General features: G+C 40.3%; 2 protein-coding genes across 5 annotated transcripts in view; one reads left to right on the top strand and one right to left on the bottom strand.

Annotated features, from left to right (window-relative positions):
• rnf26 (ring finger protein 26) overlaps positions 1–29,043 on the top strand; it is a 145,369-nt gene extending 116,326 nt beyond the window's left edge. For 3 of the 4 annotated variants that reach the window (XM_061878671.1, XM_061878670.1, XM_061878672.1), the window contains exon 5: positions 26,504–29,043. In XM_061878671.1, the coding sequence (XP_061734655.1) occupies positions 26,557–27,630 (1,074 nt within the window). In that variant the 5' untranslated portion in view covers positions 26,504–26,556 and the 3' untranslated portion in view covers positions 27,631–29,043. Of the gene's footprint in view, positions 1–25,890 lie in introns of those variants that run through there. The other variant, XM_061878669.1, reaches the window with a different exon arrangement.
• Positions 29,044–45,092: 16,049 nt separating this feature from the next.
• Positions 45,093–60,609, bottom strand: c1qtnf5 (C1q and TNF related 5). The gene is made up of 4 exons (XM_061878673.1): positions 60,452–60,609; positions 60,272–60,371; positions 52,420–52,647; positions 45,093–51,967 (listed from the first exon to the last, which is right to left on the bottom strand). Exons 3-4 carry the CDS (start codon positions 52,637–52,639, stop codon positions 51,447–51,449), a joined length of 741 nt encoding a protein of 246 aa, XP_061734657.1. The 5' UTR covers positions 52,640–52,647; positions 60,272–60,371; positions 60,452–60,609; the 3' UTR covers positions 45,093–51,446.
• Between the last annotated feature and the right edge of the window lie 5,012 nt (positions 60,610–65,621).

Genomic DNA, 65,621 nt, shown 5'->3' on the forward strand with positions numbered 1-65,621 from the left:
CTCAGGAACACTTCAGAAAACCACTGTCACTAAATACAGTTCGTCATTACATCTGTAAGTACAAGTTAAAGCTCTACTATGCAAAGCCAAAGCCATTTATCAACAACATCCAGAAACGCCGCCGGCTTCTCTGTGCCTGAGATCATCTAAGATGGACTGATGCAAAGTGGAAAAGTGTTCTCCAGTCTGACGAGTCCACATTTCAAATAGTTTTTGGAAATATTCGACATTGTGTCTTCTGGACCAAAGGGGAAGCAAACCATCCAGACTGTTATTGACGCAAAGTTCAAAAGCCAGCATCTGTGATGGTATGGGGGTGCATTAGTGCCCAAGGCATGGGTAACTTACAAATCTGTGAAGGCACCATTAATGCTGAAAGGTACATACAGGTTTTGGAACAACATATGCTGCCATCAAAGCGCCGTCTTTTTCATGGACGCCCTTGTTTATTTCAGCAAGACAACACCAAGCCATATTCAGCACGTGTTACAACAGTGTGGCTTCGTTAAAAGAGTGCGGGTACTTTCCTGGCCCGGCTGCAGTCCAGACCTGGCTTCCATCGAAAATGTGTGGCGCATTATGAAGCGTAAATTATGACAGCGGAGACCCCGGACTGTTGAACGACTGAAGCTCTACATAAAACAAGAATGGGAAAGAATTCCACCTTCAAAGCGTCAACAATTAGTTTCCTCAGTTCCCAAACGTTTGAGTGTTGTTAAAAGAAAAGGTGATGTAACACAGTGGTGAACATGTCCTTTCCCAACTACTTTGGCACGTGTTGCAGCCATGAAATTCTAAGTTGATTATTATTTGCAAAAAAAAATGAAGTTTATAAGTTTGAACATCAATTATCTTGTCTTTGTAGTGCATTCAATTGAATATGGGTTGAAAAGGATTTGCAAATCACTTTATTCCGTTTATATTTACATCTAACACAATTTCCCAATTCATATGGAAACAGGGTTTGTACTTTCCGTAGTTTTGAAGCGATGCATGATGGGAATCCGGATGTTCTGTCAGTGTATTAACGTGCCGGCTGGAATGAACACACGCTGAGAAATGGCTCCGTGCCTGCCTACTTTATGGGTTATAGATAAACCTATGGCTATATGAGACATATATCATACGCTCCTTTTCAGGTGAGAGACGACGCTAAAGGCAGTGCCTTTAACCTTCGTCTTGTGTTAGGGTCGGCACCGACCCGTTTTAGTTTTTAAATGCATAAAAGAACCACATACATTTATTTTTATGCATCAAGGCTTTTTGACTTTGTCAGGAACCTCTATTTCAACAAAATAAAACTTGTTTTTTTTGTTTCACTAAATTATAAAATGCACTGGTTGAAATTATGACCTTGGTGTTGTTAGGGTCGGTTTCGACCCAGTTATAAAAATAAGACTATAAAGGACTAAGTAGAGCCAAAACTGAACACACTGACGGCCAGCTCCTCTCCCAATCATGTGAGCTTTAGTGGATTCTCATTTTACCTTGTTATCCAGTACAAAAACAAACACAATTTATGTGGTTCTTTTATGCATTTAAAAACTAAAATGTCCAGACATTTGAGGTCAATTCAGTATAGAGTTGTTACTATGTTAAAATTATTAAAATGAAAAAATAAACAAAACAAATTTATTTAAGAGATGTGTTCTAATACCCCTCAGTAATGGTCAGGTAACACAACAACCTTTTTTTTTATTTATACGATTCTCTTGAGGTTTGTTTTACTATTTTTTTCAATTGAAATCGAGGGGTATACTGACAAAAAAAAAGGCCCAATGGCCCACACCAAAAATATTAAAACCAATATTTTCATGGATAAGGAAACCTAACGAGGTAACCAAGGGATGAGAGAACAAATTGGATGATAGATAATTGTTTTTAGTGAATTTTACAGCTGATTTAAGACATGGGTCAAAACCGACCCGTTAACATAAGAGATGGTAACAGAAAGCTAACACAAGAGGAAGGTTAAGGCACGCCCCCAATATTGTTGTCCGGGTGGAAATCGGGAGAAATTCGGTAGAATGGTTGCCTCGGGAGATTTTCGGGAAGGGCACTGAAAATCGGGAGGTTTGGCAAGGATGCTTATTGGTCACATTGACATTATGCATGTGGGCCCATAGATATAAATGCTGTTAAATGTAGTTTGGATGTAGCTTGCTACTTTTGCTGTGTAGCTTGTAGTGTAACTTGCAACAATTCTCTGAGGATAGCTTCGCCTGTAGCTTAGCTACATTTAATCAAAAGTAAATTGTTGCTTAGTTTACTACATTTTCCAAGTAGTTTGCCCATCACTGATAATAGAACTGCAGATGCTTGCAGTACATTTTTTTTTGTCTGTAAAGATGTAAATATTTAGCAAAAACGTCTTATTGACAAAGGTTTTTGCGGGTCTGATGTGGCCTGCTGGCCTTTAGTTTGACACCTGTGACATAGAGTCTATACGTAACTGTATAAATAAAATAGATAGTAAAATTAGAAGTCATTTTGAAAAAAAAAGAATTTACAGAGTAAACATATTTTATATAATAATTTGGGGCCAAATTATTCGACATTGTCCAGGTTATATATGTTTATCAAGTATGTGCAGTGTTGGGTTGATTACTGAAAACCAGTAACTAGTTACAGTTACGAGTTACTTTATTTCAAAAGTAACTCAGTTACTTACACCAAAAAGTAATGGGTTACTGTAAAAAGTAAATATTTAGTTACTTATTTTCTTCTTTTTTTAAAGCTCCCATTAATGCCCTTTTGGCCTTCATTTCAGGACCTCTATTTAATGATACAACTCTAACATTTGACAACCAAACAATTAAACAATTAGATTAGATTAGATAGTACTTTATTTATTCCGTCAGGAGAGTTCCTTCAGGAAAATTACAATTTTCAGCACAATCCCATTCAACATCAGACAAACATTACAGGGAGACAGAACAGGATCGCTGACGGGTCTGCCGCCTTCCAGCGCCCCTTACAAAAAAGATGACATACAGGTAAACATGGGGGGGGGAGAATAGAAGATTAAAATAAAAAAAATTAAAAATCGGTCTTAGCCTGGGCCCTGTAGTGGGGGTGCAGACTGAGGCCAAGGGAAAAAAAACAAAACAACTCATAGCCATAGTACACATCCCTCTTCCATGTGTGTAAGAGGGAAACATCAAAGAACACATAGGACATTAAAGACATTAAAGCAGCAGATACAACCAGACACTTCTACATACAGCTATGAATAAAAAGTAAAATAAACATATACACTGTGGTGGCCTCTGCGGTGTTCCACGCCATTGTCCGCTGGGGTGGAGGGAGCATGGCCAGAGACAGAAGCAGACCCAACAAAGCAACCAAGACAGCCGACTCCACTCTCGGCCAGTGTCCAGTCCGCATGGATGAGCGAGGATACGTCCAAGGTGACTGAGGTGTCCGACACCTGCTCACCCAGTCGAGACACCGCGAAGCCTCTCCGTCCCAGTAGCTCAGTGCTAGCTCCGCAGCCCTGTCCCCTCATCCGCATCTCCTCCAGTCCCTCCAAACAGACTCCGGTGTAGCAGAGACCCAGCAGCTGGTCTCCATGGCCAAAAGGCTCCCGGGAGGCAGATCCAAAAGTCCACAAAAAAAGCACCACAGAGGTCACGAAAGTGACACCCCTTGTCACACAGTCCCAAAGGGTCCCGGACCAAAAGGCAAAAAAATATAATAACAAATGAAAACGAGGGAAACACAAAAGGGGGACACAAGAGCACAGAGCTCCTGCCTACAGCAGCCACTACAGCAGCGCCATCTTGGAAAAATAATAAAAAATAAAAAAAAAATTAAAAAAAAGTTAAGGATTTTGGTTTTATCTTTGACCCAACTCTCTCCTTTGAGTCACACATTAAAAGCGTTACTAAAACGGCCATCTTTCATCTCCGTAATATCGCTAAAATTCGCTCCATTCTGTCCACTAAAGACGCTGAGATCATTATCCATGCGTTTGTTACGTCTCGTCTCGATTACTGTAACGTATTATTTTCGGGTCTCCCCATGTCTAGCATTAAAAGATTACAGTTGGTACAAAATGCGGTTGCTAGACTTTTGACAAGAACAAGAAAGTTTGATCACATTACGCCTGTACTGGCTCACCTGCACTGGCTTCCTGTGCACTTAAGATGTGACTTTAAGGTTTTACTACTTACGTATAAAATACTACACGGTCTAGCTCCATCCTATCTTGCCGATTGTATTGTACCATATGTCCCGGCAAGAAATCTGCGTTCAAAGGACTCCGGCTTATTAGTGATTCCCAAAGCCCCAAAAAAGTCTGCGGGCTATAGAGCATTTTCCGTTTGGGCTCCAGTACTCTGGAATGCCCTCCCGGTAACAGTTCGAGATGCCACCTCAGTAGAAGCATTTAAGTCTCACCTTAAAACTCATTTGTATACTCTAGCCTTTAAATAGACTCCCTTTTTAGACCAGTTGATCCGCCGTTTCTTTTATTTTTCTCCTATGTCCCACTCTCCCTTGTGGAGGGGGTCCGGTCCGATCCGGTGGCCATGTACTGCTTGCCTGTGTATCGGCTGGGGACATCTCTGCGCTGCTGATCCGCCTCCGCTTGGGATGGTTTCCTGCTGGCTCCGCTGTGAACGGGACTCTCGCTGCTGTGTAGCATCCGCTTTGGACTGGACTCTTGCGACTGTGTTGGATCCATTATGGATTGAACTTTCACAGTATCATGTTAGACCCGCTCGACATCCATTGCTTTCCTCCTCTCCAAGGTTCTCATAGTCATTATTGTCACCGACGTCCCACTGGGTGTGAGTTTTCCTTGCCCTTATGTGGGCCTACCGAGGATGTCGTAGTGGTTTGTGCAGCCCTTTGAGACACTAGTGATTTAGGGCTATATAAGTAAACATTGATTGATTGATTGATTGATACTGTTATTGCACTGGAGAATAATACAATCTGTTGATCAACTGGACATGCATTTGAATCACTGAACTCTGCTAAGCAATATGTTCTACGTACAACACACAAAGATATGTTTCAAAGGGCCAATTTATTTCGGGCCAGAACAAATTGACACAACTATTTTAAATAGCTGTGTTTGTTACCACCCTCAGTAAGTAACAAACAGCTTTGTTATACACAAAGCCTAACCAGGCATTTTTCTCTCTCAAGGAATTCTGAAATAAAATCATGTCTTCACGAGATCAACACTGTACTGAAGCCCAGAACACTCTACGCATTTCCCCAGTTTTAGTTTAGAGATAAGGAAAGATTGGCCTGGCCCACTAGGATCCCTCTGTATGCTTGTTTTCCAAAGAATGTAGATGCATGTGCGAAGAGGGATGTAAACCAGCGCTCCGATGCGTTCATTTCCTCTGGAGTGAAGTGCAGCACTTATGGTTTGAGGCGATAGCGGGTTCCTAAAACAACTGCATTGTTCGGCCTCGGTCGGTAAATTATGAGTGCTTCTCAAAGGGCTGCCATGTAACTCGGGGCGTGGCTCATGTCATGTGGCACGTCAACAAAAAAAAATAATTTTCAAGAACTCTTAAAAATGATTTCAAGACGAGGCACTTTTATTTAACATGGCACATCCTGTAAAGGGAATTTGCGGGGCGGTGGGTTTCTATCAGGGGGGCTGAATGGGGGAAAACAGAAGCAGGAAAAGGCCTGCCCCCCCCCCTCCTTCACACTGTTCCCAGGCTCTGCTATTCAACAAGAGCATGTTTAAGGGGAATTCCTGCATCATCCCAGTCAACCTTTTGCAACATCATTTTTTTATGCTCATAAAGTTAGTTTAGATTAAAGCAAAAAAAATCTGAGCGCGGGAACTGCGTATTCTTTTATTATATTTACAACGAGTTGAGTTTATACCAAAAAGTTATATTTTGGTTTCATCTGACCACATGACATTCTCCCAATCCTCTGCTGTATCATCCATGTATCCATTTTGGTATAAACTCAACTCGTCGTGTTTGGAGGAAGAAGTGGGGCGGTATAGCTCGGTTGGTAGAGTGGCCGTGCCAGCAACTTGAGGGTTGCAGGTTCGATTCCCGCTTCCGCCATCCTAGTCACTGCCGTTGTGTCCTTGGGCAAGACACTTTACCCACCTGCTCCCAGTGCCACCCACACTGGTTTAAATGTAACTTAGATATTGGGTTTCACTATGTAAAGCGCTTTGAGTCACTAGAGAAAAGCGCTATATAAATATAATTCACTTCACTAATTCACAAGAATACTGAGTTGCATCCTAAGAACACCATACCTACTGTGAAGCATGGGGGTGGAAACATCATGCTTTGGGGCTGTTTTTCTGCTAAGGGGACAGGACGATTGATCCGTGTTAAGGAAAGAATGAATGGGGCCATGTATCATGAGATATTGAGCCAAAACCTCCTTCCATCAGTGAGAGCTTTGAATGGTTGCTTCACGGTGGCAGAGGGGTTAGTGCGTCTGCCTCACAATACGAATTTCCTGCAGTCTTGGGTTCAAATCCAGGCTCGGGATCTTTCTGTGTGGAGTTTGCATGTTCTCCCCGTGAATGCGTGGGTTCCCTCCGGGTACTCCGGCTTCCTCCCACTTCCAAAGACATGCACCTGGGGATAGGTTGATTGGCAACACTAAATTGGCCCTAGTGTGTGAATGTGAGTGTGAATGTTGTCTGTCTATCTGTGTTGGCCCTGCGATGAGGTGGCGACTTGTCCAGGGTGTACCACGCCTTCCGCCCGATTGTAGCTGAGATAGGCGCCAGCGCCCCCCGCGACCCCGAAAGGGAATAAGCTGTAGAAAATAGATGGATGGGATGGAATTTACAAATAAATTATTTAGAATTCCTACAAAGTGAATTCCTGGATTTTTTTTTTTCCACATTCTGTCTCTCACAGTTGAAGTGTACCTATGATGAAAATTACAGACCTCTGTCAACATTTTAAGTGGGAGAACTTGCACAATCGGTGGCTGACTAAATACTTTTTTGCCCCACTGTATGTGAGGCGGTGACTTTCAATTTTTGGGGTGGTGTGGGAACCCTCCAGGAGTCTTATAACAATAAATAAGTAATGTTAAAAAACAAAATGGGGCCACAAACAAAATCTTGTTTAATGCCACACATAGCCTGCGCTGAACTTTCCAGTTTCCACCGTATTTGTGTGCCAGGTTCTTGGAGAGTATTAAAGTATGAAATTGAGACATCGGCGGCTTTAACTGCTTGACCCCTAAGTTCTTCCGCACGTCCTCCCTGTCCGACTCTCCCCCGTGATTGACGACTTCACACGGCCGGTGTTTATCCCACCGTGGTTCTGGGTTGTGTTGAGGGCCCAGAAGGAAGGAAGGAGAGGAAAAGAAGTCATTCTTTCCGAGCCATTGAGGGAGTCTTTCGGGGGGTAGTCCGCCACATCATGAGAGACGTCTATTGTCCTTGCTGCGGTTGCTGCCCGGGTATTATTGGTTGGGGAGGGGGGGTGGTCGGATTGAGTCAGCGATGTATGGTGAGGGGTTCCACAGGGAGAGTGGGAGAGAAAATTAAAATATCTGCTGTCACGGCAACGAGGAATGCGACAAAGGGGTACTTTGATAAGGACCCAGCATAAGGAAGTGGACATTGCTTCACTGTGGTGATAATACACATAATTGGCCCACTGACATCTTTCTGTGGGTTTAATGTAGCATACATGGTTGAAGATGTATCAGATATGTGAATTTCTGTGATTTAGGAATAGAGGTGTGTGTCCAGTGACTTTTTTCAATGTACAAACCCCGTTTCCATATGAATTGGGAAATTGTGTTAGATGTAAATATAAATGGAATACAATGATTTGCAAATCCTTTTTAAGCCATATTCAATTGAATGCTCTACAAAGACAAGATATTTTATGTTCAAACTCATGAACTTTATTTTATTTGTGCAAATAATTAAGTTAGAACTTCATGGCTGCAGCATGTGCCAAAGTAGTTGGGAAAGGGCATGTTCACCGCAGTGTTACATCACGCAGTGTTACATCACCCTTTCTTTTAACATGATATGTTTCTTTAACATTTTATTCATAGCTGTATGCAGAAGTGTCTGGTTGTATCTGCTGTTTTAATGTCTTTAATGTCCTCTGTGTTCTTTGATGTTGGATGTTTCCCTCTTACACACATGTAAGAGGGATGTTTACTATGGCTATGAGTTGTTTTTTTCCCTTGGCCTCAGTCTGCACCCCCTCTCCAGGGCTCAGGCTAAGACCGATTTTTTGTTTTATTTTATTTTAATCTTCAATTTTTTTCTCCCATTCCCCCCCTTGTTTACCTGTATGTCATCTTTTTTGTAAGGGGCGCTGGAAGCCGGCAGACCCGTCAGCGATCCTGTTCTGTCTCCCTGTAATGTTTGTCTGATCTTGAATGGGATTGTGCTGAAAATTTTAATTTTCCTGAAGGAACTCTCCTGACGCAATAAATAAAGTACTATCTAATCTAATCTAATCTAACAACACTCAATAAACGTTTGGGAACTGAGGAAACTAATTGTTGACGCTTTGAAGGTGGAATTCTTTCCCATTCTTGTTTTATGTAGAGCTTCAGTCGTTCAACAGTCCGGGGTCTCCGCTGTCGTATTTTACGCTTCATAATGCGCCACACATTTTCGATGGGAGACAGGTCTGGACTGCAGGCTGGCCAGGAAAGTACCCGCACTCTTTTTTTTACAAAGCCATGCTGTTGTAACACGTGCTAAATGTGGCTTGGCATTGTCTTGCTGAAATAAACAGGGGCGTCCATGAAAAAGACGGTGCTTAGATGGCAGCATATATTGTTCCAAAACCTGTATGTACCTTTCAGCATTAATGGTGCCTTCAAAGATGTGTAAGTTACCCATGCCTTGGACACTAATGCACCCCCATACCATCACAGATGCTGGCTTTTGAACTTTGCGTCGATAACAGTCTGGATGGTTCGCTTCCCCTTTGGTCCGGATGACACGATGTCGAATATTTCCCCCAAAAAATTGAAATGTGGACTCGTCAGACCACAGAACACTTTTTCACTTTTCATCAGTCCATCTTAGATGATCTCAGGCACAGAGAAGCCGGCGGCGTTTCTGGATGTTGTTGATAAATGGCTTTGGCTTTGCATAGTAGAGCTTTAACTTGCACTTACAGATGTAGCGACTAATTGTATTTAGTGACAGTGGTTTTCTGAAGTGTTCCTGAGCCCATGTGGTGATATCCTTTAGAGATTGATGTCGTTTTTTTGATACAGTGCCGTCTGAGGGATTGAAGGTCACTGTCATTCATGCCGCTTACGTGGAGTGATTTCTCCAGATTCTCTGAACCTTTTGATGATATTATGGACCGTAGATGTTGAAATCCCCAAATTTCTTGCAAATGCACTTTGAGAAAGGTTGTTCTTAAACTGTTTGACTATTTGCTCACGCAGTTGTGGACAAAGGAGTGTACCTCGCCCCATCCTTTCTTGTGAAAGACTGATCATTTTTTGGGAAGATGTTTTTATACCCAATAGATAGATAGATAGTACTTTCTTGATTCCTTCAGGAGAGTTCCTTCAGGAAAATTGAAATGTCACCCACCTGTTCCAAATTAGCCTGCACACCTGTGTGATGTTCCAAATAAGTGTTTGATGAGCAGTCCTCAACTTTATCAGTATTTATCGCCACCTTTCCTAACTTCTTTGTCACGTGTTGCCGGCATCAAATTCTAAAGTTAATGATTATTTTCCCCAAAAAAATGTATATCAATTTGAACATCAAACATGTTGTCTTTGTAGCATATTCAACTAAATATTGGTTGAAAATTATTTGCAAATCATTGTATTCCGTTTATATTTACATCGAACACAATTTCCCAACTCATATGGAAACGGGGCTTGTAGGATAATCACTTCATAGAATTGTTCGTAAATGACATCTAACCTGGCTCACTGCACTGAACAGAAATGTACTAGCAAACATGAAGTAGGAAGTTGCAACTCCTGTTCGTTACATCCTGCAGATGCACAGATGACGTGTTCAAGTTCCCCGAGAAGGCTGGTCAAAGACGAAGAATTCCATTCTGGATCAGCTTCAGTGTGTTAGTCATGCTATTCATATCTCTCTGAGGTGCAACGACACAACCATCAGTCAACCTCTTTTCCTTCCCTACCCTCTTTCCCACTCTGAGCTACTGGGATTCAGGCAGAAGGTCAATGTGAAATATAAGATTTCACGCTGGGGTCATTTTTGCTGTTTCGAGTTTGTGCTTTCCCAGCGAAGAGTTGTAGTCACATACCCCCCATCTTGGTTCAAAAAAAGTGCCCTATAAAGGGGAATCTTGCTCATCTTCCACAGTCCTGATGTGAGACAAGAGCACACATTTATTTCCCTTTTCTGAAGGTTCTAAAAACTGCAAAACTGCGAGTACGCGGCGGCTGACAATGCCAAATAATCTATTTTGCCAATAATTTTACCGTGAAAAGAATTACTGTAAATAGTGTGTGAATGTGAGTGTCAATGTTGTCTGTCTATCTGTGTTGACCCTGCGATGAGATGGTGACTTGTCCAGGGTGTACCCGGCCTTCCGCCCGATTGTAGCTGAGATAGCCCCCCCCGCGGTAGAAAATAGATGGATGTGTTATTCTTGTAGTAAAATTCTGACGACAAAGAGGACAGTTTTTTTTCATCGTAAAATCTGCGGTCAATTTTTTTTTTACAGTAAATGGGGGGAAAAAGATGCCACTTTTATTTTTACAGTAAAATTCTGGCGACTGACCGGCCAGTTCTTTTTTTACCGTAACATCTACCATCGTCGTTTTTTTATAGCATTACGGTAAATAGAAAAGAAGCAGTACAACTGTTTTTTTTTAACAGTAAAACTCTGACATCTGAGCTGCCAGTTTTTAACATCAAATTTATCATAAACTTAATAATAATAATAATATTACACAGCATTACTGTAAACCAGGGGTGTCAAACTTATTTTAGATCAGGGGCCACATGGAGAAAAATCTACTCCCAAGTGGGCCAGACTGATAAGATCACGGCACGATAACTTAAAAATAAAGACAACTTCAAATTGTTCATTCAGAAATTGTACAAATCATAATGTTGTTGGGTTTTTTTTTTTTAACAATGACCTGTTGGTAGAGCGGCCGTGCCAGCAACTTGAGGGTTGCAGGTTCAATTCCCGCTTCCGCCCTCCTAGTCACTGCCGTTGTGTCCTTGGGCAAGACACTTTACCCACCGGCTCCCAGTGCCACCCACACTGGTTTAAATGTAACTTAGATATTGGGTTTCACTATGTAAAGCGCTTTGAGTCACTAGAGAAAAGCGCTATATAAATATAATTCACTTCACTTCACCACTTTATTTGTCGATATTTATATTTCCTGAATAAATTGTGATAATGTTCACCAGTCAACTCATTGGGGTTAATTTTCAATCCATCAAGATAAAAAATATATATATCAAAATTCAAATTATAAGATGTTATTAATGTAATTTAATCAGTTTCCTCGACTGATGTGATAACATCATGAATGAATGAATGAATGAATGAACTTTGTCATTGTGCATGTACAGGTACAGGTCCAATGAAATTTAGGTTGCTTCCCTGAGGGGCTTTGCATTTAAAAAAAAAGAAGAAACCACACAATATACAGAAACAACACAATATACACAATATGCAATATACAATATGGCCTAAGACCACTCTTAGAGGCAATGTGAAAAACGAGACAATAAAAAGTATAAGGTGACTGGTAAAACTTACTAGAGAGGAGTAATGCTGATTCCCAGTGTGCTGAGGGGGTGGGAGTCAGTATTTCCTACCTCCAATGCTGTGTAGGCTTTTTATTGTGGATTAAATGTGTAAATAAATATGGTAAATATTGTCCAGTTGGCATGTAACCACTGATTGCACAGTCCCGGATCGTGATTGATCATGTGGTTTATTTTGTACATATGTTGCATCATCTACAACAGGGGTGCCCATTACGTCGATCGCGAGCTACCAGTCGACCGCGGGGGGTGTGTCAGTCGATCTCCAGCCAGGCTTTTAAAAAAATAGACCAAAAAATTAGTGATCATCAATCTTCACCAAGACGTCACTTAAATGACATTCACGGTACCGGAGGGTCTTGTGAGATGACGCTGGCTGCTGCAAGATCATTATTATTAAAATATGACCGAGAGGAAGGCGAGAAACACTTTTTATTTCAACAGACTCTCGCGCCGTACCTTCTGTCAAAACTCTAAAGGCCGACTGCACATTTCCTATCTTCTCAATAAAAGCCCTGCTTCATGCTGCCCGCGCTAACTAAATACAGAGTCTCGGAAAACTGGCGTGCACAAGCGATCCCTCAGAAAGCTGGCGTGCACATCACTTGTGCACGCCAGCTTTCCGAGACTCTTATTTTGTTAGCGCAGGCAGCATGAAGCAGGGCTTTTATTGTGAAGATAGGAAATGTGCAGTCGGCCTTTAGAGTTTTGACGGAAGGGACGGCGCAAAAGTCTGTTGAAATAAAAAGTGTTTCTCGCCTTCCTCTCGGTCATTTTTTCATAATAATGAACTGGCAGCAGCCAGCGTCATCTCACAAGACCCTCGGGTGCCGTGAATGTCAATCAAGCAAGCTACGGAATTTGCCGCCAATGTTTTTCTTGTAAAGTGTATGGAAGCTGGATGAATTAGATGCCAAAAACCAACCACTTTCATGTGGTATTGTACAGAAAGGACAACTTTTTTTCTCCTCCATTTGAAAATGTGGCCGTTATCATCATTACTGTCTGATTCCAATCAATGCAAGTCATCAGAATCAGGTAATACACCAACTTCTTTTCTTGTCTTCGTGAAAGAAAGACATCTATATGTGTTACACATGCTTGTATTATCATTAAACACATTTCACTTGTTTACAAAAATGTCTCTTTCATAAATAAACAAATATAAATGATATATATAAATGAGGTAGATCCCCTCGAGTTGGTCAATTGAAAAGTAGCTCGCCTGCAGAAAAAGTGTGGGCACCCCTGTTCTACAAAGAAACAATGATTGCTATTGCGACATCCAGTGGACACATTTAGAATGGCTGTTTCTATCATTACACAATTTCAGGTTAATTTCTATACTTAGGAAACTCATCCCGGATAAAACCTGTTCGTGGGGCTGATCCGGCCCTTGGGCCGTACGTTTCACACCTGATGTAAACTAAAAAAAAAAGAGTACCACTGTTATTTTTCCGGTAAAATTCTGGCGACTGAGCTGCCTGTTTTTTTCTGTAAAATCTACTGACTTTTTTTTTTTTTTTAACAGTGTATTAATTAGGGTTTTGAAAAATAAACCAATGCGACCGAATTTATCCAGTTTGACAAGTGAGCAATTTGTCTGCTTCAATGGCAGCCACCTCAATCGACAAGAATCCCCTGTGAATTCTGAGATAAGTACGTGTAAAAATATAGACCAGGTATCGCGCGAAACTAGAACTCAGTTGAGGTTTTTTGTCTTTAGAACAGGGGTGCCCACACTTTTTCTGCAGGCGAGCTACTTTTCAATTGACCAACTCGAGGGGATCTACCTCATTTATATATATCATTTATATTTATTTATTTATGAAAGAGACATTTTTGTAAACAAGTTAAATGTGTTTAATGATAATACAAGCATGTGTAACACATATAGATGTCTTTCTTTCACAAAGACAAGAATATAAGTTGGTGTATTACCTGATTCTGATGACTTGCATTGATTGGAATCAGACAGTAATGATGATAACACCCACATTTTCAAATGGAGGAGAAAAAAAGTTGTCCTTTCTGTACAATACCACATGAAAGTGGTTGGTTTTTGGCATCTAATTCATCCAGCTTCCATACACTTTACAAGAAAAACATTGGCGGCAAATTCCGTAGCTTGCTTGATTGACATTCACGGCACCCGAGGGTCTTGTGAGATGACGCTGGCTGCTGCCAGTTCATTATTATGAAAAAATGACAGAGAGGAAGGCGAGAAACACTTTTTATTTCAACAGACATTCGCGCCGTCCCTTCCGTCAAAACTCTAAAGGCCGACTGCACATTTCCTATCTTCACAATAAAAGCCCTGCTTCATGCTGCCTGCGCTAACAAAATAAGAGTCTCGGAAAGCTGGCGTGCACAAGTGATGTGCACGCCAGCTTTCTGAGGGATCGCTTGTGCACGCCAGTTTTCCGAGACTCTGTATTGCCTTTGGACACCCCTGTGTTTATACAATATCTTTTTGCATGTTCAGATTGTTCTCAAGTTTAAAAGACATGCAATTGTATGCATCGCATGCAATTTGTCTTTCAAAATTTTGAGAATGAATACATCTTTTTTTTTTTTTTCCCCCCTTGGCCTCAGTCTGTACCCCCACTCCAGGGCCCAGGCTAAAAACGATTTTTTAAATTGTATTTTAATCTGCTATTCTTTTCTCCCATCCCCCCCGTCAGCGATCCTGTTCTGTCTCCCTGTAATGTTTGTCTGATCTTGAATGGGATTGTGCTGAAAATTGCAATTTTTCTGAAGGAACTCTCCTGACGGAATTAATAAAGTACTATCTAATCTAATCTAATCTATCTAATCTAGTAAAAAAAAAGATGAAATGCTTTATTAGTACACTTTACTTCCAGTCTTTTGCGGGCGACATAAAACAATGTGGCAGCCCCGGGTCTTGAGTTTGACAAGTGTGGATTGTGGGGATGGGTACCTTTCACAAGTGACCATTTTTGGCTACTTTTGTTTGTGTGTTTGTGATTCTAACTTTTCTGTGCAGTTATTATATCTTGATATTTTCTTACATTTGTGAGTCTCATTTGCAAGTATTATATTGTGGATTTCATATGCAGTTGCAATTCCAAGACGTTAGATGGAAGAAGTGTATAAGCTCTGGTGTGTTACCCAGTCTCTAGTTTTAATTTTCCTGAGGGAACTCTCCTGAAGGAATCAATAAAGTACTATCTATCTACTATCCATTTAGTCAGGGAGTAGTCTTTGCCATTAAACTGAATCTGGTCTTTTGTTGTGCCTCCGACGGGAGGTGTCGAAATCGATTTGTAAAATAGATCATGCTAATCAGTAGCATGTCTTAAGCATAGCCAATATACATTATCAAAGTAGCGAATTTTGAAATGTGGAGCCTCATTGTACATTTTAGTGTTTTCTATCTGGCATTGAAAACTGTAATATTACCTCGAGGCAGTCCGACTGCTTGAGTGTTTGTTGGCCCGCCAAGTTTGAACCTGCACAGGATGTAATGTGTAACAAAGGTAGAGGTAGAAATATGGTACTGTTTTTATTTTAATTTTACACGACTCAATACTCAATAGCAATGGAATTCGATTGGTGCCAAATAAAAGTAAAGAAATGAGTCCCTACATTGTATGGGATTATTGTACAATTGATGGCTGAGGCTAAGTAGTAAGGCATTGTTATTGTTGGGTGTGTAGGGAGCAAACAGACAAAGAAGAGGAAGAATGTGTGTCACACTCTTCCTTTCCTTAAACGCTGGAAATGACCCAGCGGGTGAGACGCCCAATTGCTTCAAGTCAGTCATTTGTGTCTCTTTGAAGGAAATACGTCAAGGGTGTCACTTGTTTTGTTGTCTCAGATTCATCCTGTGTGAGCCTCTTCTGCTACCATGTCTCCGTTGGACTTTTATTTTGGCCTTTTTAGGTGTGGGGATTTTTTTGTTTGTTTAAGTCAACATGCATTTAGCTGCTCATACTTTATGATGGATCACAGGATGTGTGTATGGCTGATCAGCTGCAAAGTGTGTTTCAAGTCATGCTGACTGTCAAACATGAAGCTTCACACGCTCCCCTTATCTTCACTGGATTGCTTTAGCTACCGTCCACCTGACACATGATCATTTAACGCCCATGAAAGACACTTTAGAACAGGGGTCTCAGACACGCGTTAATTTGCGGCCCCCACGTTAATATGAAAGTTTACCGTTAGTGCGGCCGGCGAGTTTTATATGAATGGCGCTTGACAGCGTTGTTATTTGGGTCCAAAATGGCTCTTTCAACATTCTGGGTTGCCTACCCCTGCATTAGTGGAAAAGCGGCAAATGAGTGAAAGCGACAGAGACGTTGCCATGGAGACGAGGGTTTTCTTACGTGCCTGGCTGCAGTCACACCGCGACACCTGTCCGTCAGTAATAACAGTCCCCGATATCCATCCATTTTCTACCGCTTATTCCCTTTCGGGGTTGCGGGGGGCGCTGGCGCCTATCTCAGCTACAATCGGGCGGAAGGCGTGGTACACCCTGGACAAGTCGCCACCTCATCCCAGGGCCAACACAGAATCACACTCACATTCACACACTAGGGCCAATTTAGTGTCCCCAGGTGCATGTCTTTAGAAGTGGGAGGAAGCCGGAGTACCCGGAGGGAACCCACGCATTCACGGGGAGAACATGCAAACTCCACACAGAAAGATCCCGAGCCTGGATTTGAACCCAGGACTGCACGACCTTCGTATTGTGAGGCAGACGCACTAACCCCTCTGCCACCGTGAAGTCCCCGATAACCTGGACCAATTCAAACCGTTATTTGTTTTTTTTATTGTTTAATTTGCATTGCCTCACACGATGAACACTACATATATTTCTATATGACGCCGGATAACACTGCAGGAGCCGTTACTTTTTTTGCGCTCGCTATCCTGGTATTTTCGCCGTGTTGCTGTAGGGAGGAAAAGCGGAACGACACACATTGCGGAAATATCAATCAATCAATCAATGTTTACTTATATAGCCCTAAATCACTAGTGTCTCAAAGGGCTGCACAAACCACTACGACATCCTCGGTAGGCCCACATAAGGGCAAGGAAAGCTCACACCCAGTGGGACGTCGGTGACAATGATGACTATGAGAACCTTGGAGAGGAGGAAAGCAATGGATGTCGAGCGGGTCTAACATGATACTGTGAAAGTTCGATCCATAATGGATCCAACACAGTCGCGAGATTCCAGTCCAAAGCGGATCCAACACAGCAGCGAGAGTCCCGTTCACAGCGGAGCCAGCAGGAAACCATCCCAAGCGGAGGCGGATCAGCAGCGCAGAGATGTCCCCAGCCGATACACAGGCAAGCAGTACATGGCCACCGGATCGGACCGGACCCCCTCCACAAGGGAGAGTGGGACATAGGAGAAAAAGTAAAGAAACGGCAGATCAACTGGTCTAAAAATGGAGTCTATTTAAAGGCTAGAGTATACAAATGAGTTTTAAGGTGAGACTTAAATGCTTCTACTGAGGTAGCATCTCGAACTGTTACCGGGAGGGCATTCCAGAGTACTGGAGCCCGAAATGAAAAAGCTCTATAGCCCGCAGACTTTTTTTGGGCTTTGGGAATCACTAATAAGCCAGAGTCCTTTGAACGCAGATTTCTTGCCGGGACATATGGTACAATACAATCGGCAAGATAGGATGGAGCTAGACCGTGTAGTATTTTATACGTAAGTAGTAAAACCTTAAAGTCACATCTTAAGTGCACAGGAAGCCAGTGCAGGTGAGCCAGTACAGGCGTAATGTGATCAAACTTTCTTGTTCTTGTCAAAAGTCTAGCAGCCGCATTTTGTACCAACTGTAATCTTTTAATGCTAGACATGGGGAGACCCGAAAATAAAACGTTACAGTAATCGAGACGAGACGTAACAAACGCATGGATAATGATCTCAGCGTCTTTAGTGGACAAAATGGAGCGAATTTTAGCGATATTACGGAGATGAAACATTACTCTCCATGCGTCGGCTAAATCCAAATATATTCCACAACCCCAAATATGTCTTTTTCAAAGCCTGCAGTGAAGAGAAAGGGTTCGTTATGAGCAAAGACAATTCCAGGAAAAGTGGGAGATGCAATATTTCTTTGTTGAGCACGGGGGCCCCCCGACGTGTCTTATTTGCACAGAGAAAGTTGCGGTGCACAAGAAATACAATTTGAAACATCATTATACAACTAGACATACTGAGGAGTATGCACATTTTTTTAAAGAAATATTTTCTTGCGGCCCAGCCTCACCTACATTCTGTGTCCAGTGGCCCCCAAGTAAATTGAGTTTGAGACCCCTGCTTTAGAAGCTGCAAACTACGTGTAAGCTCTCATTCAGAAATGAGAGGCAATGTCCAGAAAACAAACACAGGAAGCTGACTGGCTTGCTAGACCAGAGAGGAGGGTTTGCTACCATAAAAGGAGCAAGAAGCTCTACAGCAAAGACATCAAGCAAAGCGCAAGACCTTTTATAGCTTCTTGCATTGCCTTTTCGTATCCCTTTTGTGTCATTAATAAACAAATGCTGCCAGTCATGTATGCAAGGGGTTAGGAACAGGATTTCCTATGATCATATCTGAGTTGCTATACGCTCCCTGAAAAGACAACACCACTAAGCAGCTTGAATGGCCAGGATGAGGCAGCCTAAGCTGTGATTCATTGCATTAGATCAGGGGTGTCCAAAGTGCGGCCCGGGGGCCATTTTTTTAACGGACCCACGGCAGATTTTAAAAATACTATGTGTCAGGCTTTCCCCTGACAGTTTGTTTGTGTTTTAGTTTTTTTCCTCTGCATTTGTCTTTGTTTCCTCTGTGTTCAGTATTTCCTATTTTTAGTTTCTGTCAGTGCTCTTATTTTGTCGGTTTCCTGTGTTTCTCCCTGAGCGCTTTTTCCCCTCAGCCGGCCACACTCGTTGTCAATCAGCCCGCTTCTATTTGAGTCTGTTTTTGTCCTCCAGTCAGTGCTGGATTATTGTATTGTCGTTGCCACGTGTCACTCTTGTGTCGTTGCTACCTGTATGTCATCATTACAGCTACTACCTGTCATGCTACTATTTGTCCTTGTCATCGTAGCAGTAAGCTGTTCCTGTTAGCTATTTGTAGTTTGTTTTCTCCCTAGCTTTTTGGTTTCGTGTTTTCTTGTTAGCCATTGGCTGTTTCCAGTTTTTCTGTTTCCTGCTAGATACCTGTTAGCTTCCACGCTAGGCCTTTTGTTTGTTATCCGCCCACGTGCGCGCTTTTGGTTTTGAACCCTTTGTTTGGTTTTGTTCTAGTTTTTTATATTAAAACCATGTTTTCTCACTCCATCTCTGCATCTTGGGGTTCGTCAACTACTAACTGTGAAACTATGGGGGAAAAAAAGAAAAACATAAAAAGTGGCATGATAGAGCAAACAAGTGAAATGTAACAAGAACATGTTGCAATGTTTACTCTAATAACACAAAGCTGCCATCGAGGCTGTTTCTTTAAAAAAAAAAAAAATAGTGAATCAAAATCAATTATGAATTATTGATCAATTCAAGGCTCCAATTACGTCACATTTAAATATTCCACTTTGAGATATTTTTTGGGGCAAATGTTGGATATTTTGTGTTTGCCAGAAAAAAAACTGAGCTGTTTTTTTGTTTTTTTTAAAGAATGGCCTAAAACGAACAAACAAAAAACATAAACAAAAAAACAAACTTATAATTGACGGATTGATCTGAAGTTGATCTTGGGACCATTGTGTTAAAAGTAAATAGTAAAAAAAAAAAAGTATAATTTATTTTTTAACACTTTAATGAGTAGGACACTTTTAGATCAGTGTGTTTTGTTTTTAAGGGTTCATTGCACAAAAAACAATAGTGAATTAAAATCAATGTTGTTAGGAGTTGTTGACCTTTTTCCGGCTCCCAATTATTATATAATCTCAAACATTCTACTTAAAAATGTTATTTGGTGAAAATATTGCCTATTTTGTATTGTATTCAATAAAAAAAAACATGGTTTTCTTTGACAAAAAGAGCATACAACTTAAATCTTTAAAAACGTCCTATTGACAGATAGACCTAATGTTGATCTAGAGATTTAAAACTTGATAATAATACTGAATAATAACACATTTTTAACATTTTATTTTTACCAAAACCTTTTGGGGTCCCCGGGATCAAGCCTGAGTGGAGGCCTAAATGTATATTTTTCATACATATATTTTATTGGTTTTTAAAATTAATGGCCTCCGCTTGCTTTGATTAGTCAGTGTGTGGCCTTCAGTGGAAAAAGTTTGGACACCTCTGCATTAGATTCATGCAAATAGTAACAATTAAAAACATTTTAAAAGGGCATAAAGTCGTCCACTACATTACAGAGTTCTCTTATTTAACCATATTCCACATATTTCTGGCCTATATTAGGCATTTTCAAGCATACAAATTGCGAATTGTACTAAAAGTATCAATAATACTAACCAAACCAATCAGAGCGCACTGCACTGTTCAGTGTCATGGCCACTGATTGGCTCAGCCTCAGACAGCATCCAGTCCCACTTTTATGAGCATAAATGTTACTACCTGGGCGTTATTTTATTTCGAGAAGGCTCTCATTATGTCAAAACCCCGTATACAGAAGGGTTTTTATGCACTAGTTCTTAAAATCATATATTATTAATAATTCCTTCATTTGCCACGTGTAGGCTGGAAACCAATTAAAAACAAAGAGGAATTACTCTACGATATGATGGTGTCTCATTAGTCATCACACATTATATTTTCAAATCCAAGTCTTAGGCATATTTGACTCTTTGGGGATTCCACTGTATTATTATCACACTTGCCAACCTTAAGACCTCCGAATTCGGAAGATGGCGGGCGTGCCGGGTTTGTGGGTAGCGGGGTTTGGTGGTAGCGCATATTTGTAACAGTGTTAAAAGTTTTTTATACGGCAACCCTCAGTGTGACCTTTATGGCTGTTGACCAAGTATGCCTTGCATTCACATACGTGTGGCTGTAAAAGCCGCATTTATTATGTGACTGGGCCGGAAGAGTTAGTGCTGCAAGGGTTCAGGGAATTTGTTTTGTTGTGTTTATGTTGTGTTACGGTGCGGACGTTCTCCCGAAATGTGTTTGTCATTCTTGTTTGGTGTGGGTTCACAGTGCGGCGCATATTAGTAGCAGCGTTAAAGTTATTTGTACGGCCACCCTCAGGGTGGCCTGTGTGGCTGTTGACCAAATATGCCTTGCATTCACATATGTGTGGCTGTAAAAGCCGCATTTTATTATGTGACTGGGCCGACACGTGACGTTGTAGAGGACGGTAAAAGCACGCCCCCAATATTGTTGTCCGGGTGAAATCGGGAGAAAATCGGAAGAATGGTTGCCCCGGGAGATTTTCGGGAGGGGCACTGAAATTCGAGAGTCTCCTGGAAAAATTGGGAGGGTTGGCAAGTTTGATTATTATTATGTTTTTATAAAATTGTTAACCTGTATTATGGTATTGTTATTTCACATACTGCAATACTGTATGAAGGATACTATAGGCGTTTTATATTTTTTTACAAAATATTTTTGTTTTATGCATAACATGTTCCTCTTCTAACTAGGATACATCCGACATATATTCTATAAAATATTTAGTCAACCCATTCCACCATGTCAGGGGTGTCCAAACTTTTTCCACTGAGGGCCGCACATGGAAAAATTAAAGCATGCGGGGGCCATTTTGATATTTTGTCGTTTTCAAACCAGAACAAAATGTATGGATTTTATAAAAAAAAAATATTTTACCTTTAAGGTTCCCGGGACCGTAAAGAGTCTCAGCCATTAAAATGTTAAAAATAAGTCAAAATTATTATTTTATTTATTTTTTATTTAACGCTTACAATGAATCTCTATATCAACTTCAAGTTGATATAAAGTAATACAAAAAAAGGTTTTAAACCTTTTCTGTCAAAAACTACTTCTTTTTTTTTATAGTAAAACTGAAATATGCAGTATTTAGTAATCAAAGCCCTAAAAGATCAATAATCCAGGACACCATTGATTTTAATTACTTTATATTTTTGGAGTAATAACAGTGAAAAGATAAATAAAATACCAATAAATATATTTAGGATCCCCACTCATAAAATGCTACATTTTTATTAGGTTTTTCTTTTACTTTCAACACAGGACAAGTTACAGGATCAAAATCTTATCAATTTTATGTTTGAACTATTATTTTGTTGGTTTTATGCTCTTTTGTCAAACTAAACGTTGTTTTTATATGGCAACCACACAATATATGCAATATTTACAAGACAAAACATTTTAAAGTGAAATACTTGAAGTAATTGGAGCCTTGAAAATAATTAATTATAACATAGATTTTTTTGTCTTTTTTTTTTTTGAGCAATGGCAAAAAAAGAAAAATAAAGAAAGACAAAAGAAAAAAAAACAGCCTGCATGGCATCTTTGTGTCAACATTGCAACTTTTTCTCATTAGATTTCACCTAATTTCCCTTTTTTTAAGTGTTCCTTTTTTTTTTTTTTTTTTTGCAATAGCATTTCCAGAATGTGTGACGGGCCAGTAAACAATTAGTTGCGGGCCGCACTTTGGACACCCCTGCACTATGTGCATCCAAACACTGCATATTGTATTGAAGTTGCACTCTACATAACCTTGTTCCTTCTGCCATCTAGCAGTGAAGACAGGTACAGTTCCACCTGTTGCATGTGCTAAAACCTAGTGGCTGCAAGCCTATTATGAAAAAGGTTGATTGATTGATTGATACTTTTATTAGTAGTTTGCACAGTACAGTACATATTCCGTACAATTGACCACTAAATGGTAACACCCGAATAAGTTTTTCAACTTGTTTAAGTCGGGGTCCACGTTAATCAATTCATGGTACAAATATATACTATCAACATAATACAGTCATCACACAAGTTAATGATCATAGTATTTACATTGATTTATTTACATTATTTACAATCCGGGGGGTGGGATGAGGAGCTTTGGTTGATATCAGTACTTCAGTCATCAACAATTGCATCAACAGAGAAATGTGGACATTGAAACAGTGTAGGTCTTATTTAGTAGGATATGTACAGCCAGCAGAGAACATAGTGAGTTCAGATAGCATAAGAACAAGTATATACATTAGAAGTACATTTGAGTTGTTTATAATCCGGGGAGATGGGATGTGAATGGAGGAGGGTATTAGTAAAGTGTTGAAGTTGCCTGGAGGTGTTGTTTTAGAGCGGTTTTGAAGGAATATAGAGATGCACTTACTTTTACACCTGTTGGGAGTGCATTCCACATTGATGTGGCATAGAAAGAGAATGAGTTAAGACCTTTGTTAGATCACAATCTGGGTTTAACGTGGTTTGTGGAGCTCCCCCTGGTGTTGTGGTTATGGCGGTCATTTACGTTAAGGAAGTAGTTGGACATGTATTTCGGTATCAGGGAGGTGTAGCGGATTTTATAAACTAGGCTCAGTGCAAGTTGTTTTACTCTGTCCTCCACCCTGAGCCAGCCCACTTTGGAGAAGTGGGTTGGATTGAGGTGTGATCTGGGGTGGAGGTCTAAAAGTAACCGGATTAGCTTATTCTGGGATGTTTGGAGTCTAGATTTGAGGGTTTTGGAGGTGCTGGGGTACCAGGAGGTGCAAGCGTAATCGAAGAAGGGTTGAATGAGAGTTCCCGCTAGAATCCTCAAGGTGCTTTTGTTGACCAGAGAGGAGATTCTGTAGAGGAATCTCGTTCTTTGGTTGACCTTTTTGATCACCTTGTTTATTATGAATATCATTATCATAGGACTCAGTTATTACCAACAAATGAACTTTTTTTCCAAGATATTACCGCTGTAGTGGCTGCTCTTGTGTCATCCTTTTGTGTTTCCCTCTTCTTTTCATGTGATATATATATATATATTTTTTTATTTTTTTTTTTTTTTATTTTTTTTTTTTTTTACATTTTGGTCTGGGACCCTTTGGGACTGTGTGACAAGGGGTGGCACTTTCGTGACTTCTGTGGTGCTTTTTTGTGGATTTCTGGATCTGCCTCCCGGGAGCCTTTTGGCCATGGAGACCAGCTGCTGGGTCTCTGCCACACCAGAGTCTGTTTGGAGAGACTGGAGGAGATGTGGATGAAGAGACAGGGCTGCGGAGCTAGCACAGAGCGCTAGGACGGACAAGCTTTACAGTGTATTGGCTCAATGAGCAGGTATCGGACACCTCAGTCTCCTCGGACCTATCCTCGCTTATCCATACGGACTGGATACTGGCCGAGAGTTGGTTGGCGGTCGAGAGTGGAGTTGGCTCTCTTGGTTGCTTTGTTGGGTCTGCTCCTGTCTCTGGCCATGCTCCCTCCACCCCAGCAGACGATGGTGTGGAACAGTGTTTTTCAAATTTTTTTAAGGCAAGGCACATTTTGGTCATAAAAAAAATCCGGAGGCACACCACCAGCAGAAAACATAAAAAAATATACTTTGTGTTAGCAAGCAAGGCCATCTTTGTTGTTGCTATCCTTCTTTGTGTGGACATTGTTGATTGGCGTGTCACGTACGGCTGTACTTTGTGGGTGCCGTGAGTTTTTGCTGTCGTCCAGCATTCCGTCTCTGTTTACTTTGTAGCCAGTTCAATTTGACTTTCGTTTTGCATAGCCTTTTCCTTTCCCTTTCGTTCATTTTGGGTTTAAGCATTACATACCTTTTTTTACCTGCACCCTGCCTCCCACTGTGGTCTGCATATCGAGATTGATTGATTGAGACTTTTATTAGTAGATTGCTCAGTACAGTACATATTCCGTTCAATTGACCACTAAATGGTAACACCTGAATAAGTTTTTCAATTTGTTAAGTCGGAGTCCAGCTTCACGGTGGCAGAGGGGTTGATGCGTCTGCCTCACAATACGAAGTTCCTGCAGTCCTGGGTTCAAATCCAGGCTCGGGATCTTTCTGTGTGGAGTTTGCATGTTCTCCCCATGAATGCGTGGGTTCCCTCCGTGTACTCCGGCTTCCTCCCACTTCCAAAGACATGCACCTGGGGATAGGTTGATTGGCAACACTAAATTGGCCCTAGTGTGTGAATGTTGTCTGTCTATCTGTGTTGGCCCTGTGATGAGGTGGCGACTTGTCCAGGGTGTACCCCGCCTTCCGCCCGATTGTAGCTGAGATAGGCGCCAGCACCCCCCGCGGCCCCGAAAGGGAATAAGCGGTAGGAAATGGATGGATGGAAGTCGGAGTCCACGTTCACAGAAAAACATCGTTGTCTCACCCGACACATTCCGACTTTTACAAAGCAATGCTGCCACCTCCTGACAGGGAGTATTACGTGGTTACCCTGCCGAGTTTTACACAGCACAGACACTAAGCAATGGCACATTATTGGCAGATTATAATTATTGATTTGCAAAAAATATTTTTGGCATAAATTAGGTCAAGTTGCATAATTTTCCACGGCACACCAGACAATATCCCGCGGCACAGTGGTTGAAAAACACTGACGTGGAACACCGCAGAGGCCACCACAGTGTATGTGTTAATTTTAATTTTAATTTGTAGCTGTATGTAGTATGTAAAATTAAAATTACATTTTGAAACATAGTTTATCTTCAATTTCGACTCTTTAAAATTCAAAATTCAACCGAAAAAAATGAAGGCAAAAATGGAGGCAAAAATGCGCACTGGTGTGCGACAAAAATGTCGCACTCCAGTGCGACTTATATATGTTTTTTTCCTTCTTTATAATGCATTTTCGGCAGGTGCGACTTATACTCCGGAGCGACTTATACTCCAAAAAATACGGTGTAACTGTATCTTGAATTTGAAAAACATTTTTATTTTTCACTAAAGAATGCGCATATGAAACTGGTGGGGTTCGGTACCTCCAACAAGGTTAAGAACCACTGAGCTAGACGAAGTGGCTGGGGAGAGGGAAGACTGGGCTTCCCTGCTTAGGCTGCTTCCCCCGCGACCCGACCTCAGATAAATGGAAGAAGATGGATGAGTGGATTATTCTGATTCTGAACTTTTGTCTTATTGGCCCAAATAATAATAATAGTAATAAATTATTGTCTATTTAAGAAAAAGAAAAAAAACGTTGTCTCAGAAAATGTTTCAAATCCTAGCAGAAAATAAACAGTTTCAAATATGTAAATAAATATTTACCCGAGGCGCATGTGCAGATACACCGGAAGTCGACTGTCCCGACAGACATGGCGACCACTTCAACGGCAGGAGCGATAGTGAGTGTTTTCTTGGCGATTGTATAACTTTTTATGGTCCAATTCAATATTCCTGCGAAACTAGTAGTGAAATTAATTATGTACTGGAGGATTATGAGCGCAAATGTGAGCGAAGACGAAAGTCGAAGCACGTACATGCAACGGAAGTCTGTGTCGTGTTTGAAAGCAAACATCCGGTTCAGAGTGCGTGAGGCTTGTTAATTAGCTCCGAGTTTCAACCTCCTGACGGGAAAAATGGCCAAAATAAAAGATGTATCTTCCATTTGAAAGGAGAACACGAGGAAACGAGTCGACGCTGGTGTGAAGGAATGTAACCGAGCATGGACTTTGCCGCGAGGACACCTTGAGTGCACTTTGCCATGGGGTTGTTAAGTGCTCTTATTTCCACTGTAGGAACATGCTTGGAGGCTGCCTGCTTAATGCTGGACGTCAATTTCCTCCTCGTCCACACTGTAGTCCGGACATTTCTGACTGTGTTCAAATTTATAACCCACCTGCCTTCACTTTTTGTCCATTCGCTGCTGGACCTGGGAAACATGGTTCTCTTCGGCTTCCTGTCCGCAGCGGAGGCGACGTCCCACCTAGCCCACAGCACAGTGACCCTGCTGGCCAGCTTGATGCTCTCCCTGGAGGGGCTTCTGGAGAGCCTGAAGATGGTGGGCTACCTCCTCATGCACGTGCTGCTCCGCGGCAAGGCGCACCTGTGTCGGGGGCTTTTGTCGCTGCAGGAGGCGTGTGGCATCGCGCTCAGCCTCCTGGTCTACCTGATCAACACCGCAGTCAACTATGCTTTCATTGCCACCCTCAACCTCTACTCGGTTGTGATCTGCGTGTTGCAGACGGTGTCCAGCCCACTGCACATGGCACTGGAGCTCGCGCCCACCACCATTACTTTCCTACACAGCAGCTTGGTGGGCACGTTGGCGTTCCTGTGGTCGCCATGCAAGCTAGTGTTGGACTTCCTGGCGTCGCTGGTGCACATTTTCATCAGCATCTTCATACTGAACATCTACGGCCTTTTGCTTGCAATCAGCATTGCTCTGACAACCACCGCCTACCTTAACCCAGAACTCACCAGGCAGGCCTTAAGGCGACTTGTGGCTTACGTCAATGCTTTCCCGGCTATTCACAGACTCCACGCAGTGCTTGTTTTAACGTGGCAGAAGGCATCTCGTTCGTTATGTGCCGCCTGGCGACACCTGCACACGATGTTGTGTTGCCTCCACATGCTGGAGAGAAGAATCTGGCAGCGGCTGTCTCGTCACAGCAGCCAGCTGGGCACAGCGCTGAGGATGCAGCTGCACAGGGACAACAACAACACGGGTAGAGCGCGAGGCGACGGCGATCCCGGCGAGGGGATCAGGCGGGATCCACCTGACGGAAGAGCGGAGGACCATCCCCACCGGGAACAGCTCGCCCCAACGACCTCCAGCACGGAAAGACCTTTAAAAGCCAACAAACATTTCAGTCACTCTTCGTCGGAGAATCTGCTGACGCTTCTGAACGAGCAGGAAGACCAAAAGAAATGCGTCATCTGTCAAGATCGCACCAAGACGGTGGTGCTGCTGCCGTGCAGACACCTGTGCTTGTGTCGTCGCTGCGCCGACATCATGCTGCTGCAGCAGGCCATCTACCAACATTGCCCGTTGTGTCGTCACATGATCCTCGACATCCTTGAGGTGTACCTCTGAGAGACATTTTACAACCACTCAAAATGTGTTTTGCCGCATTTCTCACTTCAGTCCACTTGTACCGTACTGGACTTGGGTTGACGAGCGCTCACAATGAGCATTAATGTTTTTGTCCTATCACTTCTACTTCTGTGTATTACAGCAAATTCCCTAATTTGGGGCGGTATAGCTCGGTTGGTAGAGTGGCCGTGCCAGCAACTTGAGGGTTGCAGGTTCGATTCCCGCTTCTACCATCCTAGTCACTGCCGTTGTGTCCTTGGGCAAGACACTTTACCCACGTGCTCCCAGTGCCACCCACACTGGTTTAAATGTAACTTAGATATTGGGTTTCACTATGTAAAGCGCTTTGAGTCACTGGAGAAAAGCGCTATATAAATATAATTCACACAATTCAGAATTGTGTGGACCATTTTCAGTCTTATCTCAAGTTGTTTTGATTATATTTTCTGTGAACGGGTCCACCGGTCAATAATTACTTGTGAGAGGTGTGATTATGTTAATTAAATTAGCTCCAGTCATTCTAGAACTCGGCTACACTGCGCGTGTGCTTGTGAGAAACGGTGCAACTGGCCTTGTTCGAGTATGTATTTTTTCATCATTCACATCATTAGCAAATCCAATGACCTGGCTGGTCCACCTTTTGCAGAGTAATCTGAATGTCAGACGTTGCCAAATTGGTTCCGACAGAATTAACGCATAGGGCTAATGGTTTAAACAGATTACTCACTTATTGCCTGAGTAAAGTTTCTCAGGAGACAAAAATCTGCACAGGAAAGTGAAAATGTTGGAGATTTATCTTGCATAAATGGATTTGTGAAAAGAATACATGTATGCTCTGATAGAAGGGGCCGTTTTGGGTGGACTAAAGAAAATGTGCATTTGTTGTTAAGAATGAGCTGATGGAACAAAGCTGAGGGTCATTTTGCCCCGTTTCTTCATACATTGGAAGATCTTATAACCTTTTGTAACTATATGCCTTATTTGCTCACTTCTTATTATTTGTTTTCCTTGTTTAGGATCCATTACAGTATTCCATGTTAAATATTAGAAAGGACCATGATACACTATTCCATTATTTTTTCTGGTGTGTTTATTCAGATTACAATTCTCAGAGCGTCATTCTGTTTGACATTCTGGAAAGTGCCATCTACTTTTTGACTGTTTTTTTTTTCTATTGTTAGATGACTGCATTTTTTTTATATATATCTTGCTTATTTTTTAAGTGAAGCTTAAAAATATTACAATGTGTACAAACTCCCTCTCCTCCTCCTCCTCAGGTATTTCATTCCTAAGATTCCAGAAGTGAAATAATTGAATGTGAAAGAATTGAGACCATGTGACTTGAATGTAGACCCAATGAGATGGTGGTAGACACACTAATGGGGACTTTTTGTAATAAAGTGCAGCAAATCATGCTTGATTATGTCATTTAAAAAAATATTGTGGTCCAATATTGAATCGACGACAACATCCTTGAATTAACTTTTTTTTAGTTAATCATCAGGAAAATTTAATTGTGTTGTTGTCAGGTACTATCTGCCTGATGTGTTTTTTCCACAACCTATCAAAAGGGATATACAGGATCTATGGCTCACACTCTTGGTTTTGGTGAGTACACTTCTAAAAAGCCAGTTTGTAATTTAAAAGGGGGATGTCACAGTTAGAGAAAACGTACGATAGAAGGTATACTGAAAAGAGGCCTGTGTTCCTTTTTAGCTTCTCAGTCCTGTCCTGTATACATATTCTTCACAGTGGTTAGAAACACCTTCCCTACGCTGATCATTAATAAGAAATCTTGGAACAAAATAACACTTACTAGTAATAGAGTACTATATAGGTTTATGCCTAATAAGGTATTTATATATATTTATTTAGCTTCCAACAGATAACAGGACATATTTTGGTTTCAGGTGCCTCCTTGACCGTTATTACAATAGAATATTAACTAGAATGGTAATAAGAGTGATTCAACGACTGTTCTGCTGTCAGAGGTCTCCCTTTTTTGCTTTTTAACATCCATCCTAACAAGAGTTACTGTGCTGGCAAACGTGTGTGTGTGTGTGTATATATATATATGTATATATATATATATGTGTGTGTGTATCTCTCTGTCTGTCTTTCTGTGTATGTATATGTGTGTTCTCTCTCTGTGTGTGTACATACACACACTCATATATAGATATACACACATACATATAGATATACACACATATATATATATATAGATATATGCACACATATATGTATAAATAATGTGTATACGTGTTTGTGTGTATATATATATATATGTATATATATATGTGTGTGTGTGTGTATCTCTCTGTCTGTCTTTTTGTGTATGTATATGTGTGTTCTCTCTCTGTGTGTGTACATACACACACTCATATATATATAGATATACACACATATATATAGATATACACACATATATAGATATATGCACACATATATGTATAAATAATGTGTATACGTGTTTGTGTGTATATATATATATATATACATATATATATATATATATATATATATATATCTTTGTATGTGTGGGACTAGCGGTAGAAAATGGATGGATGGATGTGTATATATATATATATATGTGTATGTGTATGTATATGTGTGTATATATACATATATGCATGTGTATATACAGTGTTTCTGTATGTATATACATGTTTGTGTGTATATTTCTGTGTGTATATGTGTATATATATATATGTATGTATGTGTATTAATATATGCATATATATGTATATGTGTGTATATATACAAAAATGCATGTGTATATACAGTGTTTCTGTATGTATATACATGTTTATGTATGTATTTGTGTGTATATTTCTGTGTGTATATATATATATGTATATGTATGTATGTGTATTAATATATGCATATGTATTTATGTATGTGTATTAATATATGCATATATATGTATGTATGTATATTGCCGTCAAGTTATTAATACTGCCTATTTTGGATAATTAGAATTGTTGCATGATCAGATATATGCCTTAGTTTTAAAGATGGCCAATCGCATGCAGAACTTCCATTTGTCCGTCAAAACTGAAAGAACGGAAGTAAAAGTGCTGTGTTAATCTAATTTCTAGGCTTTTGGTATGGTGTTTTTTTGTCATTGCACAAGTACAACGTTTTCAGCACAAAACTGGTCAAGATCAGACACACAGTTTACAGGGTTACAGAACGAGAACGCTGTGGGCCGGATCAGGCTCCCGGGTCTTAAGTTTAGACACCTGTGCTCTAAACCCTTTTTTAAATGAAAGCAAATGATCAGCATATTTTAAAACTTAACATTAGAACAATATTTAATTTAGTAAGGTATATTGTATGTTTAATTTAATAATCTTTTAAACAAAACATGTTTCAAAGATTTCAGTGTGTAAGTACTTTTTTGATCACATTCAACAATACTGTGATAATAACCGTGATATGAAATTGTCATATTACATGCCCACGTTGTTGTGTACCATTTGAATGGATAGTGGAGGTGCTGAAAAAAATAGATTTAGGTCCAAAACGCGATTATTCACTATTTGTATACTAAAATTATATAGCCAGAAACCATTTGATTTGAGAATTAATTTCTGAATTGAATCGTCACCTCAAGAACCAAATTAAATCGTAAGTTGTTGTAAGATTCACTTCTTTAAGAGCTAAAGCTGGCCTCCCTTTGAGAATTAGCATTTAGCCCTTTGAAAAGATGGTTACATTTTTTTATTTTTGCAATAAATATTTAGGCAAAATGTTTCAATTCAGTGTTTAAATCTACCCTGAAAAGGGTCTTTGTTGATCTATTACATTTTCCTGGCATGATTTATAATGACATTACAGCTTTAGGGGCCAAAATACCGGCCGCTAAGTTGAAATGTACTAAATATTATTGTACCGTATCATAATAATAATAATGTGTGCGATATCTATCTCATGCAGTAATAGTCCCACGGTGGGTTCTTGAGACCGCCAGTTGGCTTCTGTCGACATAGCATTTTAAAAGTGTCCAATGTTTACAAGTGTAATGGGACCACAAGGGACCACTTTCAGTCCTCCTCTCATACGTGACGGTCATCCAGAGTCTGGTGGTTTACAGTTTGCCTCGGCCCCATTCCCAGTCCCGCTTCTAAAAATGGAAACATCCGACATCCGTGCAGATGCAAGAATGCACCCGCTGATTTCAGGATATCATTGAGGTTTTTAATATCAAACTGTCTCAGAAGTGGACTGTGGAGCTCAGTGATGACTGGTTGCTTTTGGACTAACTATGAAGTAAACACAGGCACGTGTTGAAGTTGTCTATTGTCAGGACATTGTCAGAACTCTCATGGGGAGCCAACCTCTTTTCCGTGACCTCAGCGTGGGAAATTTTCTAAAACAGTGATTTTCAAATTGTGTGGTACGCCAAATAATTACCTAATTATGTATTCAAACACAGTGTTGCTGTTCAAACTGTATGTAATGTAACAGTGGCCAAACATATTAAATATGTTTGCTTAATAAAACCCATGCCTTGTTTTTAATGAATAACACCTCAAATTATGCAATATTCTTTTTCCTCACGTATTTGTATATTTATTATCCCTATTTGTGTATTGTCTATTTCACTATCATTATGTAAGCACCTTTTTTGAGCATTAAATTAAGTTAAAGTACCAATGAGTAGCCTTGTGGTTGGAGTGTCCGCCCAGAGATTTTTAGGTTGTGAGTTCAAACCCCACCAACGACTATAAAATGGGACCCATTACCTCCCTGCTTGGCACTCAATATCAAGGGTTGGAATTGGGGGTTAAATCACCAAAAATGATTTCTGGGCGTGGCCACCGCTGCTGCTCACTGCTCCCTCACCTCCCAGGGGGTGATCAAGGGTGATGGGTCAAATGCAGAGAATAATTTTGCCACATCATGTGTTTGTGTGTGGTTGTAGGCAGATACAATGACAAAAAGGCTTGAATATTGAATCTATTTCGCTTTGCAAGTACCCCCATGCTCCAATACTTCTGCGTACATGAAAATTAGCAAGTGAAGGACGGTAACTAGCTACATGTATCTAAGCTAAGTAGTTTAACTACTGGCGGTAGCTTAGCTAATTTTTTAACGAGTAGCTTTTAACTTTTAGACTCATACATAATGGTTACAAGCTACAAAGACAGAAAATAGACTGTGAATCCAGGCACAAAAAAACTAAATGGAGAAAATACAATGACCTGGATGAATGAAAACCTCTATACATGCGCAGAAAATTTATGATGGTTGGTTGGTGTTTGTATGATGAGTCACAATTGGCTAAGGTTAGGACGAAACATTACACCAGGTATCAGAGGCGAGTTAAGGCGGGTCATCGAAACTAGATAGTTAGATAGTACTTTATTGAGTCGAGGCGAGACGTAACAAACGCATGGATAATGATCCCGGCGTCTTTAGTGGACAGAATGGAGCGAATTTTAGCGATATTACGGAGATGAAAGAAGGCCGTTTTAGTAACGCTTTTAATGTGTGACTCAAAGGAGAGAGTTGGGTCGAAGATAATACCCAGATTTTTTACAGTCACCTTGTTTTATTATTTGGTTGTCAAATGTTAAAGTTGTATTATTAAATAGAGGTCGGTGTCTAGCAGGACCGATAATCAGCATTTCCGTTTTTTTAGCATTAAGTTGCAAAAAGTTAGCGGACATCCATTGTTTAATTTCATTAAGACACGCTTCCAACTGACTACAGTCCGGCGTGTTGGTCAGCTTTAGGGGCATGTAGAGTTGGGTGTCATCAGCATAACAGTGAAAGCTAATACCATATTTGCGTATGACGTCACCCAGCGGCAGCATGTAGATGCTGAAGAGTACAGGGCCAAGGACCGAACCCTGGGGAACTCCACACGTTACCTTAACATAGTCCGAGGTCACACTGTTATGGGAGACACACTGCATCCTATCAGTAAGATAAGAGTTAAACCATGACAGGGCTGAGTCTGACATACCAATTCGTGTTTTGATACGCTCTAATAAAATATTATGATCGACGGTATCGAAAGCAGCGCTAAGATCGAGGAGCAGCAACATAGATGACGCATCAGAGTCCATCGTTAGCAATAGATCATTGGTCAATTTTGCGAGGGCTGTCTCAGTCGAGTGATTTGCCCTGAAACCGGATTGAAAGTTTTCACATAGATTGTTAAACGCTAAGTGTTCATTTAGCTGCTCTGCAACAATTTTTTCGAGGATTTTCGAAATAAAGGAAAGGTGAGACACCGGTCGGTAGTTTACCATGAGGTCATGTCACATGACGATGACTGAGTCGGTGACAGAGGGACGCTTCAAGCTGACGTTAAAAAAAAAAACATGCTTGAAAATAGCAGAGGAATTCTCTCCCGCAGATTAGATTTTTCCTTTAGTGATGAAGACCACGTCCGGGAAACCCACAATAATACGTGTCCTGAGCCATATTTATACAAATGTATACGTTTAGAGAAAACAATGCCCAAATTCAGATTTTTTTTTATATGTTTTCTCTGTAAACCAAAATCATGCTGCTCTCTTCATTGAAGACGTCAGACACAAATTTTATAAAACTTATTAAAGGGCAACTGCACTTTTCTCTGGAATTTTGCCTATTGTTCACAATCATTATGAAAGACATGACGACGTATAGTATTTTTTTTTTTTAATGCATTTTAAATATTAAATACATTCGATCAAAAGTCCACTTACAATAGAGACTATGGGAGCCATTCAATTTTGCCTATAGGTTAAAATATTCAAACACCTACTTTAGGGTTTTATATACATGATGTAAGTATAAATGTAATGTAGTAACAGGCACATGTATAATAACAGTTAATATTTACATATTTTGATAATTTTAAGCATTACGTGGCGCATTAATTTAAAAAACGCATCATAACGTTTGGTTTTTTTTTCATCACTGATTATTACGGACTGCAGACTTCAAAAGAGCCAACAAACATGATAAAACATCACTTACTGTGCAATGTCTGCTGTCATTAGGATGCCGACGGCCAGGATGTATATATATTCCAAATTAGATGAAAAATGTCTTTTAATCCTCACGAAAAAATGGGATCCGGGGAATCACGCGCTTTTCGGGTCGTCCACGCCATTTCCAAGTCCGAAACAGCTGTCAAAGTGTCCCAACTCGTCGTATTGTAGTCTCAGCCATCTACCGCCCAGGTGAGAGGCATGATTAATGATCTACGATAAAACTTACAGGGAGCAGGGAAGCGAGGAAACAGCAGACCACTCAATGATGTAAACATCGGGACACAAGATGGTGATTATTACGCCGCTATAAATAGTTTGTCTGCGTTAGCGCTTATAGTACTTGGTTGATATTCAAGTCACAAAATGTAAATTGAGTATTCTAGGTGCTTTTTAAATTGTTATTTATTGGATATTATGGGCGGGAGAGTGGAGCTCCCATTGGCGCTGCTGTAAGCGGACTTTTATTTACGTGTATTTAATATTTAGAATTAATACAAAAAAAAAAAATCCTCATGTCTTTCATAAGGATTGTTAGAGATAGGCAAAATTTAAAAAAAAAAAAGTTCAGTTTCCCTTTAAGGTGAATTGAGATCATAGAAAGTTTTCCTGCACATAACCAGTACCAACTGTTCCCAAACAAGACGCATGTCATTGTTTTTTTTTGTCAAGATATAAATAAATGCTGTTTTTTTACTATAAATAGAGAAAATTAATAACATTATAGGAGTGGGCCGAAGAAAAGGCAAACTAAATAAATACATACAGTGGGGTGCGGGGACCCCTCGAGTATGCTAAATGACAGATAGTAAATAGTAACGGATTCTACTTGGTTCCATTTGTACACTCTCAGTTACATTAACATTGATATCATACATGTGGGTTCATAGATATAGATGTTGTGAAATATTGCTTTGATGTAGCAAGCTACTTTTGCCGTGTAGCTTGTAGTGTATCTGTGGGGATAGCTTCCATTGTAGCTCAGTTACATTTAATCGAGAGTAAATTGTAGCTTAGCTTACTACATTTTTCATATTACCTTGCCCATCACTGCAATTACCCTCTAATATGTGGTAAAGTGAGGAAAATCTAATTTGTATCCAATGTCATGTAATCTTTTGGTAAATACATTTGTATTTTTTCAATTATTTGAAATTATACGTTGAATCCTCTAATACAGGGGTGCCCATTACGTCAATCGCGAGCTACCAGTCTACCACGGGGGGTGTGTCAGTCGATCTCGAGCCAGGATTTAAAAAAAAATAGACCAAAAAATTAGTGATCATCAATCTTCACCAAGACGTCACTTAAATGACATTCACGGTACCGGAGGGTCTTGTGAGATGACGCTGACTGCTGCAAGATCATTATTATGAAAATATGACCGAGAGGAAGGCGAGAAACACTTTTTATTTCAACAGACTCTCGCGCCGTACCTTCCGTCAAAACTCTAAAGGCCGACTACACATTTCCTATCTTCTCAATAAAAGCCCTGCTTCATGCTGCCTGCGCTAACTAAATACAGAGTCTCGGAAATCTGGCGTGCACAAGCGATCCCTCAGAAAGCTGGCGTGCACATCACTTGTGCACGCCAGCTTTCCGAGACTCTTATTTTGTTAGCGCAGGCAGCATGAAGCAGGGCTTTTATTGTGAAGATAGGAAATGTGCAGTCGGCCTTAAGTGTTTTGACGGAAGGGACGACGCGAAAGTCTGTTGAAATAAAAAGTGTTTCTCGCCTTCCTCTCTGTCATTTTTTCATAATAATGAACTGGCAGCAGCCAGCGTCATCTCACAAGACCCTCGGGTGCCGTGAATGTCAATCAAGCAAGCTACGGAATTTGCCGCCAATGTTTTTCTTGTAAAGTGTATGGAAGCTGGATGAATTAGATGCCAAAAACCAACCACTTTCATGTGGTATTGTACAGAAAGGACAACTTTTTTTCTCCTCCATTTGAAAATGTGGGCGTTATCATCATTACTGTCTGATTCCAATCAATGCAAGTCATCAGAATCAGGTAATACACCAACTTATATTTTTGTCTTTGTGAAAGAAAGACATCTATATGTGTTACACATGCTTGTATTATCATTAAACACTTTTAACTTGTTTACAAAAATGTCTCTTTCATAAATAAATAAATATAAATGATATATATAAATGAGGTAGATCCCCTCGAGGTTGGTCAATTGAAAAGTAGCTCGCCTGCAGAAAAAGTGTGGGCACCCCTGCTCTAATATATGGTACAGCAGTGTTTTTCAACCCCTGTGTCGCGAGATACAGTCTGGTGTGCCGTGGGAGATTATGTAATTTCACCTATTTGGGTTAAAAATATTTTTGGCCAACCAATAATTTAGCAGCACTTTGAAACACTCGTGATTTAGGGCTATATAAGTAAACATTGATTGATTGATAATTATTATCTGCAAATAATGTGCCATTGTTGAGTGTCGGTGCTGTCTCGAGCTCGGCAGAGTAACCGTGTTATTCTCTTCCATATCAGTAGGTGGCAGCAGGGAGATAATTGCTTTGTAGATGTCGGGGACCATGGTTTGTCGTGATCACAATATGCAGACGACAACGGGAGGTAAAAAGGTATCTATAGTTTAAACCAAAAAAAACAAAATGCGAGTGCTGCTAAGAAAAGGCGTTGAAGCTTAGGGAGGCTATGCAAAACTGAAATGGCTACACAGTAAACAAAAACAGAATGCTGGACGACAGCAAAGACTTACAGCATGCGGAGCAGAGATGGCGTCCACAAAGTACATGACTTGACAATCAAAAATTTCCACACAAAGGAAGATAAAAACAACTGAAATAGTCTTGATTGCTAAAACTTTGAACTGTTTAAACTGTTTTTAACTGCCCTTTTATCTTACAATTTGCTCTTAAGATATTTTGTACCTGCTTTTTCTATGTGCATATATAATAATGTGTGTGTGTTTGACCTCTGTTTTAAATGATATATTTTAGTCTGTCCTTTGCCAGTTTATTTGTGGTGTACAGCCCTTTCAGCTGTGGTTGTTTTTAAAGGGCTTTATGAATAAAGCTGGCATGGTATAAGTTGGTAAAACAAAGCGGGTGCGAGGAATAGCGCTCACCGGAAGACATGAAACTGCTACAGGAAAATACCAACAAAACAGGAAAAACCAAAACAGGAGCGCAAGACAAGAACTAAAACACTACACACAGGAAAACACCATCCATCCATTTTCTACCGCTTGTCCCTTTCAGGGTCGCGAGGGGTGCTGTAGCCTATCTCAGCTGCAGTAGGGGGGTAGTCGGGGTGCAACCTGGACAAGTCCAAAAAACTCCAAATATGTCACAATGTGACAGGTGGTGACAGTACACCTACTTTGAGACAAGAGCTAAAGTGATGCATGGTTGGTTATGTTTTCAATTCATATCTAACAATTGCGGGAATGACTTTTTACTGTCAATATTGGCTGCTGAGTGTCAGTTTTAATTTTTTCTGCTGGTGGTGTGCCTCAGCATTTTTTTAAAGAAAAAGAAATGTGCCTTGGCTCAAAAAAGGTTGACAAACACTGTGGTACAGGTCATTGACTACCATGAATTAATTAACGTGATTAAACAAGTTGAAAAAGTTACACGGGTGTTACCATTTAGTGGTCAATTGTAGGGAATATGTACTGTACTGTGCAATCTACTAATACAAGTTTCAATCAATCAATTGTATTTTTAGTTTTAAAAGTCTACCACTAGATGGCGCCCATGTACCATAGGTCAGTGGTTCTCAACATTTTTTCAGTGATGTACCCCCTGTGAACATTTTTTTAATTCAAGTACCCCCTAATCGGAGCAAAGCATTTTTGCTTGAAAAAAAAGAGATGAAGTAAAATACAGCACTATGGCATCAGTTTCTGATTTATTAAATTTTATAACAGTGCAAAATATTGCTCATTTGTAGTGGTCTTTCTTGAACTATTTGGAAAAAAAGATATAAAAATAACTAAAAACTGAAAAACAAACAAGTGATTAACTTATAAATAAAGATTTCTACACATAGAAGTAATCATCAACTTAAAGTGTCCTCTTTGGGGATTGTAATAGAGATCCATCTGGATTCATGAACTTCATTCTAAACATTTCTTCACAAACAAAACTTTAACATCAATATTTATGGAACATGTCCACAAAAAATCTAGCTGTCAACACTGAATATTGCATTGTTGTATTTCTTTTCACAGTTTATGAACTTACATTCATATTTTGTTGAAGTATTATTCAGTAAATATATTTATAAAGGATTTTAGAATTGCTGCTATTTTTTAGAACATTTAAAAAAAATCTCACGTACCCCTTGGCATACCTTCAAGTACCCCCATTTGAGAACCACTGAGTTAAGCAGATATTTAAATATTTATTTGGATTTTGACATAAAAATTTAATACATTTAATATTTGTTGCAATATTGGACACAATTTTTTTTCCATCAATTTTTTTTTAAATCAAATGCTTTAGTTAAACCAACCGGTCTGTGACACATTTGCTATCAAGCCACACAGAGACGTTAAATAATTTAAAACCAAAAGCATTTTCTCATACTTAACTTTCGCCAGTCCCACCAGACACACCAATAAGTTTGATCATAGATGTTTTCTGATCCGTCTCTGCTTGGGCTGGTCTCCTTCTGCCTCCACTATGGACAGGACTCTCGCTACTATATTGGATCCACTATGGACTGGACTTCCACAATTTCATGTTAAACCCGTTCGGCATCCATTGCTTTCGGTCTACCCTAGAGAGGGTGGGGGTTGCCCACATATGCGGTCCTCTTCAAGGTTTCTCATAGTCATTGTCACCGACTTCCCACCCCCAAAATAACTAAAAATTGTTGAAAAATAAACAAGTGATTCATTTATAAATAGAGATTTCTACACATAGAAGTAATGTCTATGTCTGCAGTCTGCACCCCCACTCCAGGGCCCAGGCTAAGACCCATCCATCCATCCATTTTCTACCGCTTATTCCCTTTCAGGGTCGCGGGGGGCGCTGGTGCCTATCTCAGCTACAATCGGGCGGAAGGCAGGGTACACCCTGGACAAGTCGCCACCTCATCGCAAGGCCAACACAGATAGACAGTCAACATTCACACAATAGGGCCAATTTTTTCAGGCTAAGACCGATTTTTTAAATTTTATTTTAATCTTGTATTCTCCCCCACCCCTCAACCCTTCCCCCCAATTTTACCTGTATGTCATCTTTTTTGTAAGGGGCGCTGGAAGCCGGCAGACCCGTCAGCGATCCTGTTCTGTCTCCCTGTAATGTTTGTCTGATCTTGAAGATAGATAGATAGATAGATAGATAGATAGTACTTTATTGATTCCTTCAGGAGAGTTCCTTCAGGAAAATTAAAATTCCAGCAGCAGTGTACAGAGTTGAGATCAATTTAAAAAAAAAAAAAAAATCTTCTATCATTCATCATGAATGGGATTGTGCTGAAAATTGTAATTTTCCTGACGGAATAAATAAAGTACTATCTAATCTAATCATCAACTTAAAGTGCCCTCTTTGGGGATTGTAATAGAGATCCATCTGGATTCATCGACTTAATTGTAAACATTTCTTCACAAAAAAAGAAACCTTTAACATCAATATTTATGGAACATGTCCACAAAAAAATGTAGCTGTCAACACTGAATATTGCATTGTTTAATTTCTTTTCAGAGTTTACGAACTTACATTCTTATTTTGTTGTAGTATTCAATAAACATATTTATAAAGAATTTTTGAATTGTTGCTATTTTTACAATATTTTCTTAAAAATCTCATGTACCCCTGGCTTACCTTCAAATACCCCCAGGGGTACCCATACCCCTATTTGAGAACCACTGCCACAGACCGCAGTTTGGGACTCTAGTCTGAGTTGGGGGAAAAAACCTATACACTATTTAACCTTTAACCTTTACCTTCCGTCACTGATCAGGTTAGTACTAATGGATGAATAAATTTACATGTTTCTCATCCATCCATTTTCTACCGCTTATTCCCTTTGGGGTGGCGGGGGGTGCTGGTGCCTATCTCAGCTACAATCGGGCGGAAGGCGGTGTACACCCTGGACAAGTCGCCACCTCATCGCCGGGCCACATGTTTATCATGTCAATGTTTATCATACTCTTTATAAACATGTTTATGTTGAATAAATTGCCATGAGTGAAACAAACCAAGCTCAATGATGGCCATCAGCTCGCAACAATCAGTGTTTGCATCAGTCAGCCATGTTGGACAATTTGCATTTTTAAATACATGATCACTTATTTGAAGGCTGTGCGTCAAGATAACAATGTGAAATATCATCCTCTACACTTAGTTTTGTTAACTTTGACGGTCTTGCTTTTTAAAGGGATGAGACCCTGGATGACACCTTGATGATGCGCAGACACTGCTGATGTCAAGGCTGCCCCCCTGCTAGACAATGTGGACCAAGTAAGATGTCTTCCATTAACTCTGCTGTCCTTTTAAAACATGGCCGCTGTTAGGAACACTTGCATCATTTAATGACTTTATTGTGATTAATTAGGATTCTATTCTTACCATCACATTAAACCAGGGGTGTCAAACTCAAACACAGAGTGGGCCAAAATTTAAAACGGAACTATGCTGCGGGCCAAGGTTGAAGAAATTAACCTTTTAATAGGGACCCAAACAAGTTTTGCATTGAATATTGAACAAGCAAGGCTTATATAACTTTATATTGACATGCAAAATCCAGTTTCAAATAATGATAACAAAGAATATCAATGGCATATCAAATAAAATATTTATAAAAATTGAATGCCTCTTTTCTATTTGCAGCCTTCTGAGGTAAATATCAAAATAAACTTTTTCCACTGGCTAATAGTAAATTTGAAAATAAAATAACAATAATGAATGAATCAAACATTCAAGCCTTGAAGTAGCGAGAGAAAGTGCACGAATAAAACATTAATTATTGCTCGGTTTGCTACACTGATTTGCTTCAATACCGAATATGGAACAAGCAACGCTGTTATAACTTAATAGTGTGAAAATCACCTTTAAAAAAAAAAGAAAAAACATCAATGCTAAATTGAGTGAAATTTTAATAAGAAAATTTTAATGCCTCTTTTCTATTTGCAGCATTCTGAGGTAAATGTCAACAGTGTGACGGAAGAGTTAGTGCTGCAAGGGGTTCTGGGTGTTTGTTCTGTTGTGTTACGGTGAGGATATTCTCCCGAAATGTGTTTGTCATTTTTGTTTGGTGTGGGTTCACAATGTGGCACATATTTGTAACAGTGTTAAAGACTTAGACTTCGACTTAATCTTCGACTTCCTTTTTATTGTCATTCAAATTTGAACTTTACAGTACAAATAAGAATGAAATTTTGTTGCATTAGCTCATGGTAGTGCAGGATAAAAAAAAGCAATAAGGTGCGGATATAAATAAATAGATTACTGTACAGATAAATATATTGCACTTTTACATATGCATCCAGGTTTATGGATGTATGTTATATTGTCTTTATATTCCAGCGAGTTAATCCAATTTTGGGGGAATTCAGGGGATAGTTATGATGCGTTCAAGAATCTTACGGCCTGAGGGAAGAAGCTGTTACAGAACCTGGAGGTTTGGCTTCGGAGGCTACGGAACCTCTTCCTAGAGTCCAGCAGTGAAAACAGGCCTTGGTGGGGGTGGGAGGAGTCTTTGCAGATTTTCTGAGTCCTGGTCAGGCAGCAGCTTTTTGCAATTTCCTGGATAGGCGGAAGAAGAGTCCTGATAATTTTTTCCGCCGTCCTCACCACACTCTGGAGAGACTTCCAGTCTGAGGCACTGTAGGCTCCAGTCCAGACAGAGATGCTGTTGGTCAGTAGTTTATAGTTTAAAGTTTAAAGTTCTTTATACGGCCACCCTCAGTGTAACTTGTATGGCTGTTGACCAAGTATGCCTTGCATTCACTTATTTGTGTGTAGAAACCGCATGTATTACGTGACTGGGCCGGCACGCTGTTTGTAAGGAGAAAAAGCAGATGTGATGACAGGTTGTAGGGGACGCTAATGGCAGTACCTTTAGGGCACGCCCACAATATTGTTGTCTGGGTGGAAATTGGGAGAAGTTCGGAAGAATGGTTGCCTCCAGGAGATTTTCGGGGGGGGCACTGAAATTCGGGAATCTCCCGGGAAAATCGGGAGGGTTGGCATGTATGAGTATTCGCGGTGAATGCGGTGTGTACAATACCGACGGTCCAGCTCTAATGTTAATTTGATATTGCCTCACGGGCCAAATGAAAGTACACGGCGGGCCAAATTTGGCCCGCGGGCCAGAGTTTGACACCCATGCATTAAATGTTTTAAATACAATTATTAAATATTTTTTTGTTATGTTACATTACTCTCATACAATTTCAACTTTCAAAAAATATATTTTTTTGTCTCACACTATTCCATATTTTTTATTCTTGTACAATTTCTTTAATTATTTTCAGATACTTTTTTTTAATAAAGTATTATGTTTTCCTCACAATTTTATGACGTTACTCTCTGAATGTTAGTTACAATTTTTCTGATTCAAAAATTATAAATATATTACGTTATTCTCATAAAATGTTCACTTTTTTGAAAATCCTTACTTTTGTCGTCAATAATTCCAATTGTATTCCCATAAAACAACTTTGCTCCTCAACTTTTTCTTTTTTTTTTTTTTTACAATTTTTGGGTAAATTGTACAATTTTTTCTTTTTTCCTTGTAATAGAATATTTTCTTATTCAATGTTACACTTTTATTACAATTGAATATTAACTTTATTGTCGTACAATTTAATCTTTTTTCTCTCTGAAGCTTTTTTTAAATAAATTACGAGAGGCTCCAGCACTCCCCGCAACCCCGAAGGGAATAAGCGGTAGAAAAATTGATAGATGGACAATTATTTTCTTCTAATATTAAAATTTTATTCCCCTAAATTTTCAACTTTATTTGTGTATAACTTTATCTTTTTTCTCTTCCAATAAAATATATGAGTTTCATAAATTACACTTTCTAATCACAGTATCGTGATATTATTCCAATTATATTAAAACTCTATTCTTGGACAGTTGTCTTTTTTCTCTTCTCTAAAATATATAAATTTTACAAATATTACAATTTAATTCCCATTAGTTTTACATATTTTTATTCTGACATTTCCATGTAATTTTGACTATTTTTCCTGTAGTATTAAAGGCCTACTGAAATTAGATTTTCTTATTTAAACGGGGATAGCAGGTCCATTCTATGTGTCATACTTGATCATTTCGCGATATTACCATATTATTGTGGAAAGGATTTAGTAGAGAACATCAACGATAAAGTTCGCAACATTTGGTGTTGATAAAAAAGCCTTGCCTGTGCCGGAAGTAGCAGACGATGTGCGCGTGACGTCACGGGTTGTGGAGCTCCTCACATCTGAACATTGTTTACAATCATGGCCACCAGCAGCGAGAGCGTTTCGGACCGAGAAAGCGACAATTTCCCCATTAATTTGAGCGAGGATGAAAGATTTGTGGAAGAGGAAAGTGAGAGTGAAGGAATAGAAAAAAAAACAAAAAACTATAAAGTGGGAGCGATTCAGATGTATTAGACAAATTTACTAGGATAATTATGGAAAATCCCTTATCTGCTTAATGTGTTACTAGTGTTTTAGTGAGATTATATGGTCGTACCTGTACAACCTGAAGGTCAGCCCCGCACCTTTCTTCAGCACCAGTCGACGGGTGGTGGCGATGCCCATCTCTGCCCTTCGCAAGGGACCCTCTTCAAAACACGATCTTTCGAAATGATCGCTGCATAATACACTGTACTTTGCGTGTGTGGTCCAATCCAACCGTGTTTGCTTGACATCTCTGTTCCATAGTAAAGCTTCAACGTCTTCTTTCGAGAATGTAAACAATGAAATGGCTGTGTTTGTGTTGCCAAAGGCGGCCGCAATACACCGCTTCCCACCTACAGCTTTCTTCTTTGACGTCTCCATTATTCATTGAACAAATTGCAAAAGATTCAGCAACACAGACGTCCAGAATACTGTAGAATTATGCGATGAAAACAGACCTTTTATAGCTGGGAACGGTGCTGGAACAAAATGTCCTCTACAATGTGTGACGTCATCATACCGCGACGTTTCAGTAGGATACTTCGGCGCGAAATTTAAAATTGCAATTTAGTAAACTAAAAAGGCCGTATTGGCATGTGTTGCAATGTTAATATTTCATCATTGATATATAAACTATCAGACTGCGTGGTCGGTAGTAGTGGGTTTCAGTAGGCCTTTAAACCTTTTTCATATAAGGTTACTAAAATGTTGACTTTATTTACACATAATTACAATTTGTCTGATAAAATATACATTTTTCTCAAAGTAGTTCAACTTTATTTTCATAATCCTAATACTTCTTGATCCTTTCAGTGTAGTCCTAAACGTGAGTTTTAATCATAATATACGCCGACACAATCGAAAGAATTCAATGAACAATCTTTATTATTGTCATGCTGTTATGCGGTGGTGTAGAAGTAAGTACACTGAAACTGACTCTTAGCGATGCAATGTAGTTGACACCGAAACAAACTACAAGCACAATAACAAACACATTCCGTTCTTATCTCTTTGAAAATGGCCATCTTTACCGTTTGCAATTTATAGAAACTTGACTATATTCTCACACGTGTGACTATATTCATAATTCATATTGTGTGCACATCCATAAGTATGTAAAGTACCATAAAGTACTATCTATCTATCTATAAGTACAGGTCATGTTGTCAAAGTGTGATTTTCCTATGGTGAAAGTGTGTTTAAGACTGGTTTAGCAGATGTCAATTCTTAGGAGTAAGCGTTCGATGCCAGGCTGGGTTTGATGAACTCCCTGCTTTTCTCGTTTCACCCGAAAAAGGAAAAATAACAGTAGGAGTGGAAAGTCACATTTTCTCATCTTGTCAGCATTTAAGCACACTTCAAAAGTCAACAAAGCTCAAGAAAAAGAAAAAAAAAAAAGAAGGTGTAGTCTCGGTAAAACACCGTCATGACTTACATCATTCATCTCACAGTTGCTGCTGCGTTTGGGGAAATCATTAGGTGTGTGTGTGTGTGTGTGTGTGTGTGTGTGTGTGCGTGTGTGTGTGTGTGTGTATGTGGCCAATGGAATGTGTTTACTTTGGTCAAGATTTTAGGAATGAAATACGCAGATGTGAGTTGGAATTTAGTTTCTAGCGCTAATATTTTGAGTCCTTTGCCCATTCTGATACTTTGTAGACATGAGTTGACGTGTTTATCGGTGTGGTTTTAGTTTTTGTTGTTCCACCACTTCAGTAAGAAAATTTGCCTTTTGTGGGCCAGGTGTAGTGAGCCAGGCTTCACTACACGTCTTAAAATAAAGCCTGGTCGTCTGCCAACTATCGGTCAGTCAGCTACAGACATCGTTTTTCCTTCAGCGAATGAGCTAACTGAGCATGAAGTTGCTGTTGCAATCAATCAATCAATCAATGTTTACTTATATAGCCCTAAATCACTAGTGTCTCAAAGGGCTGCACAAACCACTACGACATCCTCGGTAGGCCCACATAAGGGCAAGGAAAACTCACACCCAGTGGGACGTCGGTGACAATGATGACTATGAGAACCTTGGAGAGGAGGAAAGCAATGGATGTCGAGCGGGTCTAACATGATACTGTGAAAGTTCAATCCATAATGGATCCAACACAGTCGCGAGAGTCCAGTCCAAAGCGGATCCAACACAGCAGCGAGAGTACCGTTCACAGCGGAGCCAGCAGGAAAACATCCCAAGCGGAGGCGGATCAGCAGCGCAGAAATGTCCCCAGCCGATACACAGGCAAGCAGTACATGGCCACCGGATCGGACCGGACCCCCTCCACAGGGGAGAGTGGGACATAGGAGAAAAAGAAAAGAAACGGCAGATCAACTGGTCTAAAAAGGGAGTCTATTTAAAGAATGTGAGTGTAATGTTAGCAGGGTCGCTAACGTAGCTATGCTAGTGTTGCTAGCGTTTGTGTCCTTCTCCTCCTCTCCTTAGTGTTAACTTGTTGTATGTGATTTGTGGTAGAGGTGCCAAATAACATCGATTCACATCTGAATCGCAATTCTTATTTATTACGATTCCAATCCAATTCAAAGTGGTTAAAGGCCTACTGAAACCCACTACTACCGACCACGCAGTCTGATAGTTTATATATCAATGATTGATATATTCTTTCCTACTTTGTTGTATATTTTAATATGAGATTTCCAGTTCATTTCATCATAAATCACCATACCTAGAAATTTGATTTCCTTTACTCTTTCAATATCTACTCCATCTATTTGTATTTGTGTTTGAATTTCTCTTCCACTGTTACCAAATAGCATTATTTTAGTTTACTGAGGTTTAAGGACAGTCTGTTTTTGTCATAATGTCATTTAAATGTGTTCATTTCTTATTTTATTATTTATATTATCTTCAGTGTTTGCTAGCTGTTGTATCATCCGTGAATAATACTAACTTTTAAGTCTTTTGTAACTTTACCCATATCATGTATATCCGGATTGAACAATGTTTGTCCTAGTATTGATCTATTTAGCGTTGTAGACGTGTTTTCGCCTATAGATTCAAATATTGCTTCTTGTTGGTTAAGTAGCTTCTAAACCATTTTTAGATCAATCCTCTGATGTCATACCGTTCTAATTTTTTGAATAAAATATTGTGATTAAGTGTGTCAAATGCTTGAGTTAAACCAATAAACACTGCTACTGCACACTATTTAGCATCTATTGCATTGGTAATTTCCTCTTTTATTTCAATTAAAGCCATCGATGTTGAAATATCAGCTCTGTATGCATATTGGTTCTCAGCGAGTATTCCATTTTTGTTTAGAAATTGTCCGATTTGTTTTCGAACAGTTTTTCAATGACTTCAGAAGGTTGTGAACATAAAGAAACAGGTCTATAATTTGGTGCGACCCTGAAAGGGACAAGCGGTAGGAAATGGATGGATGGATGGATGATAAAATGCACCTGTAATGCACACTGAATAATTTGATATTCATCTGATTGCATAAGGGAGTTTATAGAATGAAGTTGATCCATGCTTTATAGATACAAACATCTATGTTGTAGTATCACTAACTAGACAAGTCAGTATACATTTTTAAAAACATGATCAAATACAAAAAGAATATCAGGAGGTGGGGCGGCTTGACAAAATTAATCAATCAAAAGCTTATTTGTATAGCCCTCGATCACAAATGCCTCAGGGGTTTGGGCTGGGATAATCACTTTTCTATGTTAAAATTAATTTTTTTTTAAATAATATTATGACTTCGATTCTCATATGATTGTTTTTTTTTTTCCTTTTTAAGGACATTTTCCTGGCATTATTTTTGACTTTATTCTGTTAATGTTACAATATTTGTTTTGCCCTATTATGACATAATTCTCATTAAATTACCGTATGACTTTTTTCCTTTCAAATTACTTTTTTACTGACAATATTAATTATTTTATTCTGTTAAAATTACAATATTAAGTCTTTATTTTCATACGATTATCTTTCTTATCTTTCTTTCTTTTAAATGACTTTTTTTCTGTCAAGTATTAATTACTTTGTTTTGGTAAAAATGAAAATATATTTCTTGTAATTTTATGACTTTGTTATCATAAAATTATTACTTTTTTTTCCTGACAAATCAATCCATCAATCATAGTTTATTTTTATTGCCATTAATCACAAATGCCACAAGTAATAACTTTAATAACTTTAGTCTGTTAAATAATATTAGTCTGTTTAAAATTACAATATTTTTTAATAATATTATGACTTTAATTCTCATATGGTTGTTTTATTTCCTTTTTGAGGACATTTTCCTGGCCTTATTAATTACTTTATTCTTTTAATGTTACAATATGTGTTTTGTAGTATTATAACTTTATTCTTATAAAAGAGAGAGGGGGGGGGGGGTAATAATTTTTTCAGAAAGCTAAGGACTAGGGGACTTAAAAAGTATTTTTTATTTTGTTCATGCAATGCGTGTTTTATTTCATCAAATAGATAATACTGTTTAGTCCAAAGTCATATTTTGTGTTCCTAAAATATCCTTTATGTGACATCTGCTATTTTCAGGAACAGTCTTTAAAAAAATAGTCGTCATATATCTTCTATATGGCGGGTGTGGTTTTAAAAAAAAATATTGTTTATTCATTGTTTTTGTTTTTTATTGCGGTGTCTTTGTGCTTGTCAAAGCTCATACTGCATCTGGTCAGTGCCGATGTGTTTGCTACGTTGCTACATCACTGTGGAGAATGCATATATTTTTAAGAGTTCTTTCTTTATTCATAGTCATGTTTAAAGCAGCTAATATTTTCCCATGTGTACTCTTTTTGCTTGTATCTTATGTCCGCAAGTAAACTCTGTGCTTTACCTTGAAGGGTTGAAATGTGGGAGTATAGCATATTCCCCTTTTACCTTATCAGTATTAGAACAATGAGGCTGTATTCCTTTCTGGGCAGGGTGGGGGCTGTTTTCTTATTCAATAAGTTGTCTCTCCCCGTTTGACTTTCAGACCTCTTCTAGATGCTGGTATTAGCGCACTGCAGGACTGGTCTCCTAAAGCTTTAGTAAAACTTGATAATATTCCTATTGTCTTGATGAATCTTGTTACTCAACATATGTCATCTGAAAGAATTTGGGAATGACCGGTGACTTTTATTCCCTGAGAGGAAGACTGGTCAGACGTAACAATACACAGCGCGTCGCTAGTGATTGATGTCATGTGCTGCACAGTGCACACTATAGTGATACAGGGAGTCAGCCAGCTGCTGCAGATTTGGTTTATTCATTTATTTTTGTCTGTTGTCAACTTGTCAATGCTGCTTGGATCACAAGTTTAATGTCACACATTCACACAATATGTAGGTATTATTTTCCCTCTTTGATTGACAAACTTGCATCTGTACCGTAGGACAAGTGCAGAGTTACAGCGTGGATGTAAAAACTAGGGATATTTCAATCAGGGTTTTGTGCTTCCAATTCCGATATCGATCATCCATGAGTGAGATGGTCGATACCATCTCATGTATTGACTGTAAATGTTTTCCAATGTAATTATGTTGAGTGCTAATGACAGTTTAACAATATCAACACAATATTTAAACTGTGTGCTACAAGTCCAGCCTCTTCCTCCAGTGATAACGATAGATCAGGGGTCGGGAACCTTTTTGGCTGAAAGAGCCATGAAAGCCAAATATTTTAAAATGTATTTCCGTGAGAGCCTTATTATAGAGGTGGCGACTTGTCCAGGGTGTACCCCGTCTTCAGCCCGATTGTAGCTGAGATAGGCGCCAGCGACCCCAAAAGGGAATAAGCGGTAGCAAATGGATGGATGGATGTATGTAACTAAATGCGTGCATTTTTAAGTAAGACCAACATTTTTAGAGTATAATAAGTCTCTAATTCCTTTTAATAACATTGTTATTTCTTGAACGGGTGCGGTAGAAAACGGATGGATGGATTAAAATGCATGAGAATGTTTTATATTTTGAACGTTATTTTTAACATTGTGATTACCAGCGGAATTATTCATTACTTATCGTGTTAAGCAATGTCAGCTAAAATTGATCTGAGAACCCGATGCAGTCATCAAAAGAGCCACATCTGGCTCTAGATCAGCGTTTTTCAACCTTTTTTGAGCCAAGGCACATTTTTTGCGTTGGAAAAATCCGGAGGCACACCACCAGCAGAAATCACAAAAAAACGAAACTCAGTTGACAGTAAAAAGTCGTCGTCGCAATTTTTGGATATGACTTTAAAGCATAACCAAGCATGCATCAATGTAGTTCTTGTCTCAAAGTAGGTGAACTGTCACCACCTGTCTAATCACGCACTAACTTATTGTGTATTTTTTGCGGTTTTCCTGTGTGTAGTGTTTTACTTCTTGTCTTGCGCTCCTATTTTGTTGGTATTTTCCTGTAGCGGTTTCATGTCTTCCTTTGAGCGATATTTCCCGCATCTACTTTGTTTTAGCAATCAAGAATATTTCAGTTGTTTTTACCCTGTGATGATGTGGAAACTTGTCCAGGGTGAACCCCGCCTTCCGCCTGATTGTAGCTGAGATAGGCTCCAGCTCCCCCCGTGACCCGGAAGGGAATAACCGGTAGAAAAATGGATGGATTATCTTTCATTGTGGGGACATTGTTGATTGTCATGTCCGGATGTACTTTGTGGACGCCGTCTTTGCTCCACAGTAAGTCTTTGCTGTCGTCCAGCATTCTGGTTTTGTTTACTTTGTAGTTCAGTTTTAGTTTTGTTCCGTATAGCCTTCCTTAAGCTTCAATGCCTTTTCTTAGGGACACTCACCTTTTGTTTACTTTCCTGTTTAAGCAATAAATACCTTTTTTTTTTACCTGCACACTGCCTCCCGCTGTTTCCAACATCTACAAAGCAATTAGCTACCGGCTGCCACCTACTGATATGGGAGAGTACTACACGGTTACTCCAGACAACACCGACACTCAACAACAACACATCATTTGCAGACTACAATTACTGGTTTGCAAAAAACCTTTTTTACCCCAAATAGGTGAAATTAGACCATCTCCCACGGCACACCAGATCGTATCTCACGGCACACTTGTGTGCAGAGGGAAAATTGGTTAAAAAAACACTGCTCTAGAGCCATAGGTTCCCTACTCCTGTGATAGATGATAATTATACTTACGATACAAAAAAAAATGCACTTTATCTTACACTTGTAAGATATTTACCCAAAGTTATAAGTGGCTTAAAAAGTGGTTTAATATTTGACTGTAAAGGTTGTAGTTTTTGACTGCTCATGCAAACACTGCAGAGTTCTTCCAGTCCGAGTAGACCAGGAAGCCGCTGAAGGTGCTGTCCGTCTTAGTGCTGGAGTACAATCCATTGTACTCACCCAGAGCCATCTGGACCCAAACCTGGTCTCCAGGCACCAGGTGGAGCAAGGAACCGCCCGACAACGACGCTGGTTTGGGCCAGTTCCCGAAGAACTGAAAGTAGGACGCGACGGCATGTCCGTTCTTCACCAGGTCAAACTGCAGGCTGGCACGGTACACGGTGGCGTGCACGGCAAAGTAGTAGACGCCGGGGACTTTGCACGTGAAGCGGCCCGTCTCGGCGTTGTAGTCGCCCTGCTCGTTGAGGAGGGTCTTGTCGAAGAGCACCGTGTCGCCCGCGGGGAGGGGTAGGTCGCGACCTTCCGACACTTTGGCGCTAAAGGCGGATTTGGGGGAGACGGCACACTGTCCCGCCTCGCCCTTCTGCCCTTGCTCTCCAGAGTCACCTCTGACCCCACTTAGACCTTGTGCACCCGCCTCACCTGGGGAGGACAGACCAATTGGAGCTTTTACCACAGCTTTTGGATAGGATTTTTTTCCCAGAGCTGTCACCATGTTGAACTCTAACCTATAATAATAATAATTGACCCCTACACAATATCCTGCCCTGATACCCTACTGTGCAATACTACTCTTCGAGTACAATACGACCGACACTGATTGTTATTTATTACTTCGGTACTCTTGTCTTGTTCTGTATATTGTACAGTGTTTTGTATTTCTATAGTGTTTTGTATATTGTACAGGATTGCTTATTATTTTTATTGGATAGTAGTCTGTTATTTTTTCCTTTATTTCCTCTTGGGTTATTTATTTCATCCCATATTTGTTCCCACAACCGCACCTTAAGTTGGAGTCATTAATCTCGTTATATGCAAATATAACGACAATAAAGTGTATTCTATTCTATTACCGGGACTTTAATGGACGATACCTGGAGCTCCCATGTCCCCCTTCTCTCCCTTCTCGCCCGGCGCAGCGTCCCTTCCATCCCGTCCATCTCTGCCCGGTTGACCGGGGCTGCCGTGACCTCCCGGAGAGCCAGGGATTCCAGGGTGACCCGAACACAGACTGGCAGGGATTTTGTTGTCCTCTAGCGGAACAGAAAGATGTATTTGGAGGACGATCAGGAAGAGGAGATTGAGTGTAGTCATTGTTGTCACTGCAGGGACACACAAGTCAAATTTAGCTGACTTTATTCATATCAAATTAAGACTCCTTTTCATTTTAAAAACCATAATTTCCCCAGTAAAATTAATGAAGTTCCATCTATCCATTTTCTACCGCTTGTCCCTTTTGAGGTTTTTTAAAATTATTTTCTTGGCAATAATAACTTTATTTTCGTCATCATATTGTAACTTTATTCTCATACAATTATAACTTTTTTTGCCCTTTTGAAGGACGTATTCCCCTGGCTGTAATAATGACTTTATTCTGTTAAAATTACAATATTTGTTTTGCCATATTATGACCTTATTCTCATAAAAATATGACTTTTTTTCCCTTTTAAATTACTTTTTTGATGGCAGTATTAATGATTTTATTCTGTTTTAAATGACAATATTCTTATAATATTAAGACTATTTTCATAAGATTATGAAAAACATTTTAAAATGCTTTTTTTAAATATTTGTATTTATAAAGCATACATGCATATGTGTGCATATACCGTATCCATATATATGCACATACATACATGCATACATACAGTATGTATGTATTCGGGGTTCGGGAAAAAATCGATTCGAATACGAATCGCGATTCTCACGTTGTGCGATTTCTGAATCGATTCTCTTTTTTTTTTTTTTTAAATCGATTTTTTTATTTTATGTTTTATCAATCCAACAAAACAATACACAGCAATACCATAACAATGCAATTCAAATCCAAATCCGAACTTGACCCAGCAACACTTGGATCTGCAATAAACAGAGCAATTGAGAGGAGACACAAACACGACATAAAACAAACCAAAAGTAGTGAAACAAAAATGAATATTATCAACAACAGTATCAATATTATTTATAATGTCAGCATAGCAGTGATTAAAAATCCCTCTCTGACATTATCATTAGACACTTATACAAATAAAATAAAAAGAATAGTGTCACAGTGGCATACACTTGCATGGCATCTCATAAGCTTGACAACACACTGTGTCCAATGTTTTCACAAAGATAAAATAAGTCATATTTTTGGTTCGTTTAATAGTTAAAACAAATTTACATTATTGCAATCAGTTGATAAAACATCGTCCTTTACAATTATAAAAGTTTTTTGTTTTTTTTAAATCTACTACTCTGTTAGCATGTCAGCAGACAGGGGTAGATCCTGCTGAAATCCTTTGTATTGAATGAATACTGAATCGTTTTAAATCGGAAAAATATTGTTTTTGAATCGAGAATCGCGTTGAATAAAAAAAAAAAAATCGATGTATAATCGAATCGCGACCCCAAGAACGATATTGAATCGAATCGTGGGAGACCTAAGGATTTGCAGCCCTAGTATGTATATATGTACATACATATGCATACATAAATATGTATGCATACGTATACAATTTATATAATTTCGTTGTACTTGTGCAATGACAATAAAGATCTATCCTATCTTATATGTATATGTGTGCATATACCGTATGCATATATTTGCACATACATATATGCATACATTTGTATGCATATATGTATGTGTGGGTATACCGTACGTATGTTTGCATATACCGTATGCATGTACATATATGCATACATAAGTTTATATGTATGCATATATGTATATGTATATATGTGCATGTACCGTATGTATATGTGTATGTATACCGAACGTATGTGTGTACCGAATGTATATGTGGTGTGTGTGTACCGAACATACAGTCGCGATCAAAAGTTTATATACACTTGTAAAGAACATAATGTCATGGCTGTCTTGAGTTTCCAATAATTTCTACAACTCTTATTTTTTTGTGATAGTGATTGGAGCACATAATTGTTGGTCACAAAAAAACATTCATGAAGTTTGGTTCTTTTATGAATTTATTATGGGTAAACTGAAAATGTGACCAATTCGGCTGAGTCAATGGTATACATACAGCAATGTTAATAATTGGTTACATGTCACTTGGCAGGTTTCACTGCAATAAGGCACTTTTGGTAGCCATCCACAAGCTTCTGGTTGAATTTTGGACCACTCCTCTAAACACTGCTGCTGCACACTGTTTAGCATCTATTGCAGGGGTGCTCACACTTTTTCCGCAGGTGAGCTACTTTTCAATTGACCAAGTCGAGGAGATCTACCTCATTCCTATTTCAATCAATCAATCAATCAATGTTTACTTATATAGCCCTAAATCACTAGTGTCTCAAAGGGCTGCACAAACCACCACTACATCCTCGGTAGGCCCACATAAGGGCAAGGAAAACTCACACCCAGTGGGACGTCGGTGACAATAATGACTATGAGAACCTTAGAGAGGAGGAAAGCAATGGATGTCGAGCGGGTCTAACATGATACTGTGAAAGTTCAATCCACAATGGATCCAACACAGTCGCGAGAGTCCAGTCCAAAGAGGATCCAACACACAGCAGCGAGAGTCCCGTTCACAGCGGAGCCAGCAGGAAACCATCCCAAGCGGAGGCGGACCAGCAGCGCAGAGATGTCCCCAGCCGATACACAGGCAAGCAGTACATGGCCACCGGATCGGACCGGACCCCCTCCACACGGGAGAGTGGGACATAGAAGAAAAAGAAAAGAAACGGCAGATCAACTGGTCTAAAAAGGGAGTCTATTTAAAGGCTAGAGTATACAAATGAGTTTTAAGGTGAGACTTAAATGCTTCTACTGAGCTGGCATCGCGAACTGTTACCGGGAGGGTATTCCAGAGTACTGGAGCCCGAACGGAAAATGCTCTATAGCCCGCAGACTTTTTTTGGGCTTTGGGAATCACTAATAAGCCGGAGTCCTTTGAACACAGATTTCTTGCCGGGACATATGGTACAATACAATCGGCAAGATAGGATGGAGCTAGACCGTGTAGTATTTTATACGTAAGTAGTAAAACCTTAAAGTCACATCTTAAGTGCACAGGAAGCCAGTGCAGGTGAGCCAGTACAGGCGTAATGTGATCAAACTTTCTTGTTCTTGTCAAAAGTCTAGCAGCCGCATTTTGTACCAACTGTAATCTTTTAATGCTAGACATGGGGAGACCCGAAAATAATACGTTACAGTAGTCGAGGCGAGACGTAACAAACGCATGGATAATGATCTCAGCGTCTTTAGTGGACAAAATGGAGCGAATTTTAGCGATGTTACGGAGATGAAAGAAGGCCGTTTTAGTAACGCTTTTAATGTGTGTTATAATTTTTATTTATTTATTTATGAAAGAGACATTTTTGTTAACAAGTTAATGGTGTTTAATGATAATACAAGCATGTTTAACACACATAGATTCCTTTCTTTCATGAAGACAAGAATATAAGTTGGTGTATTACCTGATTCTGATGACTTGCATTGATTGGAATTAGACAGTGGTGGTGATAACGTCCGCATTTTCAAATGGAGGAAAAAAAAAAGTCCTCCTTTCTGTCCAATACCACATGAAAGTGGTTGGATTTGGCATCTCATTTGTCCAACTTGCATACTCGTTTTTAAACACTTTGTTATGATAGTAGCATATGTGTGTGGCCCTTTAATGTCTGGCAGCAGGTGAGTGACGTCAGTGACTGTGCGGGTGGGCAAGCAAGTGAGAAAGCGGTCGCTGAGGGCGGGGGAGAAATACATTGGCATCAAACTCCGTAGCTTGCTAGCTTGTGCACGCTAGCTTTCTGAGACTCTTATTTTGTTAGCACAGGCAGGATGAAACAGGTCTTTTATGGTGAAGCCAGGAACTGTGCAGTCGGACTTTAGAGTTTTGACAGTAGGTACGGAGTCTCTAGAAATAAAATGTGTTTCTCTGCGTCCGCCCTGTTAGTGATTTTTTCGTCATCTCACAAGATCCTCGGGTGCCGAGAATGTCAAACAACTGACGAAAGTGAAGTCTTGGTATGATTGATGATTGCTCATTTTTATGTCTATTTTTTAATGCCTGGCTTGAGATCGACTGACACACCCTCCGAGATCGACCAGTCGATCGCGATCGACGTACTCCCCACCCCTGATCTATTGCATTGGTAATTTCCTCTGTTTTTTCGATTAAAGCCATCGATGTTGAAATATTAGCTCTGACCACAGAACTTTCCTCCAGAAGGTTTTATCTTTGTCCATGTGATGTCAGATGAAACAAAAATTTAGCTGTTTGGCCACAATACCCAGCAATATGTTTGGAGGAGAAAAGGTGAGGCCTTTAATCCCAGGAACACCATCCCCACCCTCAAGCATGGTGGTGGTAGTATTATGCTCTGGGTCTGTTTTGCTGCCAATGGAACTTTTGTTTCAAATGTGACAATCTAAAGGGAGGATTACCTCCAAATCCTTCAAGACAACCTAAAATCATCAGCCCGGAGGTTGGGTCTTGTGCGCAGTTGGGCGTTCCAACAGGACAATGACCCCAAACACACGTCAAAATTGCTAAAGGAATGGCTAAATCAGGCTAGAATTAATGTTTTAAAATGGCCTTCCCAATGTCCTGACTTAAATGTGTGAACAATGCTGAAGAAACAAGTCCATGTCAGAAAACCAACACGTTTATCTGAACTGCACCAATTTTGTCAAGAGGAGTGGTCAAAAATTCAACCAGAATCTTGTGGATGTCATGATCCGCTACTTGGATCATGGCATATTCTGTTTTTGTTCTGTTATTTTGTCTTCCTTAGTTCCTGGTGACACTTCCTGTGTCACCTGCCTTGTGTTTTGGACGTGCACCTGCTTCCTAATTTCTGTCCCTATTTAAAACGGCCCTTTTTCGTCATTCGTCCTCGCAGTCTAATTTGCTTTTTGATGCAACAGGTGACATCGCTATCCCCGCTTGTGGTATTGATCGATTTAGAGCGTTTTCCGTTCGGGCTCCAGTACTCTGGAATGCCCTCCCGGTAACAGTTTGAGATGCCACCTCAGTAGAAGCATTTAAGTCTCACCTTAAAACTCATCTGTATACTCTAGCCTTTAAATAGACCTCCTTTTTAGACCAGTTGATCTGCCGCTTCTTTTCTTTCTCCTATGTCCCCCCCTCCCTTGTGGAGGGGGTCCGGTCCGATAACCATGGATGAAGTACTGGCTGTCCAGAGTCGAGACCCAGGATGGACCGCTCGTCGGGACCCAGGATGGACCGCTCGCCTGTATCGATTGGGGACATCTCTACGCTGCTGATCCGCCTCCGCTTGAGATGGTCTCCTGTGGACGGGACTCTCGCTGCTGTCTTGGATCCGCTTTGAACTGAACTCTCGCGGCTGTGTTGGAGCCACTATGGATTGAACTTTTACAGTATCATGTTAGACCCGCTCGACATCCATTGCTTTCGGTCCCCTAGAGGGGGGGGGGGTTGCCCACATCTGAGGTCCTCTCCAAGGTTTCTCATAGTCAGCATTGTCACTGGCGTCCCACTGGATGTGAATTCTCCCTGCCCACTGGGTGTGAGTTTTCCTTGCCCTTTTGTGGGTTCTTCCGAGGATGTTGTAGTCGTAATGATTTGTGCAGTCCTTTGAGACATTTGTGATTTGGGGCTATATAAATAAACATTGATTGATTGTGGTAAAGGACTTTTTGAACTCGTTAGCTTCCACGCTATTGCTCCGTTTGTTTATTTCCCTAGCTCACATGCTAGCATCTTTAGTTCTTTCTAGCTCACATGCTAGTTCTGTTGGTTTTGTCTCTTATTGCCTTTGTGCAAGTATTTCTGTTCTTAGTTTGTTTTGTAGTGATAATAATTCCTCAGTTCTTACCTTCACGCTGTGTCCATTCGAGAGAACAAACACGCACCACCATGCCAGCAAAGCGTCGCAGTGGATGGCTACCAAAAGCGCCTTATTGCAGTGAAACTTGCCAAGTGACATGTAACCAAATATTAACATTGCTGTATGTATACTTTTGACCCAGCAGACTTGCTCACATTTTCAGGAGACCCATAATAAATTAAGAAAAGAAGCAAACTTCATGAATGTTTCATGAATCACTCTATCACCAAAAAATAAGTTATAGAAATGTTTTGAAACTCAAAACAGCCATGATATTATGTTCTTTACAAGTGTATGTAAACTTTTGATTGCGACTGTATATGTGTGTGTGTGTGTGTGTGTGTGTGCTTATACCATGTGTGCATTGAATCTCCTGAGAGTCAACGTGCTCTGCAGTGGACATTTGTGTTTAGCATAACAGGACTACCGTATTTCCTTGAATTTCCGCAAGGCACATAGTATGCGCCTGCCTTGAATTACTCCCGGGTCAAACTCGCTTCCCAAAATAATTAGCGCATGCTTAGTATTACTGCCTGGTCAAACTTGTGACGCCACATTTTCAAAATGGGTGAGGCTGATTTCAATACCGGCAATTTGAAATCGCAGAAAGGAAAGAAGATTAAGAGCTATTCAGTAGGATTTAAGGTCCGAGCTTACATCACACTCAAATTTTTACTGCATACCTTTGGTAAGTGCCGGAGTGAGAAGAGGTTTTAAAATAATTAGCGCATGCTTAGTATTACCGCCTGGTCAAACTTGTGACGCCACATTTTCAAAATGGAGGAGGCTGATTTCAATTTGAAATCCGAAGAGTGGATCGTGAGATCGACAGGCGGATCGGTGCGGCGTCTTCAGTAATGCGGACGTTGTACCGATCCGTTGTGGTGAAGAAGGAGCTGAGCCGGAAGGCAAAGCTCTCAATTTACCGGTCGATCTACGTTCCCATCCTCACCTATGGTCATGAGCTTTGGGTCATGACCGAAAGGATAAGATCACGGGTACAAGCGGCCGAAATGAGTTTCCTCCGCCGTGTGGCGGGGCTCTCCCTTAGAGATAGGGTGAGAAGCTCTGCCATCCGGGAGGAACTCAAAGTAAAGCCGCTGCTCCTTCACATCGAGAGGAGCCAGATGAGGTGGTTCGGGCATCTGGTCAGGATGCCACCCGAACGCCTCCCTAGGGAGGTGTTTAGGGCACGTCCAGCTGGTAGGAGGCCACGGGGAAGACCCAGGACACGTTGGGAAGACTATGTCTCCCGGCTGGCCTGGGAACGCCTCGGGATCCCCCGGGAAGAGCTAGACGAAGTGGCTGGGGAGAGGGAAGTCTGGGTTTCCCTGCTTAGGCTGTTGCCCCCGCGACCCGACCTCGGATAAGCGGAAGATGATGGATGGATAAAGGAAAGAAGATTAAGAGCTATTCAGTAGGATTTAAGGTCCAAGCTTACATCACACTCAAATTTTTACTGCATACCTTTGGTAAGTGCCGGAGTGAGAAGAGGTTTTAAAATAATTAGCGCATGCTTACTTTTACCGCATGCTTTTGGTAAGTGCAGGAATGAGAAGAGGTTTTAAATCAATTAGCGCCCCGGCGGCAATTCAAGGAAATACGGTAGTTTTATTTCTGAAATATGAAATTCTGACAAAAGAAAAAGACCCATCATGATCATTTGGAAGTTGTTTCTTTTAGTGTTGCAATTATTTGATGAAGTTCCGTAAGGCTGCTGATTGATTTGATAAAGTCCCAACACTGTAACCACTTGGCACATGTTTGTAATCAAAGCTAAACACCAGAAAGCTGACTCACTAACTCCTCACCCCCAAGTGTGAAACTTCATTCTTTTACGCTTTTTCTTGACACTCAGAAGAGCAAAGGTTCTCGGTTGAAAGTCAGCTATTAATAACGTACCAGTTAGTGGTGGACGTCTTCTTGGTAGGACCTTCAAGTGATGTATGTGCTGGACAGGAAGCTGGTCTCCACTTTTATGCTGCGCTCATGTAAACACACGCTGTGAACACCAGGAGGAGGAGGAGGAATGTTTACACGAGTGACAAGACAATATTTTGATCAATGAAGAATTCAACTTACCGGTGTCTGCGAGCTGCTGATCTGTGTGTGTGTGTTTGTGTAAGACTGTGTATGTGTGTGTGTGTGTGTGTGTGTGTCTGTCTGAGAGTGAGAGACGGTCTGTTAAAAGTTGTTCCACCCAGGACCAGCTGAGAGGAAATGGAAGCCAATTAAACGGTGGGCAGGGAGTGAGGGAGGGGAGGTGCTGTGCAAATATGTGCATAAACAGCAGAAGTGTTTGACAACATTAACACAAACATGATGTCAGCTTGTCTGCAGGGAAACTCCCACATTGCGTCGTGTGACCGTTTGTGATGATGACACACAAGTTTACTCTGCTAGCACTGAGAGTTCAAGGTTGGGACTATTTCGGCTTTTGGTTCATACAGTGCTAAATGGTAAATTGGTTATACTTGTATAGCGCTGTGACGGACTCTCACCGTCGTGCGGGTTCCCAGGACCACCAAGGAAGGACATGGCTTGAGCAGTTTGACTTTTTGTTATATTCTTTCAATAAAACCTTTTAGCTTCCGTTTTCACTTTGCCGTGTCGTTGTCTGCCTCTCGCTCTTTTCCTCTTGCGTTCGGCGTCCGCCTCTTTCTCCCCCCTTCTCTCCGCTGCAGCCCTTTTACACTTTGCGAGGAGATTAGAGGATTCCGCCCAGCTGGGCGCACCTGATCATGATTGCCACGTCACTCCCAGCATGCCCCGCTTCTCCACTCGCTCGGCGTCCCCGCCTCCTCGCCGCCATCTTGGGCCGGGCTCTGGCGTGCCCCGCTACTCGTTCGCCGGCTTCGCCTCTCCACATACCTCCATCGCCAGACACAAGCCATAACTCCAACCGGCTAAGCGATCTCCCCCCTCCCTTTTTTGAAGGGGCGGGAAATGAAGACTGCCACCTGTCTTCTCTTCATTTTCTTCTTCCATTTCGTATTTGTCTTTTTCCTTGTCTTTTTTGTCTTCTTTGTCTTTTTCCTTGTCTTTTTCCTTGTCTTTGTCTTTTTCCTTTGCTTTTTTTGCCTTTTTCTTCTTTGTCTTCTTTGTATTTTTCTTCCACCACCACTTCTTCTCCTTCCACCACTACTTCTTCATCTCCTTCCACCACCACCACCAATTCTCCTTCTTCCTCCACCACCACTTCTTGGGGGGGGCACTCGCCGCCCCCTCCCACCTGGTCCGCCAGCACCTGCAGGAGCCGCAACTGTTGGCGGGACTCTTTGAGCCGCTGCCTGCCGCCAGCTCCATGAACACGCCCACGAGAGCCCACAGGAGATCGTCCTCCCCCGCCTCCGATGGTCCTTCCCGGTAGGGCGCAAAATGTGAGGGACTCTCACCGTCGTGCGGGTTCACAGGACCACCAAGGAAGGACATGGCTTGAGCAGTTCTACTTTTTGTTTTATTCTTTCAATAAAACCTTTTAGCTTCCGTTTTCACTTTTCCTCATCATTGTCTGCCTCTCTCTCTTTTCCTCTCTCGTTCAGCGTCCGCCTCCTTCTCCCCCCTTCTCTCCGCTGCAGCCCTTTAACACCTTGCAAGGAGATTAGATGATTCCGCCCAGTTGGGCGCTCCGCGCACCTGATCATGATTGCGGTGTCGCTCCCAGCGTGCCCCGCCTCTCCGCTTGCTCGCCATCCCCGCCTATTCGCCGCCATCTTGGGCCGGGCTCCGGCGTGCCCTGCCCCGCTGCTCGTTCGCCGGCTCCGCCTCTCCACATACCTCCATCGCCAGACGCAAGCCAGAACTCCAACCGGCTAAGCGAACTCCCCCCTCCCTTTTTTGAAGGGGCGGGAAATGAAGACTGCCACGGCCACCTGTCTTCTCTTCATTTTCTTCTTCCATTTCGTATTTGTCTTTTTCCTTGTCTTCCTCCTTGTCTTTGTCTCTTTCCTTGTCTTTTTTGTCTTCTTTGTCTTTTTCCTTGTCTTTGTCTTTTTCCTTTGCTTTTTTTGCCTTTTTCTTCTTTGTCTTCTTTGTATTTTTCTTCCACCACCACTTCTTCTCCTTCCACCACTACTTCTTCTTCTCCTTCCACCACCACCACCAATTCTCCTTCGTCTTCCACCACCACTTCTTCCTCCACCACCACTTCTTTGGGGGGGGGGGCACTCGCCGCCCCCTCCCACCTGGTCCGCCAGCACCTGCAGGAGCCGCAACTGTTGGCGGGACTCTTTGAGCCGCTGCCAGCCGCCAGCTCCGTGAATACGCCCACGAGAGCCCACAGGAGATCGTCCTCCCCCGCCTCCGATGGTCCTTCCCAGTTGGGCGCAAAATGTGAGGGACTCTCACCGTCGTGCGGGTTCACAGGACCACCAAGGAAGGACATGGCTTGAGCAGTTCTACTTTTTGTTTTATTCTTTCAATAAAACCTTTTAGCTTCCGTTTTCACTTTTCCTCATCGTTGTCTGCCTCTCGCTCTTTTCCTCTCGCGTTCAGCGTCCGCCTCCTTCTCCCCCCTTCTCTCCGCATTCAGCCCTTTTACACCTTGCGAGGAGATTAGATGATTCCGCCCAGCTGGGCGCCGCGCACCTGATCATGATTTCGGCGTCACTCCCAGCGTGCCGCGCCTCTCCGTTCGCTCGCCGTCCCCGCGTCCTCGCCGCCATCTTGGGCCGGGCTCTGGCATGCCCTGCCTCGCTGCTCGTTCGCCGGCTCCGCCTCTCCACAAGCGCTTTTCTCCCTTCAAGGTAGTCAAAGCGCTTTGACACTGTTTCCATATTTACCCATTCACACACACATTCACACACTGATGGTGGGTAAATGGTAAATAATTTCTGTATTTCCATATAATTTGTAACATTATAAGTTCAGATTTGTAGTCATTTATAGCAAAGTCATTTTATTTTGAGGGAAAAAATCTAAGAGACAATTTGAGGGCAAAAGTTTCACATTCATTACGTACAAGTAAAAAAAAATCGTCATATAATATTTTATGACATTCACAATATTGCGAAGTATGAGGAATAAAGTTGCAATTTTATGATTAAGTCATAATATTACAAACGAAAAGATGCAATATATTTTATACCAAAGTCGTAACATTTGGACAACAAGGTCAAAGTTGTAATATTCCAGGTGAAAAAGTCATAATGTATATTATGATAATAAAGTTATAATATGAGGAATTAAGTTGCGATTTTATGACAAAGTTGTAATATTTGGAGAAAAAAGTCAAGTCATAATATGAGGAAATACTGTATGTTGTGATTTTATGTTTAAGTTGAAATATTACAAGAAAAAAGTCCTTTGTAAAGAAATAGGTTGCGGTTTGTGACAGTTAAGCCGTAATATTACAAGATAAAAGACGCAATACTGTATATCAGGAGAATAAAGTCATAATGAGAGAAAAAAAAGTGGCGATTTCATGATACTTGAGTTATACTAAACTAATATTACAAGAAAAAGTCATACTATTTTATAATGGCAATAAATTCTGATTTTATGACGTTTAAGTTGTAGTATTACAAGAAGAAAGTCCAAATATTGCAGGGTAATTTTTAATGACTAAAAAAACCTAATTTCTAGTTTTGTAACGGTACATGTATTCATAATCTAAACCAGTTGTTCTCAACCTTTTTTCAGTGATGTACCCCCTGTGAACATTTTTTTAATTCAAGTACCCCCTAATCAGAGCAAAGCATTTTTGGTTGAAAAAAAGAGATAAAGAAGTAAAATACAGCACTATGTCATCAGTTTCTGATTTATTAAATTGTATAACAGTGCAAAATATTGCTCATTTGTAGTGGTCTTTCTTGAACTATTTGGGAAAAAAGATGTAAAAATAACAAAAAACTTGTTGAAAAATAAACAAGTGATTCAATTATAATTAAAGATTTTTACACATAGAAGTAATCATCAACTTAAAGTTCCCTCTTTGGGGATTGTAATAGAGATCCATCTGGATTCATGAACTTAATTCTAAACATTTCTTCACAAAAAATGAAATCTTTAACATCAATATTTATGGAACATGTCCACAAAAAATCTAGCTGTCAACACTGAATATTGCATTACTGCATTTCTTTTCACAGTTTATGAACTTACATTCATATTCTGTTGAAGTATTATTCAGTAAATATATTTATAAAGGATTTTTGAATTGTTGCTATTTTTAAAAAATCTCACATACCCCTTGGCATACGTTCAAGTACCCCCAGGGGTACGCGTACCCCCATTTGAGAACCACTGATCTAAACAAAAAGTCATTGTAGGAGAATAACGTCATATATATATATATATATATATATATTATATTTAAAGTGGTTCTGTAACAGCTTCTTCCCTCAAGCCGTAAGACTCTTGAACGCATTAAAATAATCCCCTCAATTCCCTCCCAAAAATGGATTAACTCGCTGGAATAACAAGACAATATAACATACATCCATAAACGTGGATGCATATGCAAAAGTGCAACACATTTATCTGTCCAGTAATCTATTTATTTATGACTGTAACAGCTTCTTCCCTCAAGCCGTAAGACTCTTGAACGCATTAAAATAATCCCCTCAATTCCCCCTCAAAAATGGATTAACTCGCTGGAATAACAAGACAATATAACATACATCCATAAACGTGGATGCATATGCAAAAGTGCAACACATTTATCTGTCCAGTAATCTATTTATTTATTTCTGCCCCTTATTCCTCTTTTACCCTGCACCACTATAAGCTAATGCAAGGAATTTCCGTTCTTATCTGCACTGCAAAATTCAAATTTGAATGACAATAAAAGAAAGTCTAAGTAACTTTGGAAGAACTTTTGTTTTATTTAGGTTTGTTTTGTGCAAAATTTGCAACAATAATGTGTATATTTTAGCTCATCAGAAGGGATGAAAGTGCATATTTACTTTCCATAAGCATGAAGTTAGTGTGAATGTTGTCTGTCTATCTGTGTTGGCCCTGTGATGAGGTGGCGACTTGTCCAGGGTGTACCCTGCCTTCCGCCCGATTGTAGCTGAGATAGGCGCCAGCGCCCCCCGCGACCCCGAAAGGGAATAAGCGGTAGAAAATGGATGGATGGATGAAGTTAATCCAAAAGACATTTAAAAAAAGCTTTGAACACTAAGATATTCCAAACCGCCAACAACTTTGCATTAGTTTGAGCGTTTATTTATAAAAAAAATCATTAACCTTGACTAAATCTTTCAAAGGGATTCCACAGCTAAAGCCCCCCTTATGACGCTAATACGTGCTT

The sequence above is a fragment of the Nerophis ophidion genome, linkage group LG18, assembly GCF_033978795.1.
Source record: "Nerophis ophidion isolate RoL-2023_Sa linkage group LG18, RoL_Noph_v1.0, whole genome shotgun sequence".
Taxonomy (NCBI): domain Eukaryota; kingdom Metazoa; phylum Chordata; class Actinopteri; order Syngnathiformes; family Syngnathidae; genus Nerophis; species Nerophis ophidion.

Bases quoted from the DNA above. Each gene is read 5' to 3' on its own strand.
- c1qtnf5 (XM_061878673.1), bottom strand. From the start codon at position 52,639: ATGACTACACTCAATCTCCTCTTCCTGATCGTCCTCCAAATACATCTT. The intron at 51,968-52,419 runs GTATCGTCCATT...TGTCCTCCCCAG, and splicing joins GGGGGACATGGGAGCTCCAG to GTGAGGCGGGTGCACAAGGT.